The sequence below is a fragment of the Conger conger genome, chromosome 7, assembly GCF_963514075.1.
Source record: "Conger conger chromosome 7, fConCon1.1, whole genome shotgun sequence".
NCBI classification, from domain to species: Eukaryota; Metazoa; Chordata; class Actinopteri; order Anguilliformes; family Congridae; genus Conger; species Conger conger.
Window position 1 is genome coordinate 39739894 of NC_083766.1, and position 54448 is coordinate 39794341.

At 42.2% G+C, this 54448-nt stretch overlaps 1 protein-coding gene across 1 annotated transcript; it reads right to left on the bottom strand.

The window, feature by feature from the left end:
- Window positions 1-3549: 3549 nt before the first annotated feature.
- On the bottom strand, window positions 3550-25779 carry LOC133132836 (retinal guanylyl cyclase 2-like). The gene is made up of 18 exons (XM_061248594.1): window positions 25035-25779; window positions 23437-23738; window positions 22181-22535; window positions 19090-19174; window positions 18776-18872; window positions 18531-18665; window positions 18367-18447; window positions 18027-18203; window positions 17399-17555; window positions 16633-16782; window positions 16402-16550; window positions 13772-13935; window positions 11383-11575; window positions 11011-11185; window positions 8724-8822; window positions 4332-4426; window positions 4150-4235; window positions 3550-3904 (listed from the first exon to the last, which is right to left on the bottom strand). The coding sequence occupies exons 1-18, from the start codon at window positions 25777-25779 to the stop codon at window positions 3820-3822; spliced, it is 3330 nt and encodes a 1109-aa protein (XP_061104578.1). The 3' UTR covers window positions 3550-3819.
- Between the last annotated feature and the right edge of the window lie 28669 nt (window positions 25780-54448).

Here is a 54448-nt window from a genome sequence, read left to right on the forward strand (position 1 = left end):
TAAAGGTTTAAACGGGTCACAAGACTTTGAACTGTGTTGGTCTAAAGACACTTTTTGATATCTTCTACGGTTTTTACAAAATCACAGTTTATGTTTTATGAAATTTTTGAGATTTTCAGATTTTATAATGGGTGTGTATTGCATGGCTTTAGAGTGCGGTGACATCACCCACTCTGTGACATCACTCTAGCATTCAGCCCTTCTAAATTTTATCAAAAATATTCAAGACATTCTCATCTTACTCCCACAGCTTCTACTCTACAACAACAATTTATACATCAAAATGTAGAGAAACTTGTCCTCTCTCATTCAATGTTACTTCCATTGAGATAGGACTCACGGTTTTTTAATAAATCGCCCAAAAGTGCAGAGAGTGCCGGATCCAGCGACCCAAGACTTCAATGGCGATTCCGATCTATGAGATGTGTTGTAGGATTTAAAATGCAGTAGCGGTGACAGTTTATAAATCACCATATTGTGCCTACTTTACGCGGCAGTTGACGCTTCAGATAACATTGGAGTCAATGAGAGCTGGATCCGGCACTCTCTGCACTTTTGGGCGATTTATTAAAAAACCGTGAGTCCTATCTCAATGATCCTATCTTATCTCCTATCTTAGCTGATGTCACCGCACTCTAAAGCCACGCAATACACACCCATTATAAAATCTGAAAATCTCAAAAATTTCATAAAACATAAACTGTGATTTTGTAAAAACCGTAGAAGATATCAAAAAGTGTCTTTAGACCAACACAGTTCAAAGTCTTGTGACCCGTTTAAACCTTTAATCATGTTTCTGCGACAAAGTATGACGAAGTGGTGTGGCTCCAAAGAGGGGTGGGTTTGATCAATTTGTGAGATTTCTTTTTACGAATTCTCATTCATTCCTATGGGCAAAAATCGGTCGGTTTTTCGCATTTCATAAGAAAACGAGATGTCGCAAAATTGAGAAAAGTCTTTCCCATCAATTCCCATCTATTCCGGTCGTTTTGATATATATCTTGCCTGGGATTTCTCAAAGCTGTGGGAGGAGTAGCATGCCGAACTTGTATTGCAATGCGCAGCACACAATTATGAAGTATGGCTGAGAATATTAAGGTGTGTGCTTTTGCACTACAAAGCTCTGCTTTGTATTACAATGCGCAGCACACAATTATGAAGTATGGCTGAGAATATTAAGCTCTGCTTTGTATTGCAATGCGCAGCACACAATAAAATATGGCGATTTTTAAACTGCCACAACTCCTGCATTCCAAATCCTACCGACACATCTCATAGATCGATCTCGCCAATGAAGTCTGGGTTCACTCAAAATGATTTAAAAAAAAATGCGAGTTATAGTTTTCAAGATACAGCGATTTGTTTGACGTTAGCTTCGGTGCTAGCTTTCGTTAGCTTCGTTGCGCTAGCTTGCGTTAGCTTCGTCGCGCTAGTTAACATTAGCTTCGGCGCTAGCTAGCTTAACTAACTAACTGATGGTCTGACGAACTGATTAACTAAGTGACTGTTACTAACTGACTAACTAACTAGCTAGCTGACTGGCTAACTAGTTAGCTGACTGGCTAATTAACTAACTAGCTGACTGGCTAACTAGCTAGCTGACTGGCTAACTAACTAGCTAGTTAGCTGACTTACTGACAGACTAACTAGCTAGCTAGCTGACTGCCTAACTAGTTAGCTGACTGACTAACTAACTAGCTGACTGGCTAACTAATTAGCTGACTGGCTAACTAACTAGCTAGTTAGCTGACTGACTAACCAACTAGTTAGCTGGCTGGCTAACTAACTAACTAGTTAGCTGACTGGCTGACTAACTAACTAACTAGTTAGCTGACTTGCTGACTGAATAACTAGCTAGCTAGCTGGCTGGCTAACTAGTTAGCTGACTGACTGGCTAACTAGTTAGCTGACTGACTAACTAACTAACTAACTAGCTGACTGGCTAACTAGTTAGCTGACTGGCTAACTAACTAGCTAGTTAGCTGACTGACTAACTAACTAGCTAGCTGACTGACTCCATCCTGTCCACATATATGAGAGGGAGCGCGCCACTCCAGCTTGACAACAGCTGTCCTGCGTTGCTCTCTCTTCAACAGCCCATAGATATCTTCAACAGCGAAATTCTAAGAGGGTTTTTTCTTCTCTCCTTCTTTCTTCTTATTTTTTCTCTGCTTTTTAACGTCTTAAAGCTCACTCCTTATATATCCTTAGCTTGCATAAAAGTGTACCTTTTTTTATAAGAAATGTCCCCAATATACCGAGTAGGAAGACATTTATCTCTTATGCAACTTTTTGAATGACCATATTCATTACTTCTGTTTGTCCCACTGTCATTTTCTCATACCTCAAAAGAAATTTCCCCAATACTTTATCTCATGTGCCCCTCCGGTTGGGAATTTCCACCATCTGAATATACGAGTGGAAAAACACTATCTCTTATGTAATTTTTCAATGAACCTATTCATCACTGGTATTTGTCTCCCTGTCATAATCTCTCCTTGGACTCTCTCCAAACTTTGACTTCATACAAGCCAGAAGTTAGTGCCCTCCACCATCTCAACACACTCTTCAGGTGCCCCTCTCCGCGGCGCCTTAAGGGATCTACAAAGGACATCCAGCCAATAGCTGATTGTAAATCATCCCCCAACTCTTCTACAGTCAGTCCTTTGAATCTATCCAATACATTATCAAATTATAATCAGGAAGGCCCTTAAAGCCTCTTAATATTCTTTCGGTATTGACATCCCTTCCGTTTTCCTTATCTTTTTGCTTTTAGCCAGGCATTGTGCCCCTCCCCTGTAGGGTTGGGATATTCCCCGACTGCTCGCTCAGCATGTTGAATCTCATCCAAGGTTATGCTGGAACTCATTCTATGCATGGCCTCAGTCAGAACTTTAACCTTGCTCCTTAAAACCCTAAATCTAAGTCCCCCTACTTCAGACTCCTCCGCTGACAAGTATGGCTGCTCATTATCTCTGAACCACATATTTTTCCTCTTACGGGCGTGCTTGCTACCACCTCGATGGCGTGTGCGAGGGGTTAACAATGCATTCCTTCCTAACCCATCCCCCGTCAATCTCTCATCAGGGGGGCCTAGGGCCGGGTCCTCGACAATACAATACAATCCAAAAATATAATATTTAGAGATGTTAACCAGCCTTCTTGTTTCAAACAATCTCAGTTGAAACAGTTAACAGTGACAAAATTGTTTGCATGTGATAGGAAGAAAGGAAATAACATATACACTCACCAAGCACTTTATTAGGAACATTTTTACTTTATTACACCTACTTATTCATGTGATCATCTAATCAGCCAATTGTGTGGCAGCAGTGCAATCAGTTCTGCAGATAGAAATGGCCTGTTAATGAGAGACGTCAGAGGAGAATGGCCAGACTGGTCAAAGCTGACAGGAAGGTGACAGTAACAGTGGTATACTGGTATGATGGCAGACCATCTCTGAACACATAACGCATCATAAATCTAAGTGGATAGGCTACAGCAGTAGTCTACAACATAAGTTAAATAGATACCTAATAAAGTGCTTATATTCTTTCAAAGAGCCACTCAGTGGCCAAATAAAAATGTGCAGTAAAGTAAGATATTAGATGCCTATTCTTCTCATACATATACTTCCATACTCAGTGCTATAATGACCTTCACTTTATTAGTGCAGTCTTTCTGCTGTGCTTGCCTGTGTGAGATTAGATAATGGGTAATCTTATTTCCATTCTTCAGGTAACCCAGAGTAACTAGGCACCTTTCCAGGAGCTGCAGGGTAAAGGCTTTTGCATTCTTCAGCCTGCCACTCATCTTCCCTCAGATTTTGGGCCTGTCCACTTGTCTGTTGGCCTTCCGGAAGATGGACTTGATTTCTTCTGTCACCATTTCCTGCCAGTTATCACTGAAAGGAAGCAGAATTAACATGCCTAAACTAAACATTTAGGAAGTGACTGCAGATTATACTGAATAGTTCAGCACCTGGCTAGAGAAAAAGTATCTGTTAAACTAGTTTCCGGTTTATTTTCTTTTTTGATTAGTAGACACAAATTTCTGCAAAGAACTATGCAATGCACCACACAGCTAACAGAACCCATTACAATCTCATTGTAGCACATAAATACACACACACTCATTTAGACAACATACCCTGGTTTGATCTCTGGGGGCTTTGGCAATGGCTTGGAGAAGTTTGTTTTCCCTACAAGCCAGTATGTTTCCTCAATACCTTTACCCTGGTGAGAAAGACATGTTTCACATTTAAGTAACTTCCTATTTTCAAATGGATGATAACCCTTTTAGTTTGTAAAAAAAGTAAAGTAACAGTTTACCTTCAGTTCAGTCTTTCCCCTGACATCTATCAGGTACCCCTCATTTAGAGAGCGAAGGATCTTCACAGTGGAGATATTGACATGAATTCTAAAAGCTGAGCGAAAACAATTTTCAATCATATCATGAATTTTTCCTTGAATGAAATTAACAGGTCAGCTGAGTGATACTAGGGCTACTAGCCCTGTGTGGCTGCCGGCCAGTTAGCATTCACATGATCCTGATATGAGACCAATCCATGCACTGGGATGAAAGTTATGGATGTAACCATAGTTATATGAATTCCGAATGACCGCCAGAGGCAGTCTAAACTACTGGATATATTCCACCTTGCGGCCTGCACAGGTTATGTAATGTATACCAACAAACTGGGGTGACCTGGGCAATGTAATGTGCCCCGCAAGCCCAGGTCACCCCGCCTATAGAATCTTCTCATCCAAGAATCCGAGTGACCGAGAACTCCAGCATTCATCCAGAATTCATAGAACCATAGATACATCCGTAACTTATTTCATTCTTCCAGACTGCCAGAGGCAGTCTAAACTACTGGATGACTCATACCAGCAAGGTCAGGAGGAAACGGCACATGCCTTCAGAAGTCAAGAGATAATGCAGGCAGAATTGCAACCCCCACAGCATGTGGAGCAGCAATGTTGACGTTATAGCATCTGGGGAACATACATGGTGATGGCCAGGTAGCCGCAGCTACAGATGGCCCATGATGTGGAAATACTCTTATGGAGACTTTTAACGTTGCTTACATACATTTGAGAGATCACAGCCACTATTTAGTGGGAGAGTCTCTGTTTGGAGGCCCTCTCCGTATCCGCTATAGCAGAGAAAGGACTGGTCAGCCTTCCGTAGTATTGACGCAGCACTTGAGCGCTTTAATTCATATGGTAAGCCATTTCATCCTCTGTGTTATATAAAGGGCAGTGAGTTGCTCCTGAACCCTCAGGAATCCACCTCAACCACCTTGGGTTAATCAAGTACCAGAGGTAAATCCCCATGTTGGAATGCAGGCAACACATGGTGGTCAAGCTTGCTGGGCACCTTTTAGAAATCGGCTTGTGGGGTCTGCAAACTACTTGAGACTGAGAAGCGAAACCAGAAACAGTTTCACTAATGTCCAGACACGGGCTGGCAGGGCGAGAGCACTCCAAGGCAGCAAAAAGTGTAATTGTAGTTAGTGAGTAGCACAATACAAATACATGCTGGCAGGGCAGAGCCACGAACAAGCTATAACAAGGAATGCTTATAGCAATAAACCATTTGGAAACTGAGAAGTACCAAGTGGACTGGTGCGATACAGAGGCGGGCTGGCAAAGCAAAAACACTTGGAAAACCGTGCACATATTAACAGCAAGGAACACTTGAGGCCTAGAACAGGAATAGTTTCCCTATTGGTAATTTGCAGTTAGCACACAGACTGGTAGAGTGAAAGCACTTCTCGTCCGTGAAGTGTTCACCACTTGAGCCTCAATGGCCAATGAGAGCAAGACTGAAGTGACAGAGACTACCGAGTTAGCCAGTAGCTAATTACATTACATTACATTAATGGCATTTAGCAGACACTCTTATCCAGAGCGACGTACAACAAAGTGCATACCCATAACCAGGGATAAGTGCACTGAAAGACCCTAGAGGGAAGTACAATTTCAACTGCTACCTGCACAACAAAGATAAGGACCAGGGCCTATTTTTTTTTTTAAACAAACAAACAAACAACGCAAAAGTATGACCAAACCCCTTAACTAGCCAAACACTGCTTACCTAACCAAACTAAAAATACTGATACACAAAAAAGTAAATCACAGTACAAGGGTGTTGGCAATTTGGTCAGAATTAAAAACTCTCAACCAGCCGCAATACAGTACAATAGAGTGAAGCACTTTGGGACTGAAGTGCCCAAGGCTGAGGTGCTAGACATTAGTTTGTTAACTAGCTGATTACATGGTAGGCTACAAGCTAGGTAGCAGGAGAGGCTATATTCAGACTGAAGAGCCAAGGGATGTCTGCACTTTATCTTTTTTTTTTTGTTAACCAGTGGTCAGAAGGGGAATGAAGGCACTCTGGACCAACTACAACACTGGTGCTGGTAGCTAGCTAGGTAGTTGCAACGGCTGTAACCTGACTGAATAGACGAGGAACATCTGGTTGATGATGGAGTGAGAATACTCTCTGTGACTGAAAAGCATAGGAGTAAGGTTCCACAGTCACTGGTACTGGCACTGGACTGGCAGTGTGGAAGCACTCCTAGGCTGTGAGTAACTATAGTGAAGGGCGCCACAACTGAGAAAGTGAGTTACACTCACACTAATAAACTTATCAGCAGCGCAATTCAAACCACGGGTTGACAGAGCGAACCGTGGACCGTGATAATGGAAATGATCAGACAGTGCAGCTCTCCTGGGCTGTAATAATGGTAGTAATACAGTGCCGTTCCAAGGTGGGCTGACAAAGTGAAAGTACTCCTAGCCAAACATGAATAATGATGATTACCAAGCTGGGCAATTCCAGATGCGGGCTGATAGAGAGAAGCACTCTTGGCTGTGAACAAGGATAGCACAGACTTACAACAGAGAAAAATAAACTGTTTGTTAATTACAATGATGGTAACTAATATCAACACTAGAATTCCGCCATAGGCTGATGAAGCGAAAGCACTTTGAGCCTTGTAGCACTTACAGTGGGGTGCAAAAATTTTGGGACCCCTGGTTAAAAGTCTGTTACAATGAATCTGTATGTGATCGAAAGCAAACCTGAACTCTAAATGGTACAATAGAGTTAAACATGAGACCTTTCTGCAAATTTTAAAGCAAGATTGCTTTTTATTTTTTATAAATGATAAAAAAGGAAAAGGTCCCTGTGCAAAAGTTTGGGATTGTCATGATCTGTGATGTCTCTACATTCTGTTTAAGTCCCCAGCGTTTCTGTTTTCTGTTTATTCATTTCATAAATTTGTTTCACGTTGCCCACTTCCTGATTATCGTGCCCACCTAATTCTTGTTTCCCTTCGTTACAGTCTATTTAAACCGAATCTGTGAAGAACAGATGAACATACTCCATTCCATTCTCACTAGCGTTTACACTTTCTGATCTGTGTTTCGACCCGTTTTGTGTACCTCTACCACCACCTTTTGGATTGGCGTTCTGTTCATATTTGACCCGCTGTTCTTGGACTTCCTTTGGATTCCTGGTTTGTGATTTAGCTTTTCGTTTCTGTTTATCGGTCTGTTTGGACTGCCTTATTGTGAGCAAACTTTTGCCTGTGACCGTGACTGCAACTACGTTTTGGATTTCCTTTGCTGTCTGTCAGCCCTGTTTCTCGAGTCATCCAGCTCAAGTCCAAGTCATAGATGTCAAGTCTCAAGTACTTTTCTTCCTGGCAAGTCAAGTCTAAAGTCATTAAATTTGTGATTTGAGTCACTTGGACTAAAGTCCACATCTCTGTCTGTTCTAAATTGCTGGTACATGTGCGGTGCAAGTGTGTGTATGGGTAATGTTCTTGGAAGGGAAAGGGGCCCTGGAGTATAGTTTGCTCGATACAAAGTATATGTTTATGGGTTCCTCTAAACAGTTGTCTAAGGATTTCACAATAAAGATGGTTCATTTCCACCAAGAAGGAGAAGTCTAGTTGTTCACAGGACAAAAATACAATGGACTTCAACAAAGACCTACATGGCAGAGCTGCCAGAAAGAATGACCTCAACACAGCATCTGAAACATTGAGAAAATCTTGCTTTAAAATTTGAAGGAACATTGTACCATTTAGAGGTCAGGTTTGCTTCTGTTCACTTAGATATTAATTGTAAAAGGCTTTTTGACCAGGGGTTTGACCAGGGGTCAAAAAGCCGGAGACGGTTCTTAACCACGGAAGTTAGAAAAGCAAGGCAACCGGCTAGCTAAAAGGTATATACTTACCTGCTTCTGCTAGCCGGAGCAAGCTATGGCATAACAACTAGCTGCGGGAGAATGGACAAGGGCAGGTGTTTGCAGCTTCTGGAGGGAAAAAACAATTGCATCTCCGACAGCTGTCGTGAAACTTCATGCAAAGTTAGTTAGACAGAGGTCTAGTGGCAGCCCTTTTCCATGACCTGCGAGTGGAAACAACTAGTAATGAAGAAGGAGCAGAAGACAAGGCAACCTTGGAGTTTGTGGGGCACATTATGCAGCCCAGGTCACCCCATGTCATGCATGACTTGATTCGCGTTATACATTACTTAACCTGCGCAGGGCACGGGGTGGAATATACCCAGTAGTTTAGACCGTCTCTGAAGGTCCGGAAGAATGTCATAAAACAGTGCCTTAACAGGACGAGCCACCAGCAACCCCTCAATTAATCTATTCATTATAATGTGTCATATGTAGACATAGTGTAAGCCAAAACTCACGCAGGCCAGTAGATTCCATACGTGAGGTGGTGTTGATTGTGTCTCCAAAGAGGCAGTATCGAGGCATAGTTAGACCCACAACCCCTGCAACACATGACCCTGGACAAACATATGCAAAAAAAAGTTCCCGTCACCACAGACATCAATCGTTTATATAAAACTCAATACTGTTCACACGGTAATGTGACATTCATTAAAGATATACACATTCTACAGATCTTCCAAGATTTAGGAAAACGACACTGATTTCTTATTTGTATTGACATAATAAAACTGATGGCAAATTAGTGTAACTGAAGGAAGGCTAGCTATGTAGGTCCAGAGATGTCCAGAGAAGGTTTGTTTTTTTATTAATTTTATTAGTTGTTAACAAGTTACACAAAAAAAATTAAAAATCAGTGGGTCGGATATCAAGTTTAAACTAGAGATGTGCATTTCCTAAAGAAAATGCAGAGTGTGATTGTGGCAAATCAGTGGACAACTGCTACTACTATTTAGCAATGCTATGGTGTTAGGTAGGTGGTTGCTTGGGTGTTGCTCGGTAGCTGCTAAGGTGCATTAGGTGGTTGCTAGAGAGTGGTTAGGTGGTTGCTAGCTGGTTGCTAGGGTATTGCTAGGGGGTTGCTTGGGTGTTGCTAGGTGGTTGCTAGGGTGTTACTAGGTGTTTGTTTGGATGTTGCTAGGGTGATGGTAGGTGGTTGCGAGGCAGTTCCTAAGGTGTTGCTAGGTGGTTGTGAGGGTGTTGCCAACCACCTAGCAACACCCTAGGAATCACCTAGCAACATATTTGTAACCACCAAGTAACACCCTAGCAACCACATAGCAACACCTTAACCACCTAACAACACCATAGCAACTACCTAGCAGGACCTTAGCACCAACCTAGCAACACCTTAGCGACCACCTAGCAACACCCTAGCAACCGCCTAGTAACACCCTAGCAACCACCAAGTGACACCCTAGCAACACCTTAACCACCTAGCAACACCATCGCAACTACCTAACAACACCTTAGCAACCACCTACAAACACCATAGCAACCACCTAGCAACACCTTAGCACGCCATAATATTAGCACCACCAAGTCCACCGATTTGCCGCAATCTTTAATGCACATCTTTAGTTTTTGTGATTGTGAAGTAACATACTATTGTTATCCGAAAGTTTTATTCATTATTTCACCTGTTTTTCATCCACCGACTCTTAGCATAGTTTTTGAGCTATCAACACCAAACCAACTGGAAAATAGTATGCATGTTCATAGCTTTTTGATTTTCCCATTAATTCCTGATAATTTAGATATTTAAGGTTTTCCAGGGAAAAAAGTCCCATAGGAATGAATGGAGGAATGTTCAATTTATAGAGTGATGACAGAATCTTTTGTCACATTTTTAAAACTGCCAATTTTGGGACTACATACATCAGTGGTGTCCAATCTTATCCTAAAAAGGCCGGCGTGGGTGCAGGTTTTTGTTTTAACCCAGCAGTAACACACCTGATTATACTAATGAACTAATCGTGGTCTTTAATCAGGACCTTGATGAGTAGAATCAGCTGTGTTAGTCCTGTGCTAAAACAACAACCTGCACACACACCGGCCCTTTCTGGATAAGATTGGACACCCTTGACATACATATCAAAATATTCAAGGTTCCATTCTGATTCACACAATGGGTAGTCCTTTTTAAATGGGTAGCTATTGGCTACTACTAATACTTTTTGAATGATGAGCTTTGTTTGAGAGCAGCTTTCTTTACACTGTAGACTCACTCTAGCAGTTCCACCAATCTGCTATTGATATGTATATGAGCAGTGTCTCCTGGAAACCTGTGATGTCACAATAGCATGTTGTCTTCCAGAGTTCATATAAACTCAGTGACCACTTTATTAGATACACCTGTATTAGATACCTCACTGTGCTCAAGGAAGCCTGTGATGTCACAATAGCCTCTGCCTTCTAGCAGAGTTCATATGCACTCAGTAATCACTTTATTAGGTATACCTGTAAATCATTGTAAAGGTAATTATTTAAACATCATAGTATTAGCGGTAGTAGCAATAGTCCACTAATTTGCCACAATCACACACGTTTTCTTTCGGAAATTCACATCTCTAGCTATAAGTGCACACCGTGTCTTTAAAGATGGAAGACACATTAAACAGTGCTAGAGAAGGCCATTTTATGAACAGCACCATGATGGAAAGGAAATGCACCAATGGCTGGTGGTTAAATTGTACTTCATACATAACCCTGTGCATTATCCACAAACTGTGATGCATTTCTCACCTGAGTGTATGCCAATTCGGATCCTGACCGGCACGGTTGGCATGTGTCGCATCTGGAAAGTTCCTACAGAACTGAGTAGGTTCAAGGACATGTTGGCAATCTCTGCCGCATGCTTGTTTCCATTCCTTTTTGGCAGACCTGAAGCCACCATATATGCATCGCCAATAGTCTCCACCTGAGTGAAAAAGCCATATTCTTTGCCTTGGGATTTGTGCATTGCAAATTTAGATAATTAGCAAGCTCTAATGGCCATTCCTATGCCCTTGCTCAAAATATAAGAGAATATCAAAATATTATTATGAAAAATGTAGTAGAATTTAAATATATATATATTTAAAGAAACAATTAAAAGGAGCCAAAATGGATACTTACTTTGTAAACATCATGGTTGCAAAGTACAGCATCAAAAAGAGTATAGAGGTCATTGAGCAGATCAACCACTTCAATGGGTTCACTGAGGGCAGAGATGGTGGCAAAGCCCACAATATCACTGAAGTAGATGGTCACCTGGTCAAAGTACTCAGGCTCCACTGTGGCACCTGTCTTCAGGGCCTCTGCAACAGACCTTCAAGCAGGAAAAACAGCTGTGTCTGGGGTGTAATATATGGAATACACAGGAATGCTCCATCTTGAACTTAAGTGTAATGACAATCAGACATGAATTTGTTACATTTATCACAAGGTAGTCTGAAAAGGTGTGTTTTTAGTCTGTGTCGAAATATGGGGGGGGGATTCTGCTGGCCTGACAGTAGTAGGCAAGTCATTCCACCACTGAGGAACCAGAACGGAAAATAGCCAACATGTTTAGTGTCCTAGGGCTGTATTACCGAAACTTCCTATCTTAAGTCTAAAGTTAAGATAGGACAAGTCAAAACATTTTCACAAATTCGTATTACAGAAGCAAATCTTAACTTTATGAATCTCACCTTATCTACTCTATCCTTTCTTATTTTATCTCAAGGTTAGGAAATCTTAAATATGCGATCTGAAACAACTTTTTTGTCTGTTACCTAAAAAGTGACGCCGCTTTTTCAATCTTGCCCATAGCTGATTGTTTGAGAAGGGTCTGGCTACAACCAGACTGACAGTGAATCTGCACTGTTGACAGTGCAGCTGATCACACTCCAGCCCAGTAGGAAGTGGTAATGCACCAACGTTGGTAGTCCAAAATCCAATAAACAGCACTGAAGAAGAAGAGCAGTGGCCTGACAGCATAGAGTGTACATAGAAACTGGAGAGGATTGGAGGGTCCAGGCAGCAAAGCACCCGGAAGTGGGCGGCCTGTAGCATAGTGGTTAGGGTACATGAAGGTACTGAGACCCACAAGGTCAGTGGTTCGATCCCCAGTGTAGCCACAATAAGATCCGCACAGCCGTTGGGCCCTTGAGCAAGACCCTTAACCCTAAACCTGTCTTTTTTTTGCAATTAATTGAATTATATTTTGGAAACAAAGATTGTTTTGGTCCAGAAGTTTCTGGAAAATATTGAATTTTAATACCTCTTTTACAAAAGAAAGTCAATTAAGCCCTGTCTCCAATATCTTCTCTATGAGGTAAGAATATAATAATATAAGAATATATGTCTGTGTTACCGCCACCTACTGGGCTGGAGTTATGAGGGCGAGGATGAGCGGAGAGCCAGACGCGACCGTGAGACAAGCTTCCTGGGAATGTTTAGTCATGACATTTGTTACTTCTCTGAGCAGGTTACTTAAACCCTTAAACTTGTGGTTAGCATGTTGAGATTCATATGGAAGTCTTGCATCCCTCACAAATATCTTTTTGCGCACTGTCATAAAGCTTTTCAATTGAGAAGTGGTCAATAGTGTGTTACTTCACCGGTTCCAATTTGATTCCACAACAGGAGAATTTTCCCAACATAGCTAACATTAATTCCAATGACTAACAATGAAGCTTGGACACCAGCAGAGCTGTCCTAAAGTTAATTCATTCATTAACCAAACCCGCTTATCCTGAACAGTGTCACAGGGGGGCTGGAGCCTATCCCAGCATTCATTGGGCGAAAGGCAGGAATACACTCTGGACAGGTCGCCAGTCCATCGCAGGGCACACACACCATTCACTCATACCTATGGGCAATTTAGACTCTCCAATCAGCCTAACCTGCATGTCTTTGGACTGTGGGAGGAAACCCACGCAAACACGGGGAGAACATGCAAACTCCACACAGAGAGGCCCCGGCCGACCGGGATTCGAACCCAGGACCTCCTTGCTGTGAGGCGGCAGTGCTACCCACTGCACCATCCGTACCGCCCTGTCCTAAAGTTAATACACTTTATTTAGGATTTTGGCAAGTTAGGATGCTTCTGTGATACACATTTCCTATCTGGAGTTAGGATTGGAAAATGGTCTCAAGAACCTTTGTTCTGTAATAGCTATTTTCTTAAATCAGGTCCTCACTGAAATTACCATGGTTACTATACAGATAAGATAGGCTTAAAGTGAGAATGTTTCTGTAATATGGCCCCAGGACTGTACATTTCCATTATAGCAGGGGTGGAAAATGCAAAAGTCATCCCTTGTCTTTTGTATTCGTATTTTCTAGCCTCTCCCGATGGGAGCTATGAGTAGAAAAAATGAGCAAGGAAAAGAGATTTGTGGGAAAAGAAAGTTGATTAGCAGAATCAGGTATATACAATTGCTTGGTTGGGACAAAAACCTGCATGACACTTTCTGAATAAGATTTAATATTCCTGAAATCAGTAATTGTGAATTTTGGCTGGAGTGGCAAGGGGACGTACAGTGGCAGCATCTCAGAAAGGAGCTTCTCTGTCCTCTGCTTCTCCACTTCCAGCTCCTCTGTCCTCTCACGGATCAGCTCCTCCAGGTTGCTGGAATACTGCTCCAGCATGCGCAGCATGGAGTCAATAATGTTGGTCTTCTTACCTTTATTAATGATCTTGAACTGGGATGCATATCACACAGACACAGCAGTAACACTAATATACACTCTGTTAGAGCTGCATTGTTGGATTCAATAAACATTTGTAAATAACAAAAGCATGTTTTTCATTCATCAGAGGTGGATAGTAACATGATTGTTTCCCCACACCTGACTCTCATTTCCCTCTCATTACCTGTGTATAAAAACCCCTTAGTCTAGTTTGTTGCCAGATTGTTTTGTGTCCAGCATTTATTTCTTTTCTTTTTTTATAAATTTTTTCCAGATTTTTCCCTTTTTCACCCAATTTGGTAGCCAATTGTACCTCGTCTGATTCAATTGGAGGTAGTCGTATTAGATGTACCGCCCGTACCCCGTCCCTCGGCGGCCCGAATGAGAACGACACGCCTTCTTCAAGCTGTCTCGTCTCGTGCCCATTGCCATGATTCCGAGGCGCCGGAGGTGCGGCGATCTAATAACCCTGCCAAGTCCCTCCCTCTGGAGCAGCGAGCCAATTATTGGTGCCCCATGTGAGCTGGCCAAACTTGGCTTTTGGCAGGAACGAGAATCGAACCCCGGTCCCCGGTGTGCAACTGCAGCAAACTGCAACCGCAAGTCTGCTGTGTCTTAGCCTGTTGCGCCACCGCGGCTCCCCCAGCATTTATTTCTGATTGATTCCTGCTACCACCTGTTTTGTCTTCGACTTCTGCCTCTTGCTTTATCCGTCTGTTTTGTTTTGAGCCATAGTTTAATGACCCGTTTTGGCCTTTTGACTTTCTTTCTGGTTTCTTTTTTTGTTTAGTTTGACCGCTCGTTATTGACCCTTTGCCTGTGACTTCAACTTTGTTTTGGATTGTACCTGATATCTCTGTTTGCTGATTTATTGACCATCTGCCTGGACACTTACGAACTGCCTGTCCCCTGCTGATTCTGTTTGCTGGCTATTGACCTCCACCTGTATACTCTGCCAAGTCTACAATAAATACCACCACTTTGTGGTCTTGCTACTGGGTCCTGTTGTTCTGATCCCAGATAGTGTACTGTTTTTTTATAATGGTATTTGATTTTAATTTGCATATGGCTATTTAAAATTTCATCTATTACCATTTTATTGGGAGGCCTTTTTTCAATTAAAACCAATGTTCAACCAATGAGCTTGAATTATTGTACGGCTATACGATGTTTTGATACAGAGTGCTGGCCCATCAACTGCATATTTTGAAACTCGAAATTACGGACTATAAACACAGGCAGAGGTTGGGTCAACATGTCAGTGAGCCTTTTTCAATGAAATGATAGAAAGGGATTGGTCTTGTACCAGTGTTTTAACACACAAATCTTACCTATCTTACCTATATTATTTTAAAGTAACTGTACTCTTACTTGAGTACAGTTTCTGGCTACTCTACCCACCTTCTTTACTCCACTCACTTTCCTTTACAAACAAAACTATATGATTATATCTCACAATGATATAATCATGTTATGGTCATTAAAACCGTAACACTATTACAGCTACAAAACACAATCACATGTTGATTGAATCCAACCTCAAATTTTTTGGTACTACTTTATGAAAACACGTCAGGGTGCGGGACAGAGGAACCAAGCACAGACTCGGGGATCAATTGAATAATATGCAGGTCAAGGGCAGGCAATGGTCAGAATCCAGCAAACAGCAATGGAAAGGGACAATATATGTAGTAGATAGACAAGCAGAGTTTGGTAATTGGTAGGCAGTCCACACAACAGAACAGCTTAAATTCCACAATGTAGTAGTAGTTGCACCGGTGCAACCTTTAAAACGCTGCTAACGTTAACTACCAACCAAATTTTAGTCAATTTTGGCGCACAGCCATAATGATGGCAGAGGGAAGGACCAGTGTTACTGAGTGGGCAGGAGCACTTCTTATGATTCTTCACTGCAGTTGTCAGTGACTCAACCTCCTGGACATTAATTCATTCATTCATTATCCTAACCCGCTTATCCTGAACAGGGTCGTAGGGGGGCTGAAGCCTATCCTAGCATACATTGGGAGAAAGGCAGGAATACACCCTGGACAGGTCAATAGTCCATCACAGGGCACACACACCATTCACTCATACCTATGGGCAATTTAGACTCTCCAATCAGCCTAACCTGCATGTCTTTGGACTGTGGGAGGAAAGTGGAGAACCCGGAGGAAACCCACGCAGACACGGGAAGAACATGCAAGCTCCACACAGAGAGGCCCCAGCCGATGGGGATTCGAACCCAGGACCTCCTTGCTGTGAGGCGGCAGTGCTATCCACTGCACCATCCGTGCCGCCCTCCTCCTATCACGCACAAACCGGGGATATTTATAGGGGAGCTGAGATGAAAACGGGGGGCTGAAGCCACATGTTTCGGCCATGTTTTGCATGCAAGTGTACTTATGAATTGTTCTTGTTTCAACTTAAGCAGTTCTCCCTGGTGTTGATCATGTGACAGAGTAACAAAACGCTGCTTACCCGGTCAAAGATCTCCTCGAATGTCGGCCGGCGGTCCGGCTGCTCACTCCAGCACTGCTTCATCAGTTGGATGCACTCCAGGGGAGCCTGGTCTGGGGCCACAGTGGGTCGGCACATGGGCGGTGGCTTTCTCACCTTTCTGATGATCTCTGATGCAGAGGTAGGCCAGAACAGCATGAGCACTGACAACCCAGAGGGGGACATTGCCACACACACCCCACAAAAATCTACCTTCAGCAGCGAGGCCCAACATGCAATAAGGCTGTCCACGGACAACCACTTCCTGCAGAATGATGGCAAAGCTGTACACATCTCCTTCGTAGGTCCCTTTCTGGGAGATTTCCAAGTCTCTCAGGAGCTCAGGAGCTGTCCAGAACAGTTCTGATCAAATATACAATAGATCGAGTTGGCATGAGAGGGCACACCCACAGAAACATCATAATCACTCCAGTTTTCCATAGAAAATAAACAAAGTGTTCAGTTACAAGTCATTAAATTTGTGCAAAATCTAGGCGTACATTAAAATCATAGTGATTTCAAGATACCAGAAAGCTGCTTTGTGGGTTATTGCATAGAAAACAGATTTTAAACCCCGGCTATTCACTTTTACTTAATTACCAAAAACCTGCGGCGAACAAAAGCAAATGGTACTAGCTCATAAAATTGTATTGTTAACAGCTCTCTGCAATGGGATGTTAAAAGTGAAACCGATTATGATCACCTAGTTGGTAAAGTTAATTAGTCTAGCTAGCTAGTCAATTTTTCATTTATAATTTTAATTTCAATTATAGTTGACGTAGGATTTAATGAGATAGAAAAAAGATCAGGGAATGATACCCTTAGGCGATTCAGTTGGATCATTTGTCCATTCTGTAACCACTTAAGAACAGCACTCGAGTCCTGTTCTGTTTGCCAAAATACCTCTGCTGGTCTTTAATGATTTAATTCACAAAACTTGTTGACCTGTTTATGCAAATAATCCTGCCACAAGCTGTACCTTCAGGAGGAGGCAACACCTTTGGGACATTCTGGGTATCCAGAAGTTCACCGAAGCCATAGTCTGTGATTTTCAGAACAAAACGCCCATCCACCACACAGTTTCGAGACTTTAGACGTCCGTGGAGAAACTCACGATTATGCAAGTACTTCATTCCCTGAAAGACACAAACTGTAATTCAATGATCTTATAGTAATACAAAGGATTTTATGAAATTATCAAAATAAAACAAAATCTAAAGGTAGCTTGCCACAACATGATGAAGATAGTCAAGTTAAAGATTTTAAACTTTTGTCTCAAACGACAACAATAAGTGTCAGTGATATACTTCATACACAGTGCTACTTCTGTACGACTTCCTTAATCTGAAAGAATGTGGCTTTCAGCATTAGCTAGACCAAGAATACCTGTGCTGTCCTGTGTCACAGCATCCCGAAACGGTGAAATGGACCTTTATGGAGGACAACTAGGGTGCTTTGAATGGAGTAGCTCTGTACTCCACTAATTCTCTGAATTAACCTTCTATTAAATATGTGATAATTGAAGTATCTGTGCATGGGCCCTATTGTCATTTCTTTGTTATGGAAAATCAAAATAAACTAAAAAATAAATAAATCCATAAATGGACCTTGATGAGGTCGAGTAAGAGGGAGGACTTGAACATCCAGTCCAGCTTGACATCTTCATTGCGCAGCAGGTCTTGGAGACTCCCCCGGGAGCAGTGCTCTGTTACCACAGCGAACATGTCACAATCCACAAAGAAGCCCAGGAATAGGTTGACGTTTTCATTGCGGAGGTCCTTCATCTGGGGTAGTCCAGCACAAATGGCATTAACTCAAAACAACATGTCAGATTATCAGCATTGCAAGCATCTTATTTTATTGTTGATGCAAAAAGCACTTTATTCTCACAATGGGATTTCTGACCCTGTCTAATCAATTATTCAGAGGGATGAGAAACAAAAATACCTTTGTAAAAATTCTTGTTGTGCTTGGTTTAACCTCTTTGAATTGTCCTTCTTTGAACTTTTTTAACCATACCCAGTCACCCTGTGAATGAAAAAATCACAACAGTTATCTGGAAAGGTTTTAGAAGTTTCAAAAAATCTTCTGAGTTAATTTAATTCCCATACCTCATAAATGGCTATGTTTGAAGTCTCATGTGTTACTGTTGCATTACTCCTCATAGAGTGGGGGCCATCTCCAGATTCCACACTCTTATCACCAATTGCACTTATGGACTCGGTGAGGTCTTCTAAAGTTATTTTCTGAAGGGCACAAGAATAAAACTTTATTATCTGCATGTACAGTATGCGTGACCAGATATGGCCACCAATGACAATTATTTTTGAAGTACAAGTAAGTTGGGCAGACTAGCCATGTTGCTGAGTTCTGGATCAATGAAGGTAAGGTCTTCCAAGGTCAGGATAATCCGATTGGGCCCTTTCACTAGTTGCATCTGCTGGATACGCCTCCTGCCAATTAAAGACATTACATTGAAGAAGAAAAAAACGACATACAATATTACACCCAACTGATCCCATAACACAACTTTCCCTACTGTCTGCAGATTGTAATTAAAGCAGTATTACAATTTCTGTATGGCAGTTTATTCAATCTTGAGTCAAAACAGAATGGCACTGTGGTCCTTGTAAGGTAAGGACTGGGCATAAAACAGAAAGGATGCCTTACCTTATGAACAAAGTCAAACCCATGCTACCAACAACGAGGACGAAAATGAACACAGCCACCAGAATAACATAGGTTAGCTCCACGCCTAGGAAACAGGAGAAAATTGCATCAAGTATGGATACATGACACATCATGGACGATAAATCAAAGCCTTTTAGGGTGAATGAGGGCACACTAAATAGACATTACAGCCATGAAAATACCAATTTAATGAGTGACGCAATTCAATCATATTTTAAGTATACTTAAGCATACCTATTCTCTACCTGACCCCTCCATCTGACCCTGCAGACTGCCCTCCTGTTGTTTTCTGTTATTGATCAATCAATGAAAGCTTTAATCTTGTATCTAGGTAATTGATACAAAATATTAAATGTCTCATAAGGAAGAAACAGGATTGCCAGATTATCAATTAAAAACAAAATGTTTTTCCAATAGAGGTCACAACAGAACATAATCTACTGTATATATCATGATATTATTAGCTACACACCAAATCAAATAGCTTTTCAGGATAATAGTCATTGCCATCTTGCAACTTCACACATCATTCGATGATCTCCTGTCACATGCTCCCTTAATTTACAATTTGCATTGTTTCTGTATTGTATACAACCATGAAAAGGACACTGTTAGATACAGCGCAGATTTTGAATCTTCAAATTCTCATCTATCATTCGGCTACAAATCCATTATGCGTTGCAATGAGAAAATATGAAAGAAATGTAAAAATATAAAATCTACCCGAGTCAGGTCCATCAGCTGTAGCTTTGCAAATTAAGTGGTGATGAAAATGACGTATGTGCTAATTGACCGTTCCTAAGCCCCACCCACTCCAGCAACCAGTTCCATTCAATGGGATTTTTTCTCCATAGCAAAGCGGTTTATGATTACGGTTGCTTATTGATTATTCCAGACACCAAAACACTTTTGATTGATGTGAACTGGACCAATATTTATAGAGAAAACTACAAATAACAGCACAACATCCCTGTGTTCAGAAGACCGTGTTAGCTAACGATGGTCCGAACACCTATTCACTCTCTTATGCAGGCTGAGGCGTATAAGTTTGTAGTGTCTGGTTTGCAACAGCTTCCCCGCCACAATGTCACAGTGGATCAGCATTACCATGTCACTGTCTGCTGAAATGGATTGGCTATGTGATTTGCTATGTGATTCATACTTAACACACTCATACTTAACAGACTTAACACACACACAAAAACCAAAGTTGGAAGTATTTATTTATGTATTCGTCCTGAAAGTTGCTCTGTATGGAACAGAGTGAGCTATGTGAGTTTACGACACCATTAAGCCAGCTACTGCAATAATAGTTTGTTGTTGGAGATTAGATACCATTTCTTCAAGCCGACAGCCTTACATTATGTTGTTGAACTCCTCATTTGGGCATCCAGTCACAAAGCAATAATGGACAAAATATTACATTACATAACATTATCTTATCCAGAGCGATGTACAGTTGGTGAGACTAAGCAGGAGACAATCCTCCCCAGGAGCAATGCGGGGTTAAGGGCCCTGCTCATGGGCCCAACAGCTGTGTGGATCATATTGTGGCTACACCGGGGATTCAACCACCGACCCTGCGGGTCCCAGTCATGTACCTTAACCACTACGCTACAGGCCGCCCTGTATTCAATTGTGAATAAATAACAACTTGGAAGAAATACAAAGTGAACCAAATAACATTATAGTACAACTACCTATAGCTAACGTTAGCCGCTAAACTTTTTTTGTGATAAAAATCTGGTGAAATCACATTTCATTGAAAAATAAAGCTTTACTAGTTGACTCGGACGTAGCTAGCTATATCCTGCAAGCCCTATATTGGGGTTATTTTACATATTACATTATTGGCATTTGGCAGACACTCTAATCCAGAGAGACGTATTTACGCTATGCTTATACAAATAATGCAGCACACCCACAAATTCCCCCTCCCACTTAAAGATCATGCACACATGGAGCTCGTTGACACCCCCAGACCTAAGTCCTGCCTCCATTTTCTCCAGACCCTCCAAAGCAGTGGCTGATGGGCCTGTTTTTACACCTAGGTCACTTCTAGGTGAGAAACTATGGCAACTGCTCAAAAAACTGAAGACTGATTTCACAAAACCACTTCTGTCAGACACACATACTTTAATAAGCCATATCTCCAAAACAGATTTGGGAATCCAGACAAATCATACCTGATTTTGTTGCTCTGATCTTCTAGTTTCACATCATATTAAAAAAAGAAAAATAAGATCTGCGCAAAGATTCGCCATTTATGGCATTAATTAATGTTGGCCTAACATTTATTTTATCATTTTGTTTTATGCAGGTATGAATCATTTATTAATTTTAAAAAAAGCACCACTTAACCCAGTGAGCACTTTATTAGGTATTACTATTTATATAGGTAGGACTTATTTTTTGGACTTATAAAGTGCTGCAGAGCAGATCTACTTAGAGGTTTGATGCATTGTGTGTTCAGAGATGCTCTTCTGCATATCACTGTTGTAATGTGTGGTTATTTATGTTACTGTCAGCTTCGAACAGTCTGGCCCTTCTCCTCTGACATCTCATTAACAACACATTTCTGCCCACATAACTGCTGCTCACTGGATGTTTTTTGTACCATTCTCTGCAAACTCTTGAGACTGTTGCATGTGAAAATGAGCAGTTTCCGAAATCACCCTGTCTAGCACCAACACACATCCCACAGCCAAAGTCACTTGGATCACATTTCTTCTTGGTCTGAAAAACAGCTCTGGACCTGGAGTGATTATGTTGTTTATATGGGTGTGCCCTCTTGACCATGTCTGCATGCTTTCTGCATTTAGTTGCTGCCACATGATTGGCTGTTTAAATATTTGCATTAACAAGCTGATCTAACTAATAAAGTGGTCACTGAGTGTATATATAGATGATAATGACAGTGTTGAAATGGAATGAGAGGGACAGCTAATAATGAAAATAATGCCCATTTGTAATGGTCATGTGAAGAATATAAAGAAGTAATGTGCTGCAATACCATGGCTGATTCAAGCGGCAGAAATAATGGCACATTATTGCTGAGATTAGGTGTTACCTCCAGAGCAGATGGTGTTGGGTTCGAACCAACAACTGGGGTCGGCTGGTGGCAGGATGCCTCCTGGGAAATGAATGGACCGGCCTGCAAAGAGCACCATGTCAGCGCTCAAGTCAACCAGGTGGGTCTGGTAGAGTTGGCTCCCCTTTCCATCTGAATCTAGGATTATATAATTGGTCAGACCCCTTCCAAAATTGTCTGTTTGTATCTTCTGATTGAAACCGTTAAATGCCAGGCTCTTTGAGAAGGATGCCACATTGGTCCCAGACAGCCATCTGCCAGCCTTTCTGGAGTTGTGCATAGCTTTAGCAATGAAATAGATCCCATTGTATATTGTCCCGAACAGTGGTGACACCTGTAATGCAAAAGAGGCAAAAATAAAACTGGACAAAAATTATTTTCACATAATGCATTGGGACTCAAGAAATTAGACATGCTCTCTATGTGAAGGACAAATCTACAGATTTACTACTAAATCCTACAGATTTTCAGGTTAGCTTTGAAGTAGTCAAACTGACACCGGGAACATCAGGTGAGTTGACAGTCAATCTGAATAGACTTTAGTCAATCAATGAAGAGTTAAGGCAGAAGAAAATATGGAAGTTTTACATGCTCTCAAATCACAAAGACTGCATTTAAAGGCTTCCCAAGGCATTGATCTATAAAATTATACATAGGATTTTACCGGACCGCAGAAACTCAGATACCCTTCAATGTGCTGGACTTTTTTCTTCCTCGTTTATGTGTTAGCAACAAAATGCTGTATCATTTTGTGCGTCCCATTATTTTCCAGAAATTCAGTTTGATCAATGTTAAAGGGAATTAGTGTTACATTTACATTTACATTTTGGAATACATTTAAGAATTTGGATTGTTCATTCAGATAAATATCCAAATTGACTGAACCTGAGAACCAAAACCCTGTAGTGCTGGATATAAATGGTATTTAAATCTGAAATGTGTGCTATGAGATAATTCCGTAATTACAGTATTACTGAGCATTTTATTAGGTATTTATTAGACTTCTACATTCTGACATTTGAAGAACAGTTGAACCTCTGGACCATAGTTTCTGCCACATGGTTGGCTGATTAAATATTTGCATTAACAAGCTGGTGTACAGGTCTGCCTAATAAAGTGCTAACTGAGTGTATGTAAAATGTCTCTTTTATAATATGGCCGAACAGCCATGAATGCACAACTTTGCACTGTGAATACCTTAAGTAGCTGATTATGGAGAGAACAACAGAACTCACCTGTTGTGGATCAGGTGCGGTGGAGAATTCACCCATGCGTTTAGCCATGCTGTAGGCCTCATTGAATGACATTAGCTCAGATGCCACAGTGATGGTCAGCACTGCGTCATATGCCTGTCGGAGCTTCTTGTTGTCCCGCAGTACGGGATATGATGAGTTGCCATATGGGAGGCTGTAAAGTAGGGAGTCGTATGGCACAAAGATGTACCTCCCATTGGTTAGTCCAGCCTCCTGGGCTTTCAGCAGAAAAGCGGCTTGAGGCTCACCACCAATCAGCAAGGAATGCATGCACATGATGATGACTGAAATAAAGAGAAACAATGCACAGTAAAATGACAAGTGTCAAGTCAACTCTCACTCAGGTGAGCGTGGGCTCAAATTGACTATGTAAGAGTTGATTTAACAGTGAACATTTTACTGTGTCGCATTCATAATACCATGCTAGATGGATGGTAAAAGCTATTTCACCCTGTGTTTTCTGAAGCTTTGATGGAGGGAAGAAACATTTGTGTTGCCTTATAAATATCTACAGTTTATTACCTTGTGAATAGCAAGCATAACTATATGTATTATGTGAGCAGCCAGGCAGGAACTGATCTGCAGTGTCCCACACTTCAGGCCTCCTGCTTCAACACAAAACTTTTCCAGAAGAGGCATTATTAAAATGTATTACACTCAGTGAGCACTTTATTAGGTAGACCTGTTCAATATTTAATCAGCCAATCATGTGGCAACAACTCAATTTCAGCTGTTTTTTTCAGACCAAATGTTAGAATAGAAATGTGATCAAAGTGAATTTGACTGTGGAATGATTATTGGTGCCAGACAGGGTGGTTTGAGTATCTCAGAAAATGTTGATCTCATGGGATTTTCATGCACAACACTCTCTAAAGTTTGCAGAATGGTGCGTAAAACTAAAAACATGTTCAGCAGTTCTGCGGTCAAAAACATGTTGTTAATGAGAGAGGAGAAGGGCCAGACTGGTCAAAGCTGTGACAGTAATGCAAATAACCACACATTACAACAATGGTATGCAGAAGAGCCTCTCTGAACATGCGACCCGTCAAACCTCTAAGTGGATAGGCTACAGCAGCAGAAGAGCAATAAGTAAAAAAATAAGTCTAATAAATGCCTATTAAACTGCTCAGTGCATATTATTAAAACGACATAATCAAATATTTTTAAACACGGTGCTTCACGTTTTTAATATTACTTCCTTTATATTTTAGAGAAAGTGCTTGAAATATTCCACAAATACTTCCCCAAGTACTTAAAAAGAGCTGTAAGAATAAAGGTAAGGGTATAGATATAGATTAATAAGTAAATCAGTAAATTATAGAGCTAAAAAGCAGCAAGATATGGACAGTGTCTATATGGTGTTTAAAATGAAAGGAAGCCATTTTCATATCAAACTTTATTTAAAGTAAGGGGAGTTGAAGAACTAAACATAGGGCCTCTTTTGGGATCAAGTTTTCACAATTAAAACAAATGGGCTCATTTTTACATCAACATTTACCGTGCCCTAGATCTCATAGTTTTTATTTAGAGGCAGATGACCTGGAGGCACAAAAGCAATTGCTTTATTGAGATGCCCTTACCTTTTACATCTCCAGCTCCCTGAATTCTCCTTAGAGCACTTTCTATCTCAGTGGAATTGTCCCCAATGGATGCAACGATACCCACAGGTAGTCCTCGACTCCTCAAGGAAGCAGCTACTTTGTGGCCAGTGTCCACCCATATGTCTTCATTGGAAGAAACAATTCCAATGCTGGCCCACCTGAAGTGCTTCAGTACAGTGAACAGAACTCTTGTTGGTGAAGGCAAAGCTCGGGCAAAGGTTGGGTAGCTGTGGCCTTTATCCAGTTCATAGTTAACGCAGCCCAATGAAACAATGGCTTTGTTCCAGTTTTTTCCCAAAAGCGCCGCTGCATTGCAGAACCCAGGATTCAATGGGCCGACAAAGGCGTGGACAGAGTTCTCGTACTGCACAAATTTTGTTAGTGCCTTAGACGTCTCACAAGCCTCCTGGAGAATCACAAAGTCCACTTTGCAGCCCAAATCTAAACCGAAGTCTTCATTTATCCGGCCCACTGCCAGCTTGGCTGCAAGAACAGGAAGTGCTTTTGGAAAGACAGGGTCACAGTTCCAGGGTCCCAGCACCCCCACTTTAAAGGTCAAGCACTGAACAGAACATGGAGATATCAGAGCCCCTAACATTACCCATTGTAAAATCTTATAAAATGGTAATGGTGTGAAGGTGTATCTGTTTTTGTGGAGATAAAAACAAGGATAGTTTGATAATTCTGACAGAAGGCCTACAAAATGAAGAGGAATATTTTGCATTGTTCCAGCTGAGTCTCCTGATCCTGAGTGTACTGTTACATTACCAAGCCTTGCACATCAAGACAAAATACACCTGAAAAAAAGGAAACATCTATCAACTGCTGACATTGACTTTCATTCAGTTTTTGTTGCACTTACAGAATCACATTTTTTTTAAATAACTGCAGTAAAAGTTGGATGTTTTGCATATGTGATGACACTGAAAACTCATACCTACGATGTAAAGGTTTATCTGTGAAATAAAGAATGGAATATTTTCAAATAAAACACTCACCACTCTCATCTCTGTTTGTCTGCTCATGCCATTTACTGCACTCTTGTTTCTTCTATTCTTGGTGTCAGCTTCACACAGCTATCACATTTTACAACTACTGAAGAAAATCTATTTCTCTTCTAAAAGATCAGGTGTAAAATTTGTTTCCAGTTGTCAGAAACTTTAATTGTGTAATTTCCAAGACCAGCCACCCATAATAACATTTCTCTGTCCAGTCCAAGAAGATGAATTGCAGCTTCAATGCCCAATGAGAAATTATTTCAGAAGCCGGAAAAGGTATTTAGTCCCAGATTATATGAAGATGAGAGAGGAATCACTTGCACCACCTTGTATATTTCTAAGCTTATGTGACATTAATATAAGGTTCACAAATCTGATCCAAAATAAAATCCTGTATAAAACTGAATTCATAAATGAACAGAAAAGTTTAAAATTTAATCAATGGGGTTGAACATCCATGGTGCTCTTTCCAGCAAGGTACAAAGTGGACTGGGGGACAAAACCAGCAGATCTCATGTAATCCATTCACAGTCAGGCAAATACTAAGAGGATTGCATATAAATGCTGGCACTTCAGAGGGATATTGTGTTTGTGCAGACACAGCATTGCAGGCAATAAAAAAATCATCAGAGACAATAGTATTAGTGTTATTATCAGATGCTTGTATTGTCCTGTGCCAGTCATGGATCAGCATAAGCACAGGCATTTTATTGACCACAATGTGTTCTGGAGCTACATATAGCAGGTAGGTGTGAGGATGATTGTGTGTGCAGGTGTTTGTAAGTGATGCCGGTCTTCTGTTGACCCATATCCTTTAAGCTCATGAGCCTCTTATATTACACCTTGACACCTCAGTTCTGCTGCTACAAATAGGCTATAAGAAATGCATAGTCAGCAGAAAAGCACCTCAAGAAATTGTTACCAGTAGGTAATGAAGACAATCCCAAGCCACACACACTGCAGTGATATGCACAATCACATTGAAACTATTGTGAAAGGCCACCACTTTTTCCATTTCCTTTACATGATTATTCATAGAACCGATTGAATGATTGACTGATCGACTGAACAATCAGGCTTTTCCCCCCATGTAATGACATATCCTTGCAGAGCAACCAGTGGATTTTGCAATAAAGGAATGGTGACTTTTCATTTGCATGTCACTGAACAGTACTGCCGAGTCATACTTCTGATATTGCAGTTGGTGGACCGATTTGAGCTCAACAATAAGTGGTTGTTATTTAAAGTCACTTTTTCGAGAAAGCAACATGATTGGAACATGTATTGCCACTTGAGGGCAATGAACCCAATTTATCTTTCAAGTACAATGATCCCCACAACAAAACACAACATAACTTGACTACAATATAATAATCTTTTATTTCAGGGAATTACCCACATGAAAGGGAGAAGAAGGGAAGAAGGAAAAAAACAAAAAGAGATGAAGACAATACTAACAATTACACCTATAATTAGTTTAAGAAATACCCACTATAGGCCTTAGAAGTCTGACATAACCCAGAGTAAAACAGTTGCCCATATATGGATTTCCAGATCAATGCACAGTTTCTCTATGGGAAAAACTGAATGATGGAAATGAATAGACTATTCACATAACCATCTCTGTCACAGTCGGTGATTTAAGCTGGCGTTTAATATTTGGATGTTTTTATCCGGACTCATTTCTCTCTTAAGCGACACTGGGTCTACTGAATTCCGATGCCGATTACCAACCAAAATAATTATTCCAATAGCCAAAAACTGTACAGCATATGTATTATGTCACAGTTGTGAAAAGTGAAACTTTCATATATTCTAGATTCATTACACAAAGTGAAATATTTCAAGCCTTTTTTTGTTTTAATCAAAAATCCGGTATCTCAAAATATTTGAATATTATCAAAAAAAGGATTTAGAATAAGGCGGCACGGATGGTGCAGTGGGTAGCACTGCCGCCTCACAGCAAGGAGGTCCTGGATTCGAATCCCCGTCGGCCGGGGCCTCTCTGTGCGGAGTTTGCATGTTCTCCCCGTGTCTGCGTGGGTTTCCTCCGGGTACTCCGGTTTCCTCCCACAGTCCAAAGACATGCAGGTTAGGCTGATTGGAGAGTCTAAATTGCCCATAGGTATGAGTGTGTGAGTGAATGGTGTGTGTGCCCTGCGATGGACTGGCGACCCGTCCAGGGTGTATTCCTGCCTTTCACCCAATGTATGCTGGGATAGGCTCCAGACCCCCTGCGACCCTGTTCAGGATAAGCGGGTTCAGATAATGGATGGATGGATGGATGGATTTAGAATACAGAAATGTCAACCTTCTAAAAAGTATGTTCATTTAACACTCAATACTTGGTTGGGGCTCCTTTTGCACAAATTACTGCATCAATGCTGCGTGGCATGAAGGCAATCAGCCTGTGGCACTGCTGAGGTGTTATGGAAGCCCAGGTTTGATAGCGGCCTTCAGCTCGTCTGTATTGTTCGGTCTGGTGTCTCACCTTCCTCTTGACAATACCCCATAGATTCTCTATGAGGTTCAGGTCAGGCGAGTTGGCTGGCCAATCAAGCACAGTAATACCATGGTCAGCAAACCAATTGCTAGTAGTTTTGGCACTGTGGGCAGGTGCCAAGTCCTGCTGGAAATTAGCATTTCCATAAAGCTTGTCAGCAGACGGAAGCATGCTCTAAAATCTCCTGGTAGACAGCTGCGTTGACTTTGGACCACTGAGCAACGGTCCAGTTATTTTTCTCCTTAGCCCAGGTAAGACACTATTGACGTTGTCTGTGGTTCAGGAGTGGCTTGACACTAGTAATGCGACACTTGTAGCCCATTTCCTGGTGGCTCTTGATGCACTGACTCCAGCCTCAGTCCACTCATTGTGAAGCTCCCCCAAGTTCTTGAATCGGCTTTCCTTGACAATCCTCTCAAGGCTGCGTTCATCCCTGTTGCTTGTGCAGGGTGGAGGGTGTCAATGAGTGTCTTCTGGACAACTGGACAACTTTCTGGACAAAAGTCTTCCCCATGATTGATCGACCAAGTATTGAGTGCATAAATGAACATACTTTTCAGAAAGTCAACATTTCTGTATTACAAATCCTTTTTTTAAATTATTGGTCTTATGTAATATCCTAAAAAAAACTTTATGTGTAATGAATCTAGAATATATGAAAGTTTCACTGATATTTTCCACGATATTCTAATTTTCTGAGATGGACCTGTATGGAAATCACAGCTAACACTTTCTTGCCTGTTTGTTCTTCTACGTTTTGCTGAACCTGGGAGAAGAGCTTCCAGTTAACATTTGGGCCATTCATTGAAAGCTGCAATAGGTTTTGGAAGCCAATATCAGAACCGTCTCAACCGTCTCATACACCTGGTCTGCAGTGTGATGACCCATGAAAAAAAGTTAGATACCTTTTTTTCACTTGATTGTCATTCCATAATCTCATGTGCATGTCAATCTGGCATTTCTTCATTTCGCGGTTTAAACTTTCATCTATCCAGACTTTTTTGCCTTTGGTCTTCATAAGGGACAAGAAATGAGGGGCTATCCCAAATTTGGACAGGTATGCCACTTTCGCCTCCCCACAAGAAAAGTGCCCCTTGCTATGTCACTGTCAGTAAACATGGTTTGGATGATTATTACTTTTGTTTCCCAGCAGATTTTTGCCATAATTTAGAACCAACGAAAGGTTTTATGGCACCTGTGGTGTTGCTAGTTGACTGATGATTGGATGGATGAACATGACGATGGTAGAGTAGCACACACACATAGGCTAAATGCTGATATTAATGTTTGCGTGGGTCAATCATAATAAGTGATTTAAACCTGCATATCAACAAAGACTGGTGTCCTCACCAGTCACAGGAGAACGATCCACCTGTTGTTGTGATTTGCGCATCACAATGTCCTCCACCATGTTAGCATTCTCATGGCTGAATTCAGGATCGCCACCGACATCACCGATGGAAAGCGGTCCACAATCAGCTAATTAGCTTTAACACACTAGAACGCACAAACGTATTGTATTTCACTGAATTGATTCGACACTTGTAGAAAATGCTACACTAGAAACTGCTAGACTAACTTTAACGTTATCATGCACAGTATTTCCAATGAGCGTCTGGTGTTTATTAGCTAACGTTAGCTGCCAAAAACATTTCTGAAGGACGTGAGCAATACAATCAGAAGTTCAGGTTTTGTTTTTTGTTACCCCCCCCCCATGTTTCTGACACTTTCAAACTTATGTTGGGCGTGTCAGCTGTCATTGACTATGTCAAGCACCTGTCAAAACTGACACCACCCTGTGAACAGACAGTAGAATCTGGGTTATCCTCCCTTTTAAGAATCTGGAAAAAGCCCAATCCACTGTGTGCCTGATTACCTTTGGCATTAAACTCCAAATCACAACATGATTTTGGCATAGTTAACGGTAGCCAACTGTTTCTACACAGCTATGGTTCAGTCTATTAGGCTCTGCATAGATTCAAGCAGAAGTATAAATGAAGCTTAAGTATACCGACTACTTAGTTGCCTAAAAGCAAAATAGTATGAAGCACCGTATTAAGTCTAGTCTTGAAAACCCCAAGTGTTTCTGCCTCTATTACATGTCCTGGCAAGCTATTCCACACAGTGACCCCCCGCCACACAGTGACTTCCTAATATCTGTACATCTTTGCCAATTTCCATTTGTCCCCTATCATTCTGCTAACTGCTCTCACTCTGAAGAATCACCTATAGTTCACTTTCTTAATCCATTTCATGAATTTAAAAGCCTCAATCAAATCCCCCATAAATCTCCTTTTACAAAGCTTGAAGACATTAAGAATCTTAAATCTATTCCTCATAACGCTTATCTTTTATACCTGGAATCACTATGGTTGCTCTTCTCTGAACCTTTTCCAGCACCTCCATATCTTTTTTTATTAGGATCGTCTAATTGTGGAGATTTTGTCACTTTGAAAGGGAATGCATTATGGGAGACTGAGTTTTAACCCATCTCAGCGATCTAAAAATCTTTTTACTCAGTGAAATCTCATCGTATTCAGCATATCAGGACAGCTCCAAGGGAAACACAACAAACAGGTATTACACTTACAGAAACTTAATTCATTAGACTCACTCACTCTGCGAGGTAGTCGCTACTGTCCTTCCAATGATAAATGGCAAGCAGTGGACAAGCATATTATCAGATGCTTTTATAATACTGGATACATCCAAGTTTGTTCAATTATTTTTTTTATTTGTTTACACAGAACTTTCGCGAATAGTGGCCTTTTGGTTACAATATAAACATTGAAAAATACTAATTGAAACAAAACACTGTAATTCACTGTTACTGATTTTTGTAATATGTTTTCATGAAGCCTTAAATCAGGTGATATTGATTTTCTATGTATGTAGTTTAAATTGAAGAAATGTGCTGCACTGCACCAGTCATGTATCAGCATAAGAACATGCATTTTAATGACTAGAAATTGCACAGACTACTTGTCTCCAATTGTCTCTGCATTTAAAATGATCTGCTTCTTGGTTCGGATTTGGCCACAGGAAATAAACACGGTTCAGGAGTTGTCACGCAGCATGGAGGACCTCTCTGGTAGGAAGTGTCATGGCTTAAGGGACTCACCTGACAAGAATGGGGCAAAGAGTCCTATCCACTGAACTTTTGGCCAGCTGTCTCATGTTGCTGTGGCGTCAAAGGCATACAGATAAGTGTCAAGATAAGTGTCTCATCAGATCCTCCATTCTGATGTGAGGCATCTTGACACTGAGATGTGAAAAAAGGTTTGTTAATTCTTCAGTGTCCTTAAAACATAAGCACTTTAGCCACTGTCCCCGCATTGTCCATCATATTGTGATATCATGAGAGGCCGTGTTGCACAGGGCAGGATGTGGCAGTGCAGAGAAGGACACAAAACCAGGGATTCTAATGAAAAACAGAAGATAATAATAAGTCTTCCTAATATCAAACTTCTTCACAAAATGGGGTAATTAAAAAAATAAAATATTGCTTCAACTCAAATATGAATTATCCAATACCTACAAATACCCTTCCCCCATCTCCCAACAACAGAAAAACACAATTCCCATCATAACTTAATAAATAAAACAATATAACACCACCACTAAAACTCATAAGCTGGAATGTTTGTGGCATTGGCTCACCAGCAAAAAGAACTAAAGTAATCAACCACCTTAAAAAACTTTTGACATTTGCCTACTTCAAGAAACCAAACTATCCCAAAAAGAACACACCAAACTTAAAACCCACCAATTTAATCAGGTCTACTCATCCTCATACAGTTCTAGCAAAAGAGGCATTTCAATCATAATTCATAAAAGAATACAATATATCAATAACCTTACTAAAACAGATTCAGAAGGCAGATATATAATAATTAACGGTACAATTAACAACATTAATACCACAATTACCAGTATCTACGGCCCAAATACAGATGACCCAGCATTCTTTCATAGCTTTTCTTCATCGATAAGAGAACAAGCCCACTCCACAATTGGTGGAGATTTTAACACAGTGATTAATCCACAACAAGATAGAACTTCATCAGCCTCGCACTCTGAAATGTATCACTCAACAGAAACTGTTGAACAATACACGGGTGAACTGGGTATCGGTGACAGTTGGAGACTGCAAAACCCATCCGGACATGAATATACCTACTTTTCACCTTAGGTTTACAAAACCTATTCCAGAATAGACTATTTCTTAACAAGTAACTCCATAATAGCCGATATATCAGATATACAACCAAGACAATACACCCAATTACAATATCGGATCATGCCCCAATCTTCTACGTTTTGCTGAACCTGGGAGAAGAGCTTCCAGTTAACATTTGGGCCATTCATTGAAAGCTGCAATAGGTTTTGGAAGCCAATATCAGAACCGTCTCAACCGTCTCATACACCTGGTCTGCAGTGTGATGACCCATGAAAAAAAGTTAGATACCTTTTTTTCACTTGATTGTCATTCCATAATCTCATGTGCATGTCAATCTGGCATTTCTTCATTTCGCGGTTTAAACTTTCATCTATCCAGACTTTTTTGCCTTTGGTCTTCATAAGGGACAAGAAATGAGGGGCTATCCCAAATTTGGACAGGTATGCCACTTTCGCCTCCCCACAAGAAAAGTGCCCCTTGCTATGTCACTGTCAGTAAACATGGTTTGGATGATTATTACTTTTGTTTCCCAGCAGATTTTTGCCATAATTTAGAACCAACGAAAGGTTTTATGGCACCTGTGGTGTTGCTAGTTGACTGATGATTGGATGGATGAACATGACGATGGTAGAGTAGCACACACACATAGGCTAAATGCTGATATTAATGTTTGCGTGGGTCAATCATAATAAGTGATTTAAACCTGCATATCAACAAAGACTGGTGTCCTCACCAGTCACAGGAGAACGATCCACCTGTTGTTGTGATTTGCGCATCACAATGTCCTCCACCATGTTAGCATTCTCATGGCTGAATTCAGGATCGCCACCGACATCACCGATGGAAAGCGGTCCACAATCAGCTAATTAGCTTTAACACACTAGAACGCACAAACGTATTGTATTTCACTGAATTGATTCGACACTTGTAGAAAATGCTACACTAGAAACTGCTAGACTAACTTTAACGTTATCATGCACAGTATTTCCAATGAGCGTCTGGTGTTTATTAGCTAACGTTAGCTGCCAAAAACATTTCTGAAGGACGTGAGCAATACAATCAGAAGTTCAGGTTTTGTTTTTTGTTACCCCCCCCCCATGTTTCTGACACTTTCAAACTTATGTTGGGCGTGTCAGCTGTCATTGACTATGTCAAGCACCTGTCAAAACTGACACCACCCTGTGAACAGACAGTAGAATCTGGGTTATCCTCCCTTTTAAGAATCTGGAAAAAGCCCAATCCACTGTGTGCCTGATTACCTTTGGCATTAAACTCCAAATCACAACATGATTTTGGCATAGTTAACGGTAGCCAACTGTTTCTACACAGCTATGGTTCAGTCTATTAGGCTCTGCATAGATTCAAGCAGAAGTATAAATGAAGCTTAAGTATACCGACTACTTAGTTGCCTAAAAGCAAAATAGTATGAAGCACCGTATTAAGTCTAGTCTTGAAAACCCCAAGTGTTTCTGCCTCTATTACATGTCCTGGCAAGCTATTCCACACAGTGACCCCCCGCCACACAGTGACTTCCTAATATCTGTACATCTTTGCCAATTTCCATTTGTCCCCTATCATTCTGCTAACTGCTCTCACTCTGAAGAATCACCTATAGTTCACTTTCTTAATCCATTTCATGAATTTAAAAGCCTCAATCAAATCCCCCATAAATCTCCTTTTACAAAGCTTGAAGACATTAAGAATCTTAAATCTATTCCTCATAACGCTTATCTTTTATACCTGGAATCACTATGGTTGCTCTTCTCTGAACCTTTTCCAGCACCTCCATATCTTTTTTTATTAGGATCGTCTAATTGTGGAGATTTTGTCACTTTGAAAGGGAATGCATTATGGGAGACTGAGTTTTAACCCATCTCAGCGATCTAAAAATCTTTTTACTCAGTGAAATCTCATCGTATTCAGCATATCAGGACAGCTCCAAGGGAAACACAACAAACAGGTATTACACTTACAGAAACTTAATTCATTAGACTCACTCACTCTGCGAGGTAGTCGCTACTGTCCTTCCAATGATAAATGGCAAGCAGTGGACAAGCATATTATCAGATGCTTTTATAATACTGGATACATCCAAGTTTGTTCAATTATTTTTTTTATTTGTTTACACAGAACTTTCGCGAATAGTGGCCTTTTGGTTACAATATAAACATTGAAAAATACTAATTGAAACAAAACACTGTAATTCACTGTTACTGATTTTTGTAATATGTTTTCATGAAGCCTTAAATCAGGTGATATTGATTTTCTATGTATGTAGTTTAAATTGAAGAAATGTGCTGCACTGCACCAGTCATGTATCAGCATAAGAACATGCATTTTAATGACTAGAAATTGCACAGACTACTTGTCTCCAATTGTCTCTGCATTTAAAATGATCTGCTTCTTGGTTCGGATTTGGCCACAGGAAATAAACACGGTTCAGGAGTTGTCACGCAGCATGGAGGACCTCTCTGGTTGGAAGTGTCATGGCTTAAGGGACTCACCTGACAAGAATGGGGCAAAGAGTCCTATCCACTGAACTTTTGGCCAGCTGTCTCATGTTGCTGTGGCGTCAAAGGCATACAGATAAGTGTCAAGATAAGTGTCTCATCAGATCCTCCATTCTGATGTGAGGCATCTTGACACTGAGATGTGAAAAAAGGTTTGTTAATTCTTCAGTGTCCTTAAAACATAAGCACTTTAGCCACTGTCCCCGCATTGTCCATCATATTGTGATATCATGAGAGGCCGTGTTGCACAGGGCAGGATGTGGCAGTGCAGAGAAGGACACAAAACCAGGGATTCTAATGAAAAACAGAAGATAATAATAAGTCTTCCTAATATCAAACTTCTTCACAAAATGGGGTAATTAAAAAAATAAAATATTGCTTCAACTCAAATATGAATTATCCAATACCTACAAATACCCTTCCCCCATCTCCCAACAACAGAAAAACACAATTCCCATCATAACTTAATAAATAAAACAATATAACACCACCACTAAAACTCATAAGCTGGAATGTTTGTGGCATTGGCTCACCAGCAAAAAGAACTAAAGTAATCAACCACCTTAAAAAACTTTTGACATTTGCCTACTTCAAGAAACCAAACTATCCCAAAAAGAACACACCAAACTTAAAACCCACCAATTTAATCAGGTCTACTCATCCTCATACAGTTCTAGCAAAAGAGGCATTTCAATCATAATTCATAAAAGAATACAATATATCAATAACCTTACTAAAACAGATTCAGAAGGCAGATATATAATAATTAACGGTACAATTAACAACATTAATACCACAATTACCAGTATCTACGGCCCAAATACAGATGACCCAGCATTCTTTCATAGCTTTTCTTCATCGATAAGAGAACAAGCCCACTCCACAATTGGTGGAGATTTTAACACAGTGATTAATCCACAACAAGATAGAACTTCATCAGCCTCGCACTCTGAAATGTATCACTCAACAGAAACTGTTGAACAATACACGGGTGAACTGGGTATCGGTGACAGTTGGAGACTGCAAAACCCATCCGGACATGAATATACCTACTTTTCACCTTAGGTTTACAAAACCTATTCCAGAATAGACTATTTCTTAACAAGTAACTCCATAATAGCCGATATATCAGATATACAACCAAGACAATACACCCAATTACAATATCGGATCATGCCCCAATCAGCCTTAAATTAAATGATAAAGCCTCAATCAAAACAACCACCCGATGCCGATTTAACATTTCACTACTAAAAGAAGACGAATTCACTCAATTAAAAAAAAAACTATTCATAGAAACCAACGACACTCCAGACATATCACCCACAACTCTTTGGGAAACCGCTAAAGTAGTATTAAGAGGACAAATAATATCACACAGTTCATACAGGAAAAATAAATGAGTAGAACAAGAAAACAATCTGGAAAATCATCTAAAAGAACTACACCATATCTATGCCTCAGGTCCAACAGACTCCACTTTACAAGAAATCTGAAAAACAAAATTCCACCTGAGTAACATCAATCAAAAGACACAATTTTTACTTCAGAGACAGAGGATAAATCAGGAAAATAGTTAGTGAACCAGCTAAAAAGAAATAACAAAAAGGAAAAAAATGACTTTCTCAGCCATCAAAGACTCAACAGGTAGCACCATCCATGACCCACAAGCAATAAACTGCATTTAGAACATTCTCCAACCAATTATGCAGCCCTGAAAAAGAAACAAATCCCACAGAGATTAACAAATTCCTCAGTAGTATCACACTCCACCAATTAAATAATTAATTATTAACACACTCCCCCGAACAAAGTAATATGCAAAGAATACAAAAACACCCTATCACAATTTCCAAACAATAAAGCACCAGGACTGGATGGCTTCCCCTTAGAATTCTACAAACACTTCTTTTTATTTTTATGAATACAGCACTCTACACCGCTCTATAAACCTTAGCTAGACATAGAACAGACCGAACGTAAAGAGTTACTAATCAGTGACCTACCCCTTCTTAGCAAATCCATTTCAAAACATAGCTGCTTCAAAAACCCGGCCATTGCCAACACTTTAACAGCATGGTGGAAATCAAATAATATGATTAATTTCACACTCACTCCATGTGCACTAACTCCAATATGGCCAAACCCGGATTTCTTCATTAATAACCACCCAATTAAAGGCATAAAATGGAATGATAGGGGTATCACCCACCTTCATCATGTCTTTTCAAACAACACATTACTTTCCTTTGAACAGCTGATTCTAAAATGAAATAAGCAAAGACTAATATCTGCATCCAAATAAGGAGCTCCAACAAAACCAGAATTGAACTGATAAAGAACCCCCTGTGTCCAGCTCCACTAATAGCCAATATCAATAACATAGCAAATAGCCCCAAGCAACTCTCCAAACTCCACAAATTCCTATCTACATAGGAATTTGACTCTACAATATCGTTACCAATAGAAAAATGGAAAAAACTCCGACAGCAACTTCTGGACCCAAATCTGCCAATCCACCTTCAGCATGTCAGCATCTACCACTTATCCAAAACAAGGTATTACATCGTACACATATCACAAGTCACAAAACGCATGCAATGGGTTTTACTAGTTTACAGCTCTGAACACAATGTCGACTTCACACCCCTGACAACTATATCCACACCCTATGGTCCTGCCTCGCCAGAGTTTCTGGGTAGACAAAACCACTAAATACTTGCAATATACCCCTTACCCCATCCACATGCCTACTAGGCGACCTGTCAGATCTCACCATAAGAAACAGTGAACCGGTACTCATAGCTGTAACAATCCATATTCAAAAACGATATTCATCAATTCGAAATCAAGAAAGCAACTCTCCACCAAACAGTGGTTGAACCACCTCTTGGACCACCTCATTTGTCAGTTGTGTTGTTTTGTGTGCGTTTCTGTGATATGCGTTTTAGTTTCTTAATTTGCCGGCTAACTGGCTGCTCTGTTTTTAACATTTTCTTTTTATTATTATCATTTTCTTGTTTTGGTTATTTACTATCATTATTATTATGTTTGTTTTTCCTTTTTTTTTTTTTTTTTTTGATGATGTCCAGCTGCCTGTTTCTGTGTTTGGCCTGGCACTTCTTTAATTTTCTATAGAAATAAAAATAAAGTTAAGGCCGCCGAAGAGGGGGGGTGGTGGTGGGCCACCTTTCTCAATGTTTCAAATTGTCCTTTTCCAAATTTTTCCAAATAAAAAGGTACTTCCCTTGGTGCTTTAAGGTAGCCTCTTTGTTCTCCCCTCCTCTGCTTTGCTGGCCCATTCTCTTTTTAAGCTCCTATCCCCAGCCGCAATCAGGTGGTTCGAGCACCAGCACCTGTTTCTTGCCCGGTGTTGGTTGCTGGGATATTGAGTCTTTGGACGGGGGGACATTTTGTGTTGCGGTCCCCCCAGTTGCCAGCAGATGGGGACATAGCGACCATTAATCACCTGTTCCCTTGTGATGCCACAATACTTACCTCTGACTTCTTGTGGCTGTGTTGTTATGGCCCAGGATCTGAATAAAAATAAAAAGAAAGGGTTGGTCATTGCCTTAATTGGCTGGGTGTTCCATAATTTAGTATAATGATTAAAAACGGCATCCCCAATTTTCTTTTGTGAACCATGGGAAACAATAAACCAGCTGCAGATGACCTGAGGGCTCGTGAAGGGACATAAAAGAACAGCGAGTCTGAAGTGTAGGGAGGAGCTAAACCATTCAGAGCTTTGTAGACCAGTACAAGAATCTTAAAATCAATTGTAAAAGTTACACAGAGCCAATGCAGTGCAGCTAAAACAGGAGTAATATGCTCTCACTTCCTTGTTTTAAGTATCGCAGCTGAGTTCTCAATTAATTGTAATCTTTTTTGAAAGACAAGTAAAAAGAGCATTGCAATAGTCCAGCCTACTAATGAAATAAAAACATGGTCTAACTTCCTAGAATCCTGTCTTCATAAAATGGCCGTACCTTGGTACTGTTTCTCAGGTGGAAGAAAGCCGTCATGGTCACCTTGTTAATGTGTGGTATAAAACTTAATCAGGGTCAACAATTACACTCAGACTTGGTACTTCTGATTTAGCCTGGGGAGCCACATTTCCTAACCTGTTCAAAAGTGCATCCCCTTTGGCTTTGGGGCCAAATAAAAATATTTCTGTCTTATCTTCATTTAACTTTGAATTGTTGCTCATTCAATTGCAGACAGACAGGTAGCCAGGGAACATAATGCATTCAGATCATTTGGCTCAACTGCAATGTGTCATCAGCATAGCTGTGGAAATTAACATTGTGTTCTCTAATGACATGACCTAAGGGAAGCATATATAATGAAAAAAGAAGGGGACCAAGGCAGCTTCCTTGTGCAACACAACAAGATATGTCATGTTTTTCTGACATGATTTCCAAGATTAATATAAAATTTATTAATATTAATATATGTTTGGAACCAGTTAAGAGCTCATCCAGAGACCTACCATGTTTTCAAGGCAATTGATTAGAATTTTGTGGTCAATTGTGTCAAAAGCTGCACTCAAATCTAAAAGAATAAGAACTGAAACCTTGTTTGAGTCTAAGATCATTAACTATCTTAGTTACAGTGGTCTCTGTACTGTGATCAGATCTAAAACCTGACTGGAATTTCTCTGAAGTACCGTTTTCATTCAGAAAGATGGTAAGTTGATTAAAACTACCTTTTCAAGTTTCTTACTCATGAACGGTAAGTTGGATATAGGTCTGCTTAGGACACTAGAATTGAAATTTCTTTTTTCAAAAGAGGTTTCGCAACTGCGCCCATGTGTGAAAAGATGGGTTGCTTATTCAGTGTCTCCCAAGTGTTAATCCCCACAGATGGTGAGGGAGGTAACCCAAGGTAACCCAAGGATCTCAGTTTAAGAAATGCAGAGATTGGTTGTGTCTTGGGTTCAACGAGTCTAAAAAATATAAAATGGCACCTCCATACCAACAAACTCTTTGGAAGGGTGGCACAAAGACCACACAATAAACAAAACCAAACATCTTGAGTTTGCTAAACTTCATTAGAATTATAACTAGAAAAGAGTACTATGGGTGTCTCGGTGGCACAGCCTGTAGAGCACTGACCACATGCTCATTGCAAGCCGCGATGTCAGCAGTTCAAATCCGACCATCTGACATTTGTCGCATGTCTTTCCCTCTCTCTCACTCCCATTCTTCCTGTCTCTCTATACTATACTGTCCAATAAAGCTGAAAAAAGGCCTAAAAAATTTCTTTAAAAAAAGAAAAGAGTACTATGGTCAGATGAGACCAAAATGGAACGTTTTGGCCATACACACCATCCACATGAGGCAAACTGGAATGCATACAAGGAGAAGCACCTCATACCTGCTGGCAAATATGGTGGTGGTTCATTGTTGTTTTCGAGATGTTTTGCTGCTAGTGGTCCAGGGGCACTATTTAATCTATGGTACAATTAATTCAACCAAGTACCAAAAAATCTGGTTGCTTGTGTGAAATTTGGTCATACGTAGTGTGGTGGCCCGATCCGGGATCGGTACCCCACTGGAGTGGAACGGCCAGTGTGCCGGCGCCAGAAGCTAGGGACAAAAAGGAAAGCTGCCGAACAGAGTGGGGCTTGTGATGGAGGCGGAGAGAGAGAGAGAGAGAGACCCCTTCCTAGACAGAATCATCTCAGGAGGGCAACCGGACTAGGAAGGAGGACGACTGAGACCAGGAAACTGCAGAGATTGAAATGCCCCGCCCCCGACAAAGACAGACGAGCGTTGTGATCTGAATTCCGATTCTTTTTCCTTTTTTTCAGCCCCGGGAAGGGCGAGGAGGCAGTAATTAAAAAGCCAAATCTTTTGTTGAACTCCAAAAGAAAAAGGATTATTTGTGTCATGCGCTCTGAAGGCGCCTACAGAAAACTACTTGTCAGAAGATTGTCAGAAGATAACCACATATCGTGGAAATTGCGGGCACACTGAACCCCACCGCAAGAGTAATTCCAGCACCCCCCAGGACGCCATAAATGCACTGCTACGCTCCCAAGGCGCCCTACAGAAGGCCGTGGCCGAACTGTGCCAGAAAACCAGTTCGGAGGCACCCCACAGAGCCCCAAAGGATGCGCTACTCAAACAAAATCCAGATGATGAGGTCAAGGCATATCTAGAGACGTTTGAGCGTACGGCCCATCTGGAAAAATGGCCCCAAGACGCCTGGGGCTCCATTCTCACGCCGTTCCTCAGGGGTAGGCCCAGAAAGCCTACCGAGGCCTACCCCTGGCTGAAGCCCATGACTACCCCACCCTGAAGGCTACCATTCTGGCCCAGTATGGCTACAGCCTGCCAGCCCGGGCCTAGAGGTTCCAGCAGTGGACGACCCGCCCTCCCTGCGCGAGCCCAGGTGATGGCCCAGGGACGGCTGACCAAGAGCTGTCTGATGGAGAGCGACGGGCCCCCCTTACTCGACCGGGTGGTGTTGGACCGCTGCGTCCGGGCCCTGCCCCCTGAAACTAAAAAGTATGTGGCACAACAGGGGTCAATCTCCTAGAGAACCACCAGGTGGCGCAGGAGATGGTCAGGACGACCCAAACCGACAGCCCTCGAAGACCCCCGGCTGCGGTCCGACCCTAGCCTCGATCCAGACCAAAACGGGAGGGCATCGACCGGGAGGGCATCGACCGGATGGAGGAGGGAGACGAGGCGGTGCTTCGCCTGTGGCCAGGAGAGCCACCTGAGCCGGGACTGTCCCGGTAGGGAGGAATCCATGGCTACGGCACCGGAGAATGGCCGACCCTGCCACTACCTCACCACGTGCTGGGCCCACAAGACTGCCCGTCTGGATTGGGGGCCAAGACACTGAGGCCCTACTAGACTCTGGGAACACCATTACCCTGGTGAGACCTGCCCTAGCAGGAGAGAGACGGGGTGAGAACATAGCAGTCACCTGTATACATGGTGATATGCGACACTACCCCACCACTGAGGTAACCATAACCACCCCTAGGGAGCAGTTCACTGGAAAGGTGGGTGTGGTGGAAAATCTACCGGTGGCGGTGCTGTTGGGATGGGACTGTCCCCTCTTCCTCAGTTACTGGAGTGAGAGGCCGGCCGCCACCCCCGACCCCACCAAAAGGGCCCCCGGGAGCCACACCCAGTTTGGGTAGCCCCTTCCGGGGAGAGTGATGAGGAGGAGACCCCACCACAAGCTGGGAGACCGACATCACGACCCCCCACGGGGACCACGGACACGGCCCCAGGTGCTACCGCCCCAGCGGTAGCACCGGGGAATTTTCTGAATTTCAGCCGGAGTCAAAAAGGGACCACATTGGTGCAGCACGACATTGTCACGGAGCCCAGGAAGAAAGTCCAGCTGTGGCCCTACCGGATCCCGGAGGCTAGGAGGCAGGCCATCCGGGAGGAAGTGGCGAGGATGCTCGAACTGGGGGTGATAGAGGAGTCTCAAAGCGCCTGGTCCAGCCTGGTCGTGCTGGTGCCAAAACCGGACGGAAGTTGGCGCTTCTGTAATGACTTCAGACGACTGAATGAAATCTCCAGGAATGACGCCTACCCCATGCCCCGAGTAGACAAGCTAATCGCCCAGTACATCAGCACCCTTGACCTCACCAGAGTTTATTGGCAGGTACCCCTCACCCCCCGAGAAGAAGGCCTTCGCCACCCCGGACGGCCTGTTCCAATATCGGGTCCTACCCTTTGGAGTCCATGGAGCCCCCGCCACCTTCCAACGGCTCATGGACAAAATACTGAGACCACACAGGGAGTATGCCGCTGCCTACCTTGTTGATATTGTGATCCACAGTGCGGATTGGGAGAGCCACCTAAGGAGGCTGGAGGCTGTGCTGGGGGCGCTACGGGAGGCCGGGCTAACCGCCAACCCCGCTAAATGTCGCCTGGGCCTGGAGGAGGCAGACTACATGGGCCACAGCATGGGATGAGGGTGCGTTTGGCCCCAGAGCTGGAAGGTGAACGGGATCGCACACTGGCCACGACCGAAAACAAAAAAGCAAGTACGCACGTTCCTGGGGTTGGTGGGCTACTACCAACAATTCATCCTGGACTTCGCAACAAGAGCGGCCCCCCTGCATGACCTGACCAAGAAAGATCGAGGTCACACCATGAAGTGGTCTGAAGAGGCTGACCGGGCCTTCCTGGAGAGCCGCCCTGGGGCATGAACCAGTGCTGACCAGAAATTTGTATTGCAGACCGACGCCTCAGAGACAGGACTTGGGGTGGTCCTATTACAAATCCAGGACGCAACGGAACATCCTATCACATATCATCAGGATGGTGCCATGGACGGTCGCCTCGGTGTGTCGGTGCGCATTTTATTGTCTCGTCTTGTTTGTCAGTTCAGTGTTTTGCGACAATTCGGGGAGCTCATACACCAGAGAAGAGCTCATGAACATCAAGGCTACAACCCCTATGGATTTATTTCCCACATTCATTGCCACATCTGTGGAACTATTGAACATTGTGGTCTTGAACTGTGTAGACCAAACTGTCAAGGACACGGGCAGAGCAAGATATAACTGTACAGCTGATTTCTCCGGGACTCTCGATGTTTTATGCCAGAAGTGTATCTATTTGACCTAGAACATTAATTATAGCTGAGCTTATGAAAACGCAAGAAACCACAGTGAAAACTGTTGAAATGAGAGCAAAGAATGCTACGTACATTTACTCCCTTAGAAGAGAATAATTAATCAAATGTTTAGTATGTCTGTATATTAGAAAAGTATATTAGAAGTGAATATTAATGAAATGTTTAGTTTGTCTGTATATTTTCAATGATTACTGCTGCTTAGTTCGTCTTATAAAAGCGAAAGATACAGAGTGACGTGTATGGATGACGTGTTAGAGGGAGGGCATCCAGAACTTTATGAGGTCCGGTAGTTTGCCAAGAGCAGGAGCCGGGTGAAGTGAGGACAGGGAGAGTCCTGAACTTTGTTTGCAGAGCATAAGTACTGTTGGCAATTTGCCACAATGACGTTGTGGGAGGAGCGTTGGGAGGAGTTACGATAAGAACAGTGTGGGTGATTTGCCAGAATGAGGTTTGAGGAGGTAGGTGGAGTAACTGTGTATAAAATGGGTGTAAAAATGACAGTCGGGGTTCAGTTCTGTAGAGCTGATCTGGCTTTATGCACGTGTGCTAATAAAGTCTGATTTTCCTGAAGATCTTGCTGCCGTGGTGTCGTCTTTTCCCTCGCGAAGATGTTTTTCGATAAATTTAAGATTTGGACTCTGTCGTTTCCTAGACATGACAAACTCCCCACAGACAGTTTATTAAATGTCCGACCAGAGAGAAGAAAATTTTGGATCACTGTTACACCACAGCTAGCAGTGCTGTAGGGACTACAACTTCCACATTCCCACAGGAAAATTCCGCGACGTCCACCACAAATTACGTCTAACTTGGTTCAGCCAATCGCGTAATGGCGGGAGCAATAAACGGTCCCGTATAAGAGCAAGACACGTTCTTGGGATCTTTCTTCTGCCTCTCTTCTGGCTCTTCTGCTTCTTCTCTTCGACACACCCCTTTTGGCCATTCGATTCAGCTCATCTGCTCCTGAGACTCGGACAGAGGCTGAATGCTGCACAGCGCACTACCAGGCCTACGGACACACCCAGTTACCTCACGGTAACTACGTGGCCTATAGTGAGTGGAAATTGTTGTACGCGGAACGCTACATCAGTTTACCCCAATAAAGCTCAACAACGAAGCAGCAACGAACTTTTACACCTGGAAAAGGACCAGCGGATCAGACGACAACGTGCTGCTAAGACGGGAACACCCCAGCCTGCGCATCTCTCCCGGACACCATTCACAGCACCATCGCCGCTTCTACAAGGACAGCATGTCTTTTAGATCCAGCAATGCGTATGGACTCAGTAAGAAAACAAACATTCAGGCATAGCCAGTGTTTAGTTTAGTCTTAACTGTTTTTGTGAATCTGTGTACCATCCTACCATTGTAATGTGTTTGGTTAGCTACATATATATGTACGTGAATTGATTCGCCGTCTTTTGCGCATATATAGAGTAAAACTACGCAAGTAGTCCCTTCTCACAGCTAACTCTAACTCATTACCACACCCAGAACTCTAGCTTACTCAAGCTAGCTACTCCCACCTTTCCTTTGTTCAAGCGACACGCACGCTCTTGCCCGCCCACATACACGCCCTAACTTAACCTACTAACCTACTAATTCCCGTTAGTTTATCTGTTATGTGTTTGTATGGTTTTTTTTAAAGATATTTTTTAGGCCTTTTTCAGCTTTATTGGACAGTATATAGAGACAGGAAGAATGGGGGCGAGAGAGAGGGAAAGACATGCGACAAATTGTCAGACGGTTGGATTCGAACCGTTGACGTCGCGGCTCACAATGAGCGTGCGGTCAGTGCTCTGCAGGCTGCGCCACCGAGACACCATGTGTTTGTATGTTTAATAAATATATTTTACTAAACCCCGGTGTCCGTTTTGGAATCACATAGACATGAGAGCCGAGTTAAAGCAGTCTTTCGAAGAACTTCCAACCTTCAGGTTATCGGTATGTTTAATCATTAATATTGGTTATTTTAATTATTAATTAAAATACTAAATTTGTGGTTAGATATTTCTGATAACAGTAATTTTATGAGACTGATTACTTTTCGCAGTTATACTGCTACATAACATTAATTGGCGCCCCGGTTTCATAGAGAGTAAAATCCCTACGTTATTTGGCAGCCCGTGCGAGGACCCTACATAATTTGGAGCCCCGTGCGAGGACCCTACAGTGCGTATCATGCCGTCCCCCGCGCTGCACTGGGACACTCTGACCATGTCATGGTCCACCTGATTCCTGCATACAGGCAGAAATTAAAGCTCTCTAAACCTGTTGTGAGGATATCAAAGAAGTGGACCAGTGAAGCTGTGAAGGATCTTCAGGCATGTTTGGACTGCACTGACTGGGATGTTTTCAGGACTGCTACCAACAATCTGGATGAGTACACAGAGGCGGTGACTTCCTACATCAGCTTCTGTGAGGACAGCTGTGTACCATTACGCACCAGGGTGTTACAACAATGACAAACCTTTGTTCACAGCAAAACTCAGAAAGTTAAGGTCAGAGAAGGAAGATGCGTTTAGGAGTGGGGACAGAGTCATGTTTAAAGTGGCCAAGTACAAGTTTAGCAAGGAGGTGCGAACGCTAAACGACTGTACTCAGAGAAGCTGCAACACCAGTTCTCAGCCAATGACTCTGCTTCTGTCTGGAAAGGGTTCAGACAGATCACTAATTACAAAACAAAAACCCCCCACTCCATGAACAATTCACGCCTGGCCAACGACCTGAATGAGTTCTACTGTCGCTTTGAAGGTCAATGGGACAGTCCTGATATCATCCCCCATGACAAAAGCCACCAGCTCCAGCCCCCCACCTCCTCTATCACAGCAGGAGCCTGGGCCACTTCACAGCTACTCCCCTCAGAGACACCTCTGTCCTTACTGGAAAGAGATGTCAATAGGATCTTCAAGAGGCAGAACCCCCACAAAGCAGTCGGGCCAGACTCTGTCTCTCCATCCACCCTGAAGCACTGTGCTGATCAGCTGTCTCCAGTGTTCACAGACATTTTTAACACCTCACTGGAGACTTGCCATGTACCAGATTGCTTCAAGGCCTCCACCAGCATCCCTGTCCCTAAAAAGCCAAGGATCACAGAACTGAATGATTACAGACCCGTCGCCCTGACCTCTGTGGTGATGAAGTGTTTTGAGCGCCTTGTGCTGTCCCACCTCAAATCCATCACAGACCCCCAGCAGTTTGCCTACAGAGCCAACAGGTCTGTAGATGATGCCGTAAACATGGCTCTACACTTCATCCTACAGCACCTGGACTCCGCAGGAACCTACGCCAGGATCCTGTTTGTGGATTTCAGCTCTGCCTTCAATACAATAATGCCAACTATGCTACAAGACAAGCTCTCCCAGCTGAACGTGCCTGATTCAACCTGCAGGTGGATCACAGACTTCCTGTCTGACAGGAGGCAGCATGTGAAGCTGGGAAAACATGTCTCTAACCAGACCATCAACACCTGTACACCAACAGCTGCACTTCCAGTCACCAATCTGTCAAGCTCCTGAAGTTTGCGGATGACACCACCCTGATTGGACTCATCTCTGGTGGGGATGAGTCCGTCTACAGGTGGGAGATTGACCATCTGGTGACCTGGTGCAGTCAGAACAACTTGGAGCTCAACGCTGTGAAGACAGTGGAGATAGTTGTAGATTTCAGAAAGAACCCACCCCCACCCGACCCCATCACCTTGAGAGACTCCCCTGTCAACATTGTGGAGTCCTGCCGATTTCTGGGAACCATCATCTCCCAGGACCTTATGTGGGAGCTGAACATCTGCTCCCTCATCAAAAAAGCCCAGCAGAGGATGTTCTTCCTGTGGCAGTTGAAGAAGTTCAACCTGCCAAAGACAATGATGGTGCACTTCTACACCGCCATTATTGAGTCCATCCTCACCTCCTCCATCACCATCTGGTATGCTGCTGCCACTGCCAAGGACAAGGGCAGACTGCAGCGTATCATCCGCTCTGCAGAGAAGGTGATTGGCTGCAATCTGCCATCTCTTCAGGACCTGTACACCTCCAGAACCCTGAGGTGTGCAGGAAGGATTGTGGCTGACCCCTCTCACCCTGGACACCGACTATTGGAAACACTCCCCTCTGGCAGGAGGCTGCGGTCCATCAGGACCAAAACCTCTCCCCACAGAAACAGCTTCTACCCATCGGCAGCTGGCCTCATCAACAAGGCCCAAGGGTACCCATTGTCACAGACTTTTATCCCTCCCCCATAAACTTTATATTTTATATATTTTATATTTTGCACTTTGACAATACGTCATATACCCCGCTTCAGCATTATGTTGTATTGTATATATTTACTTATTTTTACCTAGATCACATTCCACCTTATTATATATCTATGTTCCTATTTTTTTGGTATCATTCTTTAAGTCGTTTGCATGCACCCACAAACCACAGAAAATTCCTTGTACGTAAAACTACATGGCGAATAAAGAGATTCTGATTCTGATTCTAATACATCAGCCGGAAACTACTCAAACACGAGAGAAACTACAGCCGGCATGGTGGAAAAGGAATGCTTGGCCATCAGATGGGCGCCATATGGGTAGCTCAAATACTACCTACTAGGGCGAGAATTCATACTCATAACTGACCATGCACCCCTGAAATGGATGCACCGTTGCAAAGATACTCACGCCAGGGTGACCCGTTGGTTCCTCGAGTTACAAAATGTTACATTTAAGGTCGAACACCGAGCAGGGAGGCTCCAAGATAACGCCAACGCCATGTCCCGAATGAACGAGTGCCTCTGCTGTCATGCTCCCGCTGAGGGCTTGGAGCTGAGGGAGAGGAGATGTGGTACCCCACTGGAGTGGAACGGAAAGCTGATTGACGCCAAGTATTTCCCCGTTTCTTATTTGAATAGTGCAGCACCCTGGAGAGAGCCCGGGGGGGGGGAGAGTCAGCACCAAGGCCAGCACCACCAGGGCGAGGCGCGTGTAGGACGCGACCATGCACGCAGCTAATAATCTTTAATTAAAAAGGCGCAGCTGGGTTGGGTTAGAGGGAGAGAGAAGCCTACAAGAAGGAAAGCTGGCGAACAGAGCGGAGCTTGCGACAGAGGCGGAGAGACATGAGGCCAATGCGTTCCCGAAACCCTGCTAAGGACGAACGGACCCACGATTAGAAAAAGCGTGGTGGAATTCCGTGGAAGACAGAAAGAGAAAGCCCCATTGCTTGCAGAGAGACCGGACGGAGTTTGTGCATAGTACGATTAAACTTAAAACTGGTAGGTAACGTTACCTACCTTACACTCTTTATTTAACTTAAAACGTTTAAAGGTAGGATAATTTCTCCCCGCATGCAAAAATGTTGTGTCTTCTATCCTTGTGACCAGCAAACTGTGCATACTGTTAGCTAGTATTCTTGCCGTTTGAGAGTAGCTGTCTAGAGTGTTGGAAAGGCAGACATGAATTCATATTACTAAGGAAAATGAGACAGTCCTAATTTTAGCCAGTCATTACAATGTTTTGCTCAATGCTACCCACAGCATGTACTGTAGGCATTGAAAATAGAGATGGTGCTTGAAACACACAAGTTAGGCTCTTCATAGTAATTCGAAAATGCTGGTCCTGAAACAAAGATTCAAGCACTCACATTTAAGCTTGGAAAAATTTGTAAAATAGTCTAATGTTTCATGTAGCAGAATATATTTTGACAGTACTAAGAACTGTGGCACTTTGAAAAACGCTGAATGTAAGCAACACCCTATGGGCGTTTGTGTTGCCAACTGTCATGAAAATCTTGAATGAGATGGTTTTTCCAAATATTCAGCAGTATACATGCCCAAATGGTGCACCAATAACCCAAAACATATACGTGTAAATCGGAATAACCATATTTAGAATAAGGCCTTACTTGGGGTGTTCAATTAGAAAATACAGTTTACATGACCTGTATCTTATTTGGAATATTGTTGACTCATGTCAACCTTTCAGAATTTTAAACAGATTTCTGAAAGGCCAAGTAAATGTATGATTTAGTATACTCTGCGCGCACTGCCCTGTCGAAGACATACATCCAACCAATTTTACAGACATTATACAGAATTACCCAGTGCTCCACAAGTCAAATATAGATAATTAATTAAAGGGTTGCTTAGATCATTGGATGGTTGAATCACTGGTTTTGCAATGGTTTGCCAGATTGGAAAGAAAATCTTAAAAATTGGGAGGTGATATTGAAAACAAAATTCACTAAAATACACCAAAAACAGCATTCACCTTTGTTTACATTAGGAAAACAAAAATAGAATAAATAACTATTAATGAGTTACTATTTTATTATTGTTAATAAAATACTAACTCATAAATAATAACTTTTTTAGACATTCTTTATGCTGTGAGTCAGAAGATCCTGTTTTTGTAAGCCACTTCTCCTATTGACTCTGCAATCTAATCGTTAGTGAAGGAAATTACATCCAGGCAAAATAAAAGTTTCATCATGCAGCTTTGAGGTGTGACTGATGGTTGCTGAGCAGCAGGAACACAGACTCAAGGTTCCTGCCAAACTGTCCTGCATTTTCAAATGCACAGTGAAATGTTGGCAAGCATAGTTCAATAAGAAAACTCATGATGAATGAGGCAATATTTATTGAGGATTAATTTAAATGCAAACTTTGGTATCAAGGCTCAGCCTCTCATCAATCCCTGTTGTAAGCCAGCAAAACAAGGAGTGACTACTTGAGAAACTGCTTCAGAAAACAGCACTTGACCAAGACTATGCTATGTGTAAAGTGAGCACCCACAATACAATCAATATTCCACTCATCTGAGACGAAGTGACAAAGGACAAACCAATTGCATTTCTGAATCGATGTCTGAATCGTTAATGTAAATATAAAAACAGTGAAACCCAGCAATCCACCTGAATGCATAACTTTAAGCAGCATAGACATCACTAGAAATTACCATCCACCAGATATGCATAGACCTGTCACTGTCAAACAACAGACATATACGTATTTGGCAATGACACATTTTTTGTCATTTTCGTTCCATACTCCAGCAAGCAAACGGGTAGAATAAAACAATCACGACATCCATATTGGATGCAGCATATAGGAATTGCAGCCCTATTCACACATTTTATGGGACCAAAAGTAATCAGAGAAATTAACACAAACTGAAACAAAGTCATCCTATTCTATTTTGTTGCAAATCCTTTGCAGTCAAGGACTGCCTGAAGTCCACAACCCATACACATGACCAGATTCTGGGTATCATCCCTGGTGATGTTCTGCCAGGCCTGTACTGCAGCCCTGTTTAGCTCCTGCTTGTTTCAGGGTCAATATGGAGAGTGATATTGAGTAAGTGAAATGCATGTTCAATTTGATTGAAGTCAGCAGTTATATCACCAATGAAGATAAGTGAGCCAGTATCTTTGGCAGCCATACATGCCCAGGCCACAACACCCCCACCACCGTTTTTCACAGATGAGGTGGTATGCTTTGGATCTTGAGCAGTTCCTTCTCTCCTCCATACTTTGCTCACTCTGATATAAGTTCATCTTTGTCTCATCTGTCCACACGTTTTCCAGAACTATGGTTGTTCTTTTAAGTATTTCTTTGAAAACTGTAACCTGGCCATCCTGTTTTTGCGGCTAACCCAGCGGTTTGCATCTTGCAGTAGCCTCTGTATTTCTGTTCATGAGCTGTAGCGGTCTTCCTTGTCCAGCCAGTCAGGCAAATCAGAGGCAAATCAGTGCTTAACATGTCACAACAATACTCCCTGACAAAACATTTTTTCAATGTTGACAGCTGAAAGTGAAGCTAGAACACTGCTATCAATGTGGCATTGAATTGGTTGCCAAGATATTAGATATCGATCACATGTGTAAGGATGTCAAAATGCATACTATATCATTTATCTGTGTCTCAAGTTATGCCTGGTTGAAAGGAGGGAACCGGGAACCATCAACATCAACAGTGTAGTCAGAAAAGCACAAATACCACATACTGGAATGAAGCAACCAGATATGGTGAAATATATTTGTAACGTATTTGTAAAGGGAGTGTTGCAGTATTGTATTGGTTTATGTCTCTTAACCCCTTAAGTATCGCCCCTTTTCTTGAAGCAAGCTTAAAAATGAACCCTTTTTAATACAGGTATAATCCTGGTTTTGAAAAATAACCCTTTTGGGTTTGTTTTCCAAGAGTCAGAATTACTCCAGAGAGGGAGAGAGGGAGGGAGGGAGGGAGGGAGGGGGGGAGAGAGGGAGGGAGGGAGGGGGGGGAGAGAGGGAGGGAGGGAGGGGGGGAGAGAGGGAGGGAGGGAGGGAGGGGGGAGAGAGAGGCAGAGAGGGGGGGGAGGGAGGGGAGAGAGAGGCAGAGAGGGGGGGGAGGGAGGGGGGAGAGAGGCAGGGAGGGAGGGGGAGAGAGGGAGGGAGCGAGAGTTTTGACAAGTTTATCATGACACTACAACAAAACATCACAATGCTCAGAAAATCATCAACTCCCACAAAACACAAGGAAAGGAGGGAGAGAGAGAGGGGGGAGAAAGTAAGGGGGGAATAGGGGAGAGAGAGGGGGGAGAAAGAAAGGGGGGAGAGAAAATGACAAAGTGAAGAGTACAAGTACAGGGAGAAGATGGGCTTCAGGTCATATGAAAGAGCTGTTGGCATGGCATCAGAGTTGATTATTGTAGCTGTGGCTGGTGCACCGGAAACACAATGGAGCCAAGTCACAGCACTTTAAATTGGGGTCTCAAGTCCAAGTTTGGTTTTGATACATTAAAGTGTTGCTGAAATATGAGCTATTTTCCGGTTTGGCAACTTCTCTGGCGCTTTCAAAAATCCATTTGATAACTTTTGTGAGGCTTGGTCTGACCATCATCTCTGCCATATTTGGTGAAGATTGGACAAAATGTGTGGCCTGTGAAACTTTTTCAGAAAATCCAATATGGTGGAAAAGTGCATTGAACTCTTGATCCAAGGAATCCAATGGTACCTTATTTCTGAAAAGCGGACATACAGCTCAAAACTTATATGCATAAAAGTACCTCCAACTTTGAACCATTGGTGGCGCTACAGCTGCTGCCTTCCAGGCTTCACTGAGGGAGTATACATACACAGAGCACTTTATTAGGAACATATTTCCTTTTTACACCTACTTATTCATGCAATTATCTATTCAGCCAATTGTGTGGCAGCAGTGAAATGTATATAACCATACAGATACGGATCAGGAGTTTCAGTTAATGTTAAGATCAACCATCAGAAAAATGTGATCTAAGTGATTTTGACCGTTGAATGATTGTTGGTGGCAGACAGGGTGGTTTGAGTATCTCAGAAACTGTTGATCTCCTGGGATTTTCACGCACACTAGTCTCTAGATTTTGCAAAGAATGGTGAAAAAATCCAGTGAGCAGCAGTTCTGCAGGCAGAAACGCCTTGTTAATGAGAGACGTCAGAGGAGAATGGCCAGACTGGTCATTACTGTCAGAAAGGTGACAGTAATGCAAATAACCACACATTACAACATGGTATGCAGAAGAGCATCTCTGAATACACATTGCATCATAACTAAGTGGGTAGGCTACAGCAGGAGAAGTCTAATAAAAATACCTAATAAAGTGCTCGGTGAATGTACCTGAAGGAATGCATTGGCAGATTATAGGAGAGACATCGCTATCTGAAATCCCACCACAGGGTGACAGCAATAGCCTATAGCTATGTTTTCCCTGTCCTTGCAGAGAGCTAGAAGGAGGTGTCACAAGCCTCAAACAAAGTGATTATGTGGCCATGCTTCAAATCTGCTAATAAAGCAGTAAATGTAATGTAACGAGAGGTCAGCCATAGCAAAGCCTAATGCATGCACGTCATGACCGAATTACCAACTTCCAACTGGGAAAAACTGTTCACATCAACCTCTGACATAAAACACGAGGCAAAAAACAAAACTCATCAACAAATGAAGCGCATCACGTCATGCCACTTCAATACCATAATGCTTGCAGGTGTAAACTTGAACTTGCCTTTATTGTTCATTGTTTCTGTTGTGAGCCTCACCGAAGAAATCGGCTCAGTCTTTGAAGATGCGTTCTTTCCGAAGTAGCCTACGCCATGCCCCAAATCTTATAATAAAGCAATTCATGTGCATGTGATGTAGAGAGGCCAACCATATGAACAGCCAGTCTAAGCAAACCTTTTTAACCTTTTTGTTTTTCCAACTCAACTTAAGCATTACTTAATCAGGATTACCAGAATGAAACATCACCAATTTTTATGTTGAATCCTGTTGCACATAACACTGAGGTTATATGCAGGTGTAGACAGGTGCAGACAATTAGCTTGAGAGCAGCGTATGAATGGAAATTAGGTGTGGAGGATTGACAAGATAACAAGATAATTATTAATCGTTAGTAATAAACCTATCCTCCCCTAGTGTTAGTAAATTAGTAAATGACATGCACAAGAAACGTAAGGTAAACATGAACACATGGTTAGAATATTAGTAATACTAATCTACTAACTTTAGATCAGGATTGGGTAAGAAAACAAGGGAAAATGAAACAATTAGGGAAGCGTGAGCGAGAAAGACACAAAGAAGTGTATGCT

Excerpts from the sequence above, each read along its gene's own strand:
- LOC133132836 (XM_061248594.1), bottom strand. The coding sequence starts at position 25,779 with ATGCAAAATATTCCTCTTCATTTTGTAGGCCTTCTGTCAGAATTATCA. Across the intron at positions 18,204-18,366 it reads CAACAAGAATTTTTACAAAG|ATGAAGGACCTCCGCAATGA; the intron begins GTATTTTTGTTT and ends GGACTACCCCAG. Across the intron at positions 13,936-16,401 it reads TCGAGGAGATCTTTGACCGG|TTCAAGATCATTAATAAAGG; the intron begins GTAAGCAGCGTT and ends TATGCATCCCAG.